Here is a 72,089-nt window from a genome sequence, read left to right on the forward strand (position 1 = left end):
ACTTCTCTTACTACTGTCGATACAGGTCTCATTTGGAGGTGTGAACCTTCCTTTATTTTCCTTTATGAATTTAGAAATGATAGATCATTTTATAAATGAAAGATCTTTTAAGACAAAATGAATTTTGAAAAAAATATGAAATATGAAGTCAATAAGATCATTCTGAATATAAAATGAATTTTTGGTAATATGAAATATGAAGTGAATAAAATGAAAGATCATTTTGAATATAAGAAAAATTTTCATAATTTTGAATTGAATAAAGGATTATTTTGAATGAAAGATCATTTTGAATAAAGGATCATTTTTGAATAAAATGAATGATCACCCCGTGGTGAGAGACTGGATCATTTGTTGGCAGAAGAGCCAACGGTCTTCTTACGACACTTGTAGGAGGGGTGTCAACGTCGTGCAGCTGGACAGTGTAAGCACTCTACCTTGCTTGCAATTTTATTTATTTTTCCCGATTAATAGTGATTATATGAATGACCCTTGGTATCCATTTTAGTGGGTGTCGAGACCCTGGGAGGACTATTCTGGCACTCCAGCCTTTGTGGCCGATGTTCTCCGAACTAGGCGCTCGAGTAGGCTGCTTCTTACAACGTTCATAGGACCTGTGTGGTACCTGGGTGAGCGGTTGGCTCGACATTGTCTCCGTGACATCTTCGTGGTTCCCATCGATCCTCCACGGACGATGTTTAGGGCGCCTTCAGAGGCTGAGAGGACCGCTGACCTGGCGGGAGAGAGTGGTGACGCTCTTTTTCTTCCCGAGCTCATGTACTTGGAGTTTGTGCGAAGTAGCCTGGCGTACTGGCCGATCGTGGTGAGTATATTTCTTTCTTAGCTGTTTGAAATGATGAATTCTTTTGAAAATAGCTTGGTAATCACAATCTTGATTTGGTAGGAGATCGAGGTTGCGGGCGTTGAGCCCCCAGCTTTTCCTGAGATGCTGGAGTATCCGGGCCTAGCTGGTACGACAATGTCCATAGATATCCTGTCCTTCACCGAGGCGTTGATAGAGGTTGGACTCAACGAGTGGCAACACGTCGTGAGGAGGGTAAGCCCCCAGTTTAGGCTGTCTCGTCTCTTTTGAAATGATCGTGTAAGAACACGATATTAAATCTTATTTTTGAAAATGAAAATGTAGGTGGCACCATCAAGGCATGTGGAGCTGTGGAGGATGGTCAATCGGCTGCGAGCGATGGCTGTGGAGGCTATTTCAGGTGGCCCGAGATGGCATGTATGAAACTCCCTTTCTTCCTTTCTTTATAAACATGAGATATTTTCATATTTTATTCATTTACTAATTATCTTTCTTTTCAGAGGGAATGTGAGCTGCATGAGTCACGAGAGCCGACGGCCCACCTATCTAGGGAGTTAAAGGTTTGGGATGCCGACATCGCCATTCTTGAGGCGATGGTGGCAGAGTTGAGGGGTCGTCTAGCTGATAGTCGTAGCTAGACTTGTAGTTTTGTACATTTTTAATTTGCTTCCGGGCATGAGCTCAAATTCTGTTGTATATATGAACATTTTGATGTGTATATATGATGGCCTGCGAGCCATTTGTTGCTGCTTGGTGTAAAATCTATCGTAACTGCAGGTTAGCTTGGAAACAAGCTCGACATATTGACGGTTTACGCCCTCATGCAGCCGAAATTCACATAGAAAATTGCGCGCAAAACACATGTAGTAAAGTAAAAACAAATTGGCCTAAACAGCACAAAATGCAACTTGACCAAGTCGAAAATGTAGAAATAAAAGTAAAAAGGAAAAAAAAGTGGTGCCCCATAGTGAGCAAAAAAAAAATGACGAGACGCGCGACGGACAACTGGAGTACTTACCCCTAAAAAAAATAAGAAAATAAGTAAGTGTAAAAGAGTTGAAAATAAATAAAAAACGTGAGGGAGAGAAACCCAAAAAAAATGAAATGAGTAAGTGTGCTTGTGGCGAAATATGAAATGGCGATAATAATTTAGACCTGATCATGGGCCGGGCTGGACCGGGTTCGGGCCGGGCTCGTGCTAAAAAAGCAACCCAAATACATGGGCCGGGCCGGGCCGGGCCGAGAAGTCGGGTCAGATTTTGAGGCCCAAGCCCATAATGTTCGGGCTATAATGGGCCTCGGGCCAAAACGGGCCAAAAAAAAACCGTGAACAACTAACAAAATGGATTTGTGAACAAACTATTAGCAACGAAATAAATTTGTAAGTCTTATGTGTTTGACTTTTAGCCGTGAGAACAATACCACAGTACCATATATAACTCATGAGTTAACAAAAACTTATTTAATACACTAACAAATTAAAGTTTTACGATAAAAATAGCAAAATATGGAAATGAAAACCAACATCCGCAAAGTTATGCAAAGTACAACACAATAAATAAAGTAGCAGTAGCCACTTGAAAACAAAATCTGGCTGCACAATGCACCCTTGTTTCAGGTGGAGCCTCTGGAGAGTAGTAATATGAAGATCCATCAGCTTCAAATTTCCAAAGCATCATCAGCATCATCGTCAATTTTGCCAAGAATAGAAGACCCTAAATAGATAAAAGATAAACAAATTCTCATCAGATTAACAAGTTGATAAAAATAAAACTTGCGTAAAACATTTTTTCGTATAATCAACTTAATAAAAATATAAAATACTTACTAAGAGAGAAATTCTTTGCTCGTAACCAATCTTCGTAGCAAGCAAGTGACTCAATAGTGTCTGATGTAAGTGAAGCTCGCCATGGATTAATCAACTTTTTTCCCATACTAAAAGCCGATTCCGAAGGAACGGAAGAAATTGGAATAGCAAGAACATCACGAGCCAAAGTGGCAAGTTGTGGAAATTTAGACGATGCGCCTTTCCAATAATCCAATATATCAAGTGGAACATTATAGTCATGATTCTTTTCCTCCAAGTATAGATCAATTTCAGATTTCTCAACCAATACTTTCGGCCTCTTACTCATCCAAGAATCAAAACTCTTTAACCTCTCATTTCTCCCAAGAGGGATGTCATTAGCACCCACATCGTTCACATTACCAACACCACTTTGCTTACCCACCTGACTGTAATCCTTAAGTAATGTAGACAATGTTTCTAGCACTTCTTTTGTCTTCATCTTGGCATAAGTATCGTCATCGTCATCGTCAGAAAGAGTAGTGTAACAATACTCAACAAATGATATCTTATAGCGAGGATCCAAAACACAAGCACAAGACAACAACAAATTGTATCTATTCCAATATTTATTAAACTTCTTTTGCATTGGTTTAACCATGTCAACCAAATATGCATGCTGCCCATTTACCACTTCCTTTAATAAGCACTGTATTTCCCACACCCCTTTAAAATACACATTTGTTGTTGGGGTTTTAGATGCTGAAAAGTCAGTAGTAATTTCATAGAAAGTTTTCAAAAACCCATGGATAGTAGACACTTTATCCCACTCTTCATTGCTAAGAATATGTTTCATAAGATCCTTATCTTTTTCAATCACATGATCAATAGGACGTCTAAAGTAAAGAGCACGATCAAGCATCAAATAGGTAGAATTCCATCTCACACAACAATCACCACGAAGTCTTTTTTTTGCATCAAGATGATAAATGTGTTGAGCAACTTCATAAAACTTCTTTTTCTTTGGTACAGAATGCCTAAAATGCTTACCAATGGCTCTAATCTTATCAACAACCCCATCCAAAAGTTTCAAACCATCTTGTACGATGAGATTTATAATATGACAACAACAACGAATTTGAAAAAATTGACCATCGAATAATAGATCACTTCCACTTCTAAGGAGTTGTCGCTTAATTTCCACAATCATGACATTATTGTAAGTAGCATTATCTAATGTAAATGAGGCAACTTTATCGGCAATATTCCAGTTATTCAAGCAAGTAGAAACATCATCGCCAATATTAACCCCATCAAAAGGAGGTGTCAAAGCGCCAAATCTAAGTATTCTTTTTTGTAATTTCCACTCACAATCAACCCAATGAGCAGTTATGCAAATATACTCGTCTTGAGTACTATCATTCTTCCAATTATCGGATGTAAAAGCAATTCGACCCGGTGCTTTTCTTAGATCCGCTTCAACTAATTTTCTCTCCTCATCATGTAGTTTAAGTATATCTCTTCTGACAGTGTGCCTACTCATCACTGTATAAGTAGGACACATACGAGAAGCCATATACTTAAACCCAGGTTCGTCAACAATAGAAAATGCATGAGCACCAGCAGCAACAAACATACAAATAGCTTTCCTTATCTCATCGAAATCTATAGTTTGGTTTTTTAAAGCCATACTTTGTATTCCACCAGGTTCTATTTTGGAGCCGATGCAAAAATTCCTAATATCTACATTACGACGCGCCATACATTTTTTTATATGTCTCATCATATGAGAAGTCCCATTCTTAGGATTTGCAGAGAAAGTTTTAGAGCAGTAATTACACGTAGCTAACTGTTCAACATTAGGAGGCGGCAACTTAGTCATATGATTCCATACCTCAGACCGCTTATCACCGTCAATTTCAGGTTGGTTAACTTGTGTTACTCCTCCAACATCTTCCTCTAAGTCAAGATCAATATCATCACCCATAGCCTCATCACGATCTTCATCATCAACATCAACAACCACGCGAACAATATGTTCTCTTGTCCCCATGTCAACAGATACTACAATTAAAAAGAAAAAAAATTACATTAACAAATTGTACAGTTATAGTGTTATACCTAATAATCGTGATTGCTTTAAATTGAAGAAATGATAATATTTAACCACAAAAACGAATAGAAACCGCAAGGAAATCAAATACAAAATACTCTTGTATAAAATTAGATAAAGCGAAAGACAAACAAGTTAACAAACCTGGATTTTATTGGAACTTTTGAGTGCCACTGTGAGACAAATTGAAAGTAAAGATGAGATATTTATAATCAAATAATGATGGAAGGCTAATAGTCGAATAAGTTGTGCCATTGAATTGGAAAATCGAAAAAAAAATGATCGTGATTTGGGAAATCGGGAAAAATGAAGAACCTAGGTAAACTGTAAATGAAGAATTGAAGAGGACGTTGGGGACTTGGGAATGTGGAAAGTAGTGGTGGGGTTAGATTTTTATTAAATTTGATCTCTTAATATTCCAATGCATTAGAGACTTTAGAGTGAGTCTGATATTTTTCCAACTTTCGACTTTATTATTATTTATTTCGGGTCGGGCCGGGTCAAAATCCGGCCAGAGACGCTTCAAACCCTACTTCTATATTCATATCGGGCTTTTTTTGGGCAGGCCACGGGCTTTTTTTTGCCAAATCACGCGCCAGCCCGAAAAAAAAATCGGGCGGGCCGGTGCCCGTCGGCACAGCCATCCGATCAATTCTAGGCGATATCGTCTCGAAAAGCGAACCCTCATTGGAATTGGATTTCGTAGCGAAAAAGGAGTAGAAGTTTGGTAAGGAAAGAAAAAAATTCCGAATTTACCAAATGTATCCTTATAGGAATAGGAAACATAAACTAAAACGGGAATAGGAAAGATCTTTCGCAGAAATTAGCAGAGAATAGGGCTGGGGAAGAGGCGCAACAAGAGCTGCGACATTTCCAAAGGGTGAAACTGTTGCTGCGTTTTCTCTTGAGCTGGTGTCTTCCGGAGCAGAATTTAGGAAAGGCCGAATAGTATAAATAGAGGCCTCGGGTTAGCATCAAAGAATGGACCAATGAGTTTTCAAACACGGAGAATCATGACATGGGTATTTTTGGATCGATCATCAGTTTTAAGGAAGTAAAGTGGTAAGACCGTTTCTTGATGCTTGTCTTGAATATTGGAACCCCGATTATCACGTATTTGCCTTTCACGAAAGCGAAATTTGTCCTTTTCCCGAAGAATTTGCAACGATTGGAGGGTGGGATAAAAAAAATCTTCTGGCCTTACCACTTAACTCCCAAGGATATAAAAATAAATTTAGGGATATTTTAGGACTGACCAAGGCTGAGGTGGACCGACTTGTGACCTCTATAGGTGTAAGAATGTTTTACTTCACTATGCCAAAAAAGACCTTCAATAACGGTCAGATAATACAATTACCGTTTTTAAATAGAAACACGGGACCGTTATTGCAAAGACGGTTGTTAAATATATACCACGGTTGTACAAACACGCGGCTGTTATATAACATCATGTAGATACCTCATTTCTGCACCTCCCGCAAGCCACCCGGTGATGATTGGGCCGCATGTTTGGTACACGGAACGATTTATGACAGTTCGTAAGTTTATCGTCAAGTGATAGCTCAAACACTTGTGTCTACCTCATAGTCATCATCTACGCACCGATACGGTCGTTTTGACAGTAATTAGAGTACATTTGGAGTCCGGGTCAAAAACCGTCTTCATTTTCTAATAACAGTTTAAAATGCCGAGTCAGAATATTCTGGAATGTTCCGGATATTTCTATTCCATATTTTCAATCTTTTAATCTCTTTGGCAAATTATATCCCATAAATATTATATAAAATATTAAAGAAATTGAGATCATGCCGCAATTCCATAATAAAAAAGCGGAAATCTTTCTTCCGCAGGAGGAAACCACTTGGGAAAGGACGCAGCAGGTGCTACGCCTCTTCCAAGAGACGCAGTGGCTGCTGCGCCTCTTCCCCAAGTCCTTTCTGCGTATTTTTCATATCTTTTCGAGATTCACTTCCAAATTTTCTCCGAAACCCTAATTTCTTCCGTGTGATTAGTATAAATAGAGACCTTCGGTCTCACATATTTCTCACGCGAGTGTCCGCCCTTCTCTTATCCCTTTGCATTCTAGACCACGCTCTTGCTTTTTGGCGCCTACGTGCTTGAACTTCCGACCACGTAAGCTCGGATCTTTCTGAGTACAAACCTCGTTTTGCATGACCCACCAATTTGACCAACTCAACATCAATCAACTTTAATCAGTCTTGTTCGTTTTCCTCTAAGAGGGCACTTTCGTCGTACATTCGAGTCGAGCATCACTAAACGTTAACTTAGTCAATCTCGTTTCGTCAAACATGTAAGTCTGAGGGTGTAAATCCCTATTTTAATATTGTTCTTTATTTTTGTAATCATTATTGTAAGGTTTACGTCGAAAACACACTTAAAACCGATTTATAAAACCTTATTTCCAACCTTTTTTTACGGATTAATGGGAGACAAACGTCAAGAAAGGACGCAGCAACTGATGCGCATCTTCGAAGGGACGCAGCACCTGCTGCGCCACTTCATGAGGCTACCGCAGTTCCTGCTTCCTTTCTTCTTCCTTCGTCTTTTGTTCGTCAGTTCGTCTTTGTTTCGTCTTTGTTTGTTGATTGTTCAATAACACAATAATTTGAGCATGATAATTTTAACATGTAAATCATTATTATTTAACTCATCTTTTAGATTCGCGACTTAAATCCCTTATAATTTATATTTGCGGGTTTTCGTCATTAAAATCAACTCGGATTTTTAGAGGTTAGATTTATCAATATTGGGTCTCTGAAATTCATCTTTGGTATATTTGCATCTGTTATTTATCGTCATCATCATTAATTGGTCATTAATAATCTGATTAATCTAATTAATTTGTCTTAGTTTATTTAATTCTTTACTAACCTTTATTAATTAGTAATTAATTTGTTCTAATATGGTTTTATCCATATTTTACTGTTTTTATGACCCAATCATATGTAAATAATCTGTTAAATCACTTTTATCCGAGTCAAATATCATTAATCGAGCTTTTAAATCACCCACGAATATTAACAATTTGCAATTCCGGCTTCACAGCCAGAACTGAACTCAGGAACAGACGTAGCGTTTGTTGCGCCTCTTCCAAAGGACGCAGCTCTACTGCGCCTGTTCCGGGTTGAGTTCTGTCTCTGAACTCCTGTTTCTGCCTTGACCTAGTTTATTAATTACGCATTAATTACTGTTAGTGGTATTATCACCTAATAATCTGTTCGTTAATTATTTTATTCTTTCTTTTCTCAAATCATCCGTTTCAAATGTACTTTCGACGTAAATCAATTAACCCATTGTAATTATTGTAATTCTCTTTATTGTAATTTTCTTTATTGTATTCTTTATTATTGCTTGTATTTCCCTCACATGTAATCGACATTAAATTTCTACTTTGACCCAATTGCATGTTAAAACTACGTGATAACCGACTTAGTTAATTCTTCACATGCTAGGATTAATCTAATGGATGTTGCATTGCATGCATATAACCTTCAACATATCAAGTATTAGACGATTTTCCCTAATCATTAGTAGAGGCCGCTATCGAGGCGGGCGGGATTAGGTCTTCGATCAAAAGAGCTTCCTAATACGTACCATCACCCCTTACTCTAGATCTTTGTGAACATTTGTGTTCATTGGCATCCACGAGAGTCATTCTAGACATAGAATGCTAAGGGTAACGAATTCTTGGTGTTCATGTCACTACTTTGTGTCTTGACATGGCACGAGGTATTCGAACGGTTTCCAAATTTCCACAATAAATTAGTGGGACTCCACAAATGCAAAATCTTGCTCGCTTTTCATTCCCGAGCAACCCCCGTGGGCCCGCGTCCATAGTTTGGCGACTCCGCTGGGGATAATACACTTACGTGTAGCCAAGGGTGAAACTTGAACAAGGTTAGGGAATAGTTTGTACAAGACAGTTGTTGGTTTTCATAACTCGGTCTTCCTAGACCGTTTATTCGGCCTTCCTAAGGCCTAACCCAACCCATTCGACCAATCATCCCGTCTAGACGGTCCAAATTCTTATTTGGGCCTAAGGATGGATAGTGATTGACGTCAACCATACCATGGTACCTACTCTTGTTGGTATCAAGGACTTTCACTACTCGAGGAAATGGACTAGGAATCGGCCTTACTCTTGTTTGGTACGAGCCTCTCCACAGACCCCGGGTTTGATTGTTCGGTATGGCAACCCACCCTTTAAACCAAAACCATTTTAAATGCACTCAGCATCCCGTTATAATGCCTGTATAAATGCTTATATCATATGTGATCACCGTTTTGTAAACAAAAACCATGACGAATTTTGTAAAAAAAAAAAAAAATCAAAACCTCTTTCAAAATGTAAAATTTTCGAAAATGGGCCAATATTAGCGCAAAACCATGCAAAACTCTGTCCAATTGTCGAGTCAAATTCGGGTCTCAAAGCCCATTTCAAAACCTCACTTCGAGTCCACTCCTACAACTACACTATAGTTGACTAGGACCAACATTTTCAAACCTTGTCATTTCTTCAAACCTCACTTGACACAAGTGGCACACTCCCACTTCACAAGTCAAACCATTTTTGAGTAAGTATGCTAGAATGGTCGATCGTGTTTTGATTCGTCGTCGATCTCTTATCCAAATTTCAAGATGCCTGGAACTAGTCACGCAAGTGTCAATGGACAACCACCGAATGGTAATGATCTAATCCTAGCCGCGCTCGCTCATCTCCAAACTAGCCAAGACCTAGTGATTGACCGCCTCAACACGATCGAGGACCGAATTGTTGCTGTAGAAACTAGGTTGCCTCCTGCAGAAAATAAAGTGCCTAATGAATTTGTGAATGACTTTGTGAATGAGAATCCTCCACCTTTTGTGGGAGCACAAGAGGTCAACCCTCCCGTAGATCCGACTGCAGCTGAGAAACGACTCCAATACTTGGAGGAACAACTAATGTATCTCAAAGAGGATGATATCTATAGGGAAAATAATCGCAAATATGAGGCCGTTAGCTCCAAATTGCCAACCAACTTCAACATGATGGATATCCCGAAATTCAAGGGGCATGAAAACCCTTTGAACCATATCCGTGCTTTCAAGGATTACATGTCTATCAAAGGCATTAAACCCGAGATATTCTTAAGGATCTTTCCTTTATCTCTTGACACCATCCCGAAACAATGGTTTTATTCTCTAGAACACAAGAAAATTGCCACTTGGGACGATGCCACAATCGCGTTTGCTAAGCAATATGCGGATAATGCCGAGATCCAAGTCAATATGCGCACCTTAGAGGTTCTTACCCAAAATGATAAAGAAGGCTTCACCGACTTCCTAAGTAGGTGGAGGAAGACTAGTACCCAACTTGTCGAACGTCCAGATGAAGCTACCCTCGTGGAGAAATTCGTGGACAATTTAAAGTCCATTTATGCAAGTCATTTGAGGTACCAAAACATTAAGACCTTTAAGGACTTAACCGTACTAGGCACAAGGATCGAAGATGACATCCGTAAAGGGCTCTTGTCCAAAACGGTAGGTCGTGGATATCAAGGTTCAACAAGTCGTTCTTAGGGCTCTACTAGTAATATTGATGAAGTTAACCTTGTCGAACCATAAAAGAAGAGTATCCCACAAAGAAAGTTCACAAACATTGGGGATACATACTCCAATGCTCTAAAGAGACTGATGAAACAGGGTAAACTTCAACCCATAGGCCCTACACCTGAACCAGAAAAGAAATCCAAGTCCTGGGACGAGAATTCGTACTGCGAATATCATAGAGGTAAGGGACATGACACATAAAAATGCTACAAGCTAAAACATGTACTTCAAGACATGATTGAAGACGGTCGCCTACCAATACCGCCTGGAGGCAAGCCTACAATACTCAGAATCCTCTTGGAGTTCTGATGATTACAAGTGAAGAATCTACCATAGATTGTTCACACCTCATTTCTCCAGTCGAAGATGAGATTCATGCAATAGAAGAAGAAGGGAACTATTCTACCATTTCCCCTACCATCACCGACTTCATCGCATGGGCAAAGAGTGTGAATAGGCAAGTCTCAGAATTAGAAAGTGCGGTGGCTACCCTACGTGATCCAAATGCAACACCCAAAGAACGTGAGCCACTAAGTTTCTCTCAAAATGCTACAATGCAAGAAGTAGTAGCCGTGGTTGATGAACTAATCGACCAAATTATCCAATTGGAGGCCGAGATAATAAGGATGAGATAACTTGCTACTATCAATGGAGTATGGGCTGACGATGATGAAGACGAGTACCTCACCAAACACTACCTAGTCAAAGTCGGTGAGGAAATAGTCCAAAACAGTGAGGACCAAGATGTAGACCACCTCACTCGTTCAGGGTGTCCATATAAAAATGCCTCTCAAAATGGTCCCATATCAAACGGTCCAATCACCAATACCAACGTTGTCACACCAAATGATAACAAGGATACCTTTACTGACCATTTGCTAAAGCAACTACAGAAGACAAAGGCTGATCTTTCAGTCTGGCAACTAGTTGCGAGCTCGTTCCCACATCGCCAAGCTTTACTGCAAGCCTTGGCCAAATTAAACGTGGCGGATAACTCCACACCCGATGACGTAGTCAACTTGGTCTTCCAAGAGTCACCTAAGGTAAGTAACCCTGTTACTTTCTAGGACGAAGATTTGCCACCTTTTGGCGCTAATCACAACTTGGCTCTTTACATCACTGTCATTTGTTTGAAGAAGAATGTGCCAATGACTTTGGTAGATGATGGCTCGGCAGTCAACGTCATACCCTTGAAAACGACATACAAATTGGGCATGAAAGAGTCAGATTGGACCCCTACCAACCAAGGTATTCGCGCATATGATGGTACACGACGAAAAGTGGTAGGACTAGTTAACCTTACCATAGCCACAGGGCCGATTGAATGAAAGGTTAACTTCTAAATAGTGGACATTGAAGCATCCTTTAATATACTTCTGGGAAGACCGTAGATTCACGCTTCCAAAGCGGTAACATCCACCCTCCACCAGAAAATCAAGATCCCACTAAATGGTAAAGTGGTGACGATCACTTCGTCACCCATCAAAGCGGTAATAGAAAAGAGGTCAAGTAACAAAGTACTCGTGGATCCAGTATATGAACTTGGGGGCTTCCATAGCATAAACGTCATAGAAAGCGAGTTGGCACCCTTGTACTTTAATCCCCACTCCAATTTAGTGGTCAACCACATACTCAAATCTCAGGGATACTTCCCGGGAATGCCTTTGAATCCTATTCGAAGAAACACCTTTGCACCCTACAAAGAAGGCAACTCACAAAGGATACCGCTCGGATTAGGGTATAAACCCACCAAGGAGGAAGCTCTCGAGATGCTCACTCAATTCCAAAACCGCAAGAATGTGGGAATCCAAATGCGACCTTACCTCCCTACCCTAAATGGATACTTCGTTAGGGAGGGGAGTCAAGAACTCTTTCACAGATTTCCCAAACCTTGGCACTATCTCGAAAGGAAGTTACTTGGAATCGAGCTCTTTCACGATTGCTACTTCATTCTCCAGAAACGGTACCTACCGTCAAGACTCGTCAAGCACCTTGTTTAGACGAACAAGCTGTTAGCCTACTATTTGGGGAAGATCGATTTGTTAGAACCGCGCAGGATAAGATCATTACCATGATACTTCAAGACGATCACTTCAACCCTACCGCATTGATCACAGAAACCAGTTCGAATCAACAAAAAGGATGGAGAAAGTCGATCAAGTGGACGAACAACCAAGGAAGACTCTTCAAGCTCACCACTGGAGAAGGAGAGATGTTCAAAGGAGAACCAGAAGATGATGAATTCGAGTAAGAGTTAGAGTCGGCGTCAGAGTCGGAGTCTAGAGAAGTCCCTAGAGAGTCTCCTCCTGTCGTCACCCCCACTCCCCTTGTTTCTCCTAGCTTAGCATCCAGTAGTAACAGCAGTTTGGGAAATGTCCCAATGGATGTCCCTTTACCGCCACTGACTACTGAACAGATGGCTTCTTTGTTTCAACTCTTTTCAAATTTTAATATGAATAAATCAGGTTCTGCTTACTCTTTGTGTTATTCTGAATGCAATTCTGTTTACGATGATAATTAGGATGACCTAGACCCAGACTCAATCGAAATACCTCCCTACATAGCCAAAGAAATACTACAAGAGGGGGAAGGGGGGCCAGTTATAGAAAACACTGAACCCATCAACGTAGGAACCGAACTAGAACCCCAAGAACTTAGGTTAGGGACGACCTTTAGCCCCGCCGAAAGGGCCAGTTTTATAGACCTCCTACATGAGTTTAAGGACGTCTTTGCTTGGTCCTACAAAGACATGCTAGGGATCTACAGGGATATCGCAGAGCATAGAATCCCGATTAAACCAGGTTTCAAACCCGTAAAACAGAAGCTTCGTCGAATGAGGACAGAATGGGCTCTTAAGATCAAAGAAGAAGTCGATAAGCAATTCAAAACCGGGTTCATCAAAGTTTCCGAGTACTCAGACTGGGTAGCCAACATAGTACCCGTACCCAAAAAGGATGGGAGAATCCGTGTTTGTGTTGATTTCAGAGACTTGAACAAAGCGAGTCCTAAAGATGACTTTCCTCTACCACATATCGACATATTGGTGGATAACACAACAGATCACACGTTATTGTCATTCATGGATGGATACGCGGGATATAACCAAATCAAGATGGCCATAGAAGATATGCACAAGACCACCTTCGTCACTCAATGGGGCACCTATAGCTACACGGTTATGCCATTTGGGTTAAACAATGTCGGAGCTACATATCAACGCACCGCAACTACACTCTTACACGACACGATGCATAAAGAAGTTGAGGTATACGCAGATGATATGATTGTCAAGTCCAAAGATAGAGAGGGGCACATTGCGAACCTTCGCAAATTCTTCTCCAGATTACGAAAGTACAACATGAGACTCAATCCTCAGAAATGTGCATTTGGGGTAACATCCGGCAAGCTCCTGGGGTATGTTGTTAGCCAACGAGGGATAGAAATAGACCCTTCCAAGATCAAAGCTCTAATCGAAATGCCGCAACCTCAAATAGAGAAAGAAGTTAGAGGATTTCTAGGTAAGGTGCAATATATAAGTCGAATCATATCGATACTCACCATGATCTGTGAACCTATCTTCAAAAAGCTAAAGAAAACAGATCACACCATGTGGGATGATGATTGTCAAAAGGCGTTCGACCGAATCAAGGAGATACTAGCCAAACCACCAGTGCTCATGCCACCCCAACGAGATCAACCTCTTGATTTATATCTCACAGTAACCGAAACAGCCATGGGCGCCATGCTAGCCCAAACCGTGGGAAAAGAAGAAAGAGTTATCTACTACCTCAATAAGAAGTTCTTGGAGTACGAGTGCAAATACACACCACTCGAAAAGACATGCCTCGCTCTTGTGTGGGAAACGAAGAAGCTACGCCATTACATGCTTAGCTACTCCGTCAAAATATACTCCAAAATGGATCCTGTCAAATACCTCTTCGAAAAACCCATCCTCAACGGACGCCTAGCAAGATGGACTTTGATGCTCTCAGAGTTCAATCTCAAGTATGTACCTCTGAAAGTTATAAAAAGGCGTGCCGTTGCCGAGTTCTTCGCAGAAAATCCCATCAATGATGCACAAACAATAGACACCTGGTCGTTTCCGGATGAGGATATACTCCAAACCGATATAGACTCCTGGGACCTTTACTTTGATGGAGCATCGAACTTAAGAGTATTTGTAATAGGAGTGTTGCTCATTTCTCCTGAAGGCGAGCATACACCACTCTCTGTCAAACTCGACTTCGAGGTGACAAATAACGCGGCAGAATAAAAAGCTTGCCTCATTGGGCTACAAGCAGCAGTAGGTTTAGGCATCAAGAATCTTCGGGTACATGGAGATTCATCTTTGATCATCAACCAAATTACGGGATCTTGGAAAATTCGAAGTGAAAGCCTAGCACCGTATCAAGCTAGAATAGACCAAGTCGCCCAATTCTTCGATCAAGTAACCTACCTACACCTACCGCGAGAAGAGAATCAATTTGCAGATGCCCTTGCAAAACTTGCATCTTTGATTAATATGCCGGATAATATGGTGGACATGCCTTTATGCATCGAACGACGGTCAGAACCGGCTTACGTGCACCAAATCACAGATGAAGAAGAAAATCCAGAGGAACCTTGGTTCTAAGCAATCCTGAACTTCAAACTCAACGGCGCCTATCCACCGGATATGAACAAGAGGGGACAACGTGCTATACGCTTACTAGCCTCCTAATATGTCCTCATGCAGGGAGAATTATACAAAAGAACACCTCTTGGTGTAGTCCTACGTTGCCTTGATCATTCACAGGCACGGAAAGTGATGGAAGAAGTCCATGATGGAAAATGTGGCGCTCGCATGAGTGGACCAATGATGGCAAAGAAAATCACACGTTTAGGGTATTATTGGAACACAATGGAATCCGATTGCATCAAATATGTCAGACATTGCCACAACTGCCAAATCTTCGGGAATGTGCAACATGTCCCTCCTTCATTGCTCTACACCATGACATCTCCTTGGCCATTTTCTGGTTGGCGAATTGACATCATCGGGAAGATCACTCCAGCCGGAACAGGAGGTCACTGTTTCATTCTGGTGGCAATCGATTATTTGACCAAATGGGTAAAAGCAGCGCCTACACCAGTCTCACAGCCAAGAACGTGGCAAAGTTCATACAAACCAATATCATATGTCGATACGGATGCCCACATGAGATCATCAGTGACAATGGGTCACATTTCCAGGCTGAGACTGAGCAACTGCTAGCCAAGTACAAGATCAAGCATCACCATTCCTGGCCATATAGACCATAAACTATTGGCGCACTAGAGGTAGAAATTAAGAACGTTGTCACAATCCTCAAGAAAATGATTGACAACTATCGAGATTGTCCAAGCAAGATACCCTTTGCCTTATTGGGATATTGCAACATCTGTTAGGACGTCCACTGGGGCCACCCCTTTTTATTTGACCTAAAGCATGGAGGCCGTACAACCAGTCGAGCTCAAAATACCGTCCTTGCGTATTTTACTCGAAAGTCAAATCCCATAAGCTGATTGGAAGAGGGATAGATATGAAGAACTCATCCTCCTAGATGAACGTAGATTGCGAGCATTACATAATGTGCAAACATATCAGGCACATATCAAACGAGCCTTCAACAAAAGGGATAAGCCAAGGAACATCAAAGAAGGAGACTTGGTTCTCAAATCAGTTAGAGCTCTTTTACCTGTCGATCCACGAGGAAAGTTTAAACCCAACTGGACCGGACCATTTCTGGTCAAGTCCATACTCCCCGGGGGTGCGGTTAGGATCACAGACCTAGATGGAAATGAATTTGCCAACCCAACTAACCTTGACAAACTGAAACGTTATTATGACTAGAATAGGAACAGAAACAGAAACGCGCCTTGCATAACCTCACGTGTCGCTCCTGTGGCACGGAATATAAATGACCCCTGGCCAGCTAAAATAAAGCTAATGTCACCTTTCTCTTGCATTTTGACAGATCGTCATCCTCATATCATCAAATAAATTGAATTGTGCTTTAGGAGTAAGTAAAAAGCTCATGCTTATTTTCTAGTTCATTACAAGCTCTTGCTTAGAACAATTATTCTTTTACATTTACTTGAACTACGCGCAAGGGTTTGATTTCATTTTTAAAATGAATACGTAGGCAATCCTTCACAGGATACAACCCATTATCTTAAATGTAAATAGAAGGACATTTGCATATGCATTTGGAATTCGACAAGAATAATAAATAGAAAATCACAACGGTTTCATAACCATTTAACCTTTTTTATTTCATTCATTTTCTAGTAATAGTACGCTACATAATAAAAATAAAAATAGGCTAGGATTCTAAAAACCCCACCTTTTTTATTACAACAATAATAATAATAGATAATAAATAAAGACTCGGGCTATTCTTCCATCTTCCCTTTGCACTTGTCATTCTTGTCATATTTCTTGTCACGACCTCGAGCCGGACGCTCTTGCGCCACTTCAGACCTAATCACCAACGGTCTTTCTCGAGGCCTAGACTTCCCATTCTTGTCAATCACTTTCTCCATGACAGGAGAGGTCTTCGGTTTCTTCTAAGGATGAACAACTCGAAACCCGGCTTCCTCCTCTCCCTCATTCAGATGCTTCTCCTTCTCTTTTTCCACCTCGCGCACCTTGTAGTCGACGGGCTCGCGCTTCCTCAATCTCTCACGCTCTTTTGGAGTAGTAGCATTCCTCCATCGCAGATAGGAATCCGACACCCACAAGGCATTAGCAGAAGAGTTCAAGAACCATACATTTCTTTGGGACCATTTAATGGCCCACTCACAACGGTTTCATAACCAATTAACCTTTTATTCATTTCTTCCCATAATAATAATAATACACTACATAATAAAATAAATGCTAAAACAAATAGGCTAGGATTCTAAAAACCCCACCTTTTTATTACAAATAATAAATAATAATAATAAATAATATTAACGACTTAGGCTATTCTTCCATTTTCCCTTTGCCTTTGTCATTCTTATCATATTTCTTATCTCGGCCATGAGCCGGGCGCTCTTGCGCTATCTCAGACCTAATCACCAACGGTCTCTCTCGTGGTCTTGCCTTGCCATTCTTATCAACCACCTTTTCCACGACAGGAGAGGTCCTCGGTTTCTTCGATGGATGAACAACTCGAAACCCGGCTTCTTCCTCTCCCTCAGTCAAATGCTTCTCTTTCTCCTTCTCTACATCCCGAACCTTATAGTCAACATGCTCGCGCTTCCTCAATCTCCCGCGCTCCTCAGGAGTAGTAGCTTTCCGCCACTGCATGTAGGAATCTGATACCCATAGTGCGCTAACATAGGAGTTCAGGAACCACATGTTTCTTTGAGCCCATTTGATGGCCCACTCTCTTCGGCTATCAGTAGTAAGCGCAATGGCAGTGACACGTCTGTTGCGTACCTGTCAAAAATAACCAACTGGCTCTAACTAATATAGCTAGGGAAGTCGGGTCGAATCCACAGAGAGGTAGGAATTTGTCAGCTAAATCTAAGTCCGTCAAGGTAACCAAATTGGGGGTTTATAAATGTGATTTTCTAAACTAAAGAGAATAAGGAGAAGAGAATAAAAGGGAGGAAATAAACAGATAGAGAAGAAACAGTTAAGACAAACGGTTCACCATAATCATCCGGTCAAGTAATCTAGGTCTTAGGTCAATGCAAATACGGTCTAAGGGGTAGCGAACGTCACCTTTCGGTCCTTGATTCACCCTAAAGTGTAAACAGCTTAACTTTCGCCCTCACTGCAATACCCTATTATTCGTTACTAGTCTCGCCTTTTCCAACCTTTCGGTCCAGGTCAAGGATCACTAGGAATTAAAGGTCTAATTGCGTCGACTCAATTAGAAAGATACATTTAAATGTAGCATTTAACCAACAAATACTATACTAGCATTAACCAAATAAATCGATTACTATTCCCTCATGATTATGGATCCCCTATAGTCTTAGCATAAGAAAATTAGCTACTCATAACCATCGAATTAACAATAGTAATAATTAGATAATTAAAACTAGACATAATGATGAAACTAGTACGGATTCAATTAAAGCAATTATAATAATAACTGGAAGAGGGGAAGAATTAAAACAATAAATAAGATTAAGAATAAGAGTAGAATGATAATACCAATCGCAAAATCCAAATCCGAGTTGTAAAGTGTAAAGGAAGAGTAAATCCAAAGAACAGTCACAAGAACTAGAGTAAAACGAACGTGAGAGAGGAAGAGCGGAGTAACGTAGTTCACTCCTTCAGTCTTATACTAAAAATCCATCCTAAAACCTAATCTATGGACTAATTACAAAAGCCCATAATATGATTAGGCGGAAAAGGCTGTAGAAGGGTAAACCACTCGATCGAGTGGAAATATACCACTCGATCGAGTAACTATGCGTCCAACCAGTCGATCGAGTAGAAATAAACTACTCGATCGAGCTCTTCTTGCTAAAACTCCTCGATTGACTCCTTAAACTGGTCGATCGATCAGTCTTGAGTATATAAAGCATTCGATCGAGTGGTTAACTACTCGATCGAGCTATATAGGCACGCTAGGCTTTGAAATGCCTTCCGAAATCAGCTCACGCGTCTTCCAAGTGTTAGATTTCCAAACTCCAGCTCCTCATTCTCCATAAACGCATGCAAATGGGACGGATTAAAGCTCGGTTTAGCTCCTCTTCGGTCAATTCCTGCAAATTACAATAAACGGACAAAAGTAGAATATTCGGGGGTATTTGTAGCTAGATGCTACATAAAAAGTACAGAAATGCGTGTAAAAATGAGGTGAAAACCTTATATAAAAGACACGCATCAAATCTCCCCAAACCAAACCTTTGCTTGTCCCCAAGCGAATATGAATGCAACTAAGGGTAAACAATGGAACGGGACCAACGCATCAGCTACAAATCACCCACTAAGACCAATTCAATGCAACAAAATGACAAAGTGGCAAATGAGAAGTGCAAACGAGTTAAATTAATGTTTCAAACTTACTGAACCGTCGACCTTGCAAGATTCAAAAGATATCGGACTCTCACGGATCGCTCGTCACTCAAAATTAGGCACAAGGTGAGTATATATGTGAAAGATAGAAAGAAGTAAGACACTCACCTAACTCGACCTATAAGAACATGCATGCAGTTAACATGAATAAAGTCTCTACAACCGTACATATGCATTCCAACCATACTAATGACCAAGACACATGCCGAGGACTTACATTTAGGTAAGTGAGGTAATGGGTAAGAAGGGGCTAAAATGAATTTGGATATGTGGGGTTAATAGCCAGGCTAGCAACAGCGAATCCAAATATAAACTGCATCCCAACTTCGTACTCAATATAGCAAGATGAAACGGTGCAAAAATTTATGCACTAACTCACAAAACACCAAAAATTGTCAACTCCCGACAAAGTATAGATAGAACATGGGAGTGAAAATCATTATCCAATTCTCAATTTTTTTTTTTCATATATGATTTTTTTCTTTTCTTTTTCTTTTCGCCTTTTTTTTTCATTCTTTTTTTTTTCTTCGTTTCATTTTTTTTTCAACAATTCAACATTTTTTTTTCTTTATTTCCTTTCAATTCTTCCACCATCTTCTGAAATCAGATGAAATAACCATATTGCAATAAAACATTCCAAGAACTACTCGTTACTAGCTCAGCTAGGGTAGGAAGTATTATAGAAAGTAGTTGATAGGACAAAAAGGCAATTTGGCTATGTGAGGCTCATGGGTAGAATGAAATAAAGGGGACTGCCTCTCCTAACATGTGTCACCATCCACAGACCGAATGCATACAGGTATTAAGAAGACCAGAATCATGCTTATGCAAATTGATGTTACATGTCTTAAAGAGAGTACTACTCACATCCTAAATGAAACCGGTCATGAATAACACCAGTTTAATAAGCTCTAACCTCAGAATGTAATGTAGCTTGCCGACATAAAGAATCAAGTCTATTCGTTCAGATAAGAGAGAAACAAAAACTCGTAGATTATGCACATAATCATGCCAACTAAATGTCAAGAATATGCAAGGCTCAAGTAAGGGTTTAAAGTAGCGTCAATGTTCAAACGTTCCGACTCAATTTAAACATGAATTTTTTTTTATTTTTTTTATTTTTTTTAAGATTTTTGAATTAACTAAAACAACAATGCATGCAAAAATAATTAAACGTGCAATCGATAATGCAGGAAAACATGCAGACAGACATAGATATGGATGCATACCTCCCCAAACCAAACCGTACAATGCCCTCATTATACCAAAAATAGGGAAAGAAATGCAAACTGAAAGGAAAAGGAGAAGTGGAGTCGGAAAACTTACAAAACGTCATAAAGAGGGACCTCCCCAAACCGACCATGAACATGGGAGGTCAAAGAAAGTCAAGCAGTAGCTCCATAGACGTAAAACAAAGAAATGGGAGTCAAAACTACTCGATCGAGCAGTTGGAACAGCTCGATCGAGTGATCTGGCGCATGGAAGGACTCGATCGAGTGAAAAACCACTCGATCGAGTGAGCGTGAGTTTGACTTTGGTCGATCGAGAGCAATTATCACTCGATCGAGTGAAAGCTTCCCCAAAAAGTGCTCGATCGAGCCTAAAACCACTCGATCGAGTACCGTGTCATGCAAAACACGCATTCCAAAGCTAGAAAAACATAAGGAGTTCGTAAGACAGTGTCTATAGTTCAACGTAAAGCTAAAGAAAATAAAATGTTCAACAAAAGTACAATAAAACAGCCCGGGCTGCCTCCCGGAGAGCGCTGGTTTAAAAGGTCCCGCACGACCTTTCTGGCATCAATTAAATGGCGCGTCAAGCTCGTCGAAGCGCAAGACTTCAACACGATTGTCTGCTTCATTCGCCTCGTGGTAGTGCTTCACATATTGGCCATTCACCTTGAATCTATGACCTTCGGAATCTTCAAGCTCCACGGATCCAAATTTAGTAACAGCTGTCACCGTATAAGGACCACTCCATCTGGACTTCACTTGCCAGAAATAATCTCAACCGGGCATTAAACAAACAGACCTTTGCCCAACATGAAACTCCCGAGGTAGGATTCTCTTGTCATGCCATCTCTTCGTCTTTTCCTTGTAAATGCGCGAGCTGTCATAGGCATTAAGCCTAAACTCTTCCAATTCATCTAGCTGCAAAAGACGATTCTGACCACACAACTTAGGATCATAATTAAGCTCACGAATTGCCCACCAGGCCTTACATTCCAATTCAACAGGTAAGTGACACGATTTCCCATAAACTAGCCTATAAGGTGATGCACCAATTGGTGTCTTAAAGGCAGTTTTATAAGCCCATAATGTGTCATCTAGCTTAAGACTTCAGTCTTTCAGTGATTTTGAAACTACCTTAGACAAGATCTCTTTTAACTCGCGATTAGAGACCTCAACCTGACCACTAGTTTGGGGATGATACCCCAAACCACGCCGGTGTTGGACACCAACTTTAGACAGTATGGAGGTTAGTTTCTTTTCTTTAAAATGCATTCCCCCATCACTAATGACGACCCTAGGGACACCAAAGCGGGGAAATATGATCTTTTTAAACATTTTTATCACGGTCTTAGCATCACAATGAGGTGAGGCAATTGCCTCAATCCATTTCGACACATAGTCTGACCACTAAGATATACCCGTACCTTTCTTGGATGGGAACGACCCTTGGAAATCAATGCCCCAGACATCGAAGACCTCAACCTCTAGGATGCCGTTTTGTGGCATCTCATGTCTCTTTGAAATGTTCCCCGATCATTGGCAAGCATCACAAGCTGAAACAAAAGTCTTAGCGTCGAGAAACAAAGAAGGCCAAGAAAAAAACCAGTCGAAGTACCTTAGCCACGGTGCGCGATGGACCGTGGTGACCACCATATGATGAGGAGTGACAGCCTTCCAGGACTATTTTGGTCTCCCACTGCGGAATACACCGTCTCCTAGAGACTGTCTGCACATTCCTTAAACAAGTAAGGATCATCCTGTATAATCGCTTAGCGTTATACGTAAAACGCTTCTTTTTGATGAAAGGTCAGGCGCGGCTTGCCACGACAACGGTTAGCTATATCTGCATACCAAGGTTCTTGGTTAACAATAGACGATATGACAGCAATTAAAGTATCGTCAGGAAAAGAATCATCAATGGGTAGAGAATCTTCCCCTTCTTGTCGCGACAAGTGATTAGCTACAACGTTCTCAGCTCCTTTCTTATCCTTAATCTGCAAATCAAACTCCTGAAGTAGGAGTATCCATCTCAGTAGCCGTGGTTTAGCCTCCTTCTTAGCAAGGAGATGCCTCAAAGCTGCATGGTCAGTAAAAACAGTGACTTCTGACCCAACTAAGTAAGTACGAAACTTCTCTAAGGCATAAACTACAGCTAGCAGCTCTTTCTCAGTGGTAGTGTACTTCACTTGAGCCTCATCCAGAGTTCGGCTCGCATAGTAGATAACATTCAAAGCTTTGTCTTTCCTTTGGCCTAGCACCGCTCCTAGTGCATAGTCACTCGCGTCACACCTGATCTCAAACGGCAAGTTCTAGTCGGGAGGCTGTATGATCGGCGCAGAGACTAAAGCCTGCTTTAACCTGTTAAAAGCAGAAAGAAAATCATCAGTAAACACAAAAGGGGCATCCTTAAGCAGCAACTGTGTAAGTGGTTTAGCAATATTTGAGAAGTCCTTGATGAACCGGCGATAGAAGCCGGCGTGACCAAGGAAACTCCTCACCCCCTTAACGTTAACAGGAGGTGGTAATTGCTGAATCACTTCCACCTTTGCTTTATCAACCTCTATTCCCCTATCAGAAACTAAGTGCCGTAAGACAACTCCCTCGTTGACCATAAAGTGGCACTTCTCCCGATTCAAAGACAAGGTTAACCTCAATACAAACACAACACTTTCTCAAGGTTAGACAGACAGTTAGAAAAATCACTTCCATATACACTGAAATCGTCCATAAAAACTTCCATGATAGACTCGATATACTCTGAAAATATCCCCATCATACACCTTTGAAAGGTGGCAGGGGCATTACACAAACCAAAAGGCATTCTGCGATACGCAAAAACGCCCTTAGGACAGGTAAATGTAGTCTTAGCCTGATCGTCTGGGTGGATAGGGATCTGAAAGAACCCTGAATACCCGTCTAAATAGCAGAAAAATTTATGAGAAGCTAACCTTTCTACCATTTGATCAATAAAAGGAAGGGGAAAGTGATCTTTCTTGGTGGCGGCGTTCAGCTGTCTGTAATCTATGCACATCCGCCAACCAGTCACTACTCGAGTAGGTATTAATTCATTCTTCTCATTCTTAACTACAGTTGTCCCTCCTTTCTTCGGGACTACCTGTACTGGACTCACCCATTTAGAATTACCGACGAATAAATAATACCGCATCCAACAGCTTCATTACCTCGCCATCACAACATCCTCGCATCTTCTCGGTTCACCAATGCCGACCCGTCTGCAAGGTTTGTGATCCTCCTCCAGCTCTATCCTGTGCATACAAATATCGGGACTAATCCCCGTGATATCGTCCAGTGAATAACCCATTGCTTTCCTGTTTTTCTTAAGTACAGCTAACAAAGAAGTCAGCTGATCATCATTAAGCTTGGCACTAACAATGACTGGATATTGCTCTGTATCGTCTAAGAAAACATATTTAAGATGAGAAGGGAGAGGCTTACGTTCCGGTACTTTTACCTCAATGGAGCAAAGAGTGCTAATCATTTGTTCCACCTGCTCTCCCTCATGCTCGTCTAAATCAACAACAAGCAAATCCAACGCAGCGTCATCATCGTCTGGACTATCTGCACACTCATCAAAAAGCATAAGAGCTTCTAGTGGGTCCTTCATAAAAGAACCCGACCAGAAGTCATAAATAGACTCGTCAATAATATCGACCGAATAACAAGTATCCTCTATCATTTGGCGAGCCAAAGTGCTAGGCAGACTGAAGGTGATAGTGTCACCCCCTACTGCAAGAGTCAAACGGCCTTCTCTGACATCAATAACGGCCCCAGCTGTACAAAGGAATGGTCTTCCTAAGATTGTTGGGAAATGTGTCCTCAACAATAGTGCGATCACATGATTTAAATATCATTATTAAATCTCATTTTAAGAATACATGTGGGATGTAATATTTTACAGTCAACTGGTCCACACATATCGGTAATGATTGGCTGACTAGAGTTTGACATTACTGTCGTGCGACGGTGGTGATCAGTTGATCCCCTTAGGTCATACCTATAGGGAAATACTCTTAATTGATTATTTAATTGATCGTATACCGATACGAGTTAATTAAATTGCTTAAAATTGACGGATGATTTTGTGAGTATAATTTACGTATCTTATTGTAAATATGATTAAATAAGACACGGTCTAAGTAATCGAATTATTTTATTACTTGGATGAAATTATTGTTTACAGAAACAATTGAAACGGAATGAATAAATTATTATAAATACAGAATGTTGTAGTTTATAATTTGGAAACTTTTTGGTACGAGTAATTACGAATTACTAGTCGATTTTGTAAATGACATATTTTATGAGTATGTTGATTTTTAATATGATAAAAATACATTGCATTGTAACATGTCATGTAACATGTTACATGTGACAAATTTGACGAATGACAAAATAAAATGGATTCTCCATTTTATACCTAAAACCGAAAATATGGGTGTGTGTATAGTTTATATTGTGTTATTTATTTTTAAATGGAAACACAATCATAACACTAGGTAGTAGGCTTGCATGCCTAGTCTCTTGTGAAGAGCAAAAATAAAAGCTATTGGGCAACCTACCCAAAGCCTTTTTTTTCGGCCAAAATGAAAAGAAAAGAGAGGGTTTTCTTTTTCCAATTTAATTCATTCATACAACATGATAATTTTCTAGTGTGAGAAAATTAATATACTCTCTACATATTGTGAAATCTAGAGAAATAAAAATCTCACAAAAACACCACCTCTTGACCGAAATTTTCAAGAGCCAAAATACAATTTATTTTGTGTCATTTTATTGTAAAACTAATATTATTACTAGATCTAAATAGTATTGGTTTATTAAGATGTATTCCTTGGGTATATGCCTTTGGGAGGGATTCTACACTTGAATCCTTGTTCTTCCATTTGGAGAGCTCAAGAACAAGTGAGTAGGTGAACTCACTTGTGCCCATAAATCCGAAAATCACAATGTAAGATGATGGTTTCTTCTTTATATTGTTTATTAGTTTGCATGCATAAAGATCACCATTTAATTTTATGATTAAATTAACATAAAACATATATGAATATGTTAGTAATGAGATCTACTTTTCCTTCAATCGGTATCAAGAGCCACGGTTGTTTGCATGCAAATCGGTTAAAAGTTTTTCCGAGTTATAAGAATAACATATAAAACTTGCAAAATTTGTGTTATTATGATATATCACGAAATTAATTCATGCATGTTAATATTTCTGGTCCTAAAATGTTTTAGGATATTTTGGTTAATTTTACGGATTTTTATTGTTCATATTATACAATAATGGCATTTAAATATGATTTTATGAGTAAAAATGTCATTTTCGGTCTAAAATTAGCTATACTTCGAATTTTCCATTGATTTTTGGATATATTGTCACATATATTATTTTGAGATAACTTGTAAAGTTTCATAATTTTTGGACTTGTTATGCTCGAAAAATGGATTTTTCATTATTAAATTCGGATTTAGGTGAAAAATAGGTTAATATGAGTTAAATTTCGAATCTGGTCATAGAAATTTAATATGTTGTCACATGCAATTTTATAAGATGTGTATAAAATAATGGGCTATAGTGAAGTTTTTTTGCATGATTTATGGATTTTTGAAGAAAAATAGCATAAATAGTGACATTATTAGTGAAAAAATTAAAAAAACATAATCTATGACTAAGGAAAAACGTCTAATGTTGCATTTTATTATCTTTTTCAGATCTAAAATTGAAAAGTTAATGAATATAATTTTTCCATATTTTTTATGATTATTTTTGTTAAAACCGATAAACCGCAACATTGTTTTTCCGGAAAATTTCGAAATTTTTAACCTAAGTTTTTGAACATTATGAGTGTCATGGTATTTTTCCAGAATGTTCATGAGTTTAAATTTTTAATTTTGAATTTATTTGAAATTTTGTGATTTATTTGAAGTTTATAGCTTATTTTTGTAATTTTTAGTCCATTAATGAACAATTTTATAAATATGAGTTAATTATGGTCAAATTATTAGTGAAGACTAAATTTTGAGTCCTAAGAGGTTAGGGTAATTAACTTATGCATAAATATGAATTTATGTAATCTTTGTGATTGTAAAATGTTGAAATCACGCAAATCCGTAAAAACCGAATAATATACGATATTGGCTAATTAAAGGCGATTTAGCATAAAATTGAGCATGTTCATACATATTATAATGCTGCATTTTCTTTATGATTGTCATAATTTTAATTTATGTAATTTTTGAATTATGTAATTTTACTTAGTATGGCCTTAGATTTTAATTGGTATTTCCCGAAATGTATGGGAATATCGATTCGGTTGTAATTTTATTGTGATCTCGTATCACCGTTTTGTAATTTAATAGATTTATTTTATTTTAGTTACAAATGTATAATAGGAAATTATGTAATTTATTATGTAATTTAAATTCATCTCGGAGTTCCCAAAGACGGATTTCTTCAAGAATGGCGATACATAAAGACGGTGTTACCTCGAGATGCGTGTCACAACCGAAGTTCAAGGGACCAATGGAGTTGGTTTCCGAATATGTAATAGTTAAATAGTTTTTCTATTTTAGGAAAGGCCATACTAGGATTTTTTTTTTATGCTTGCATTTTATTTTATGTCGCATGCATCGCTAAATCGCCATAACTAAAACATGCATCTTCTTTCATCGAGTTAATCGACCGTGTCAATTAAAATTATCGTAGTTCACCGCTTTAGTTCACTTAAAACGTGATAGATGATAAATTGACATGACCTCTCGCTAAAACAATCAATTGAGACATAGCCTTACCAAATAGTAGAAACCATGAAAACCTATTTCGCGAGGGAGTGCACTCGGCTACCCTGGGGTACAAACCTTGTTACGTAGGGGAAGTGGGTGATAAATGTCTATCCACCGAATACATGTTGATAAGGGTTTCATCGGCTACCCCGTGCCCAAGTTAATGTGGGTTTGGATAATGGACACATTTATTCGAAATTTGGATTGAACTCAACAAAAGTTATTGATAAGGGTTTCATCGGCTACCCCGTGCCCTTGTTGATGTGTTTTGGGCTATAGATAAACGTTAGAGTAATTTTATCGACCAAGAGTTCTAAAAGTAGAATCGATTAAAAGGTTAATCCACCGAGTTATATTGATAAAGGTTTCATCGGCTACCCCGTGCCTAAGTTGATATGAATTTGGATCTTGGAATCATTTTCATAGTTGGGTAGAGGTCACTATGTAAATGCTATACTTGTTTTTCAAGTATTAATATAACGATGACTGTTTTGTTTTCATTATTCCGTTATCATATTGTTCTATTTCTTTACCACAATCATATACGATATCATTTCGATTTTTGATTCAAATCTCCATTAAAACATCGTAACTAAAGACAAATATGAATTTTCTTCTAAAACCTCATATTATCCATTGGAAGGATCTCTTGTAAAGAGTATAGATATAAGTTATTCATTATCAAACAGGTTTTTGATTCTTGATTAACACATCTACTTACAATGGATTGTTTTTCATGTACTTAAATGAATTAAGTACATTGAAGCGATAAATTGTTTTGGTAATTAGTTTTGTCAAGAATTCGTAATTGACCAAAATAACGCAACCACTTCAATGAAAGTTTTAAGACTAAAACGAACAAATGAAGAGTGATCTTCATGAATTCAATTTTGCTTCTCAAAGCAAAGATTCATTGAATTGAGTGGGAGCATTCTCTTAAACCGTTAAGATGAGGACGAGGTTCAAGAAGTAAAGATTATAATGGAATTGATACAAGGTAATGTTAAAGGTAAAGTTGTTGAGAATGACGATACTAAACCTATCAATCCCGACCGATAAAGTTTCCATTGTCTTAAATGTTAGACACGAGAAAGGAAACTACCCCAAATTATTGAAGAATCAACAAGTTAGTTGTGGGACATCTAATGGGACCTTCTTCGTTAAATGTTTATTTGATTAAACATAAATTTTGCTAGTATTACTTCGTCAATATTAGAAACCGGTGGTGGTTTACATCGTTGTACTTGATGCATAGAATGATTAGAATATGACGACTAGCATCAATGATATCGAGAGATAGAGTCACTGTGTACTAAATCTAGTTTTCGGGTTTGGAGTTATACTTAATTATGACTATTAAGTGCATAAACTCTAAATAAGAATATAAACTTGTTAAGATACGAAAGAGGTTTTCACTTTTTGTGACCCTATACACCACGATTTGATGTATGGCTAGCCCATAATCAAGGTGATTATATTCTAAACCAAACTAGAATGATATATCATGAAGATGATGCAAGACTCAAATTGGTAACCCAAGATTAAACCTTAAATTTTGGAATGATGAACGCAAAGACTTATCGAGTACTCTTGAAACCATTAGATTGTTAATGGTATATGCGTATCTTGTATTCAAAGCAAGATGTCTCGTGCCTTTTGGTTGAAAAGGAGATCGAGGTTGTAAATCATCGATCCAAAATAGGTTGATCATTTTCTTTTACCAACGATTTAAGTTGACGCTAATATGTTCACTTAATAAGGTAAATAGAGAAATCTTTGAAGAATTTCAAAGAGTTCAAGGAATTACGATTTAGTCGTGATGGGATTATCAAAGTGAAGACTTTGATATAAGCCAAATGAATTGTGATATAGTAATCGCAAATTAATCTCTCTTAGCACGCATTATGGAATAATGTGTGGTTGGATAAGAATTCAAACGCTATTCGATATGGTTTGGACTTCAATCAAGTTACTTTGAGTTACTTGATCCTTTTGGGGAATTTATCATTTTTGTCTAAATTATTTTCCACTAAATCATATGAGATATGAAATGGTAATGTACCATGTTTGTAAGTTTTCACAAGAAACAAATGCTCATTTTTCCCTTTTCAATTATCACGAGCACAACGGGTTTGCGGCTCATGAAGCTGTCTTTCTAAAATACAAGTTTATTTCTAGAAGACAGAGTGGGAGAAATTATTCAAGAGCCACAAAGAATGTTATGTCGCAAGAAACTGGTATTTCTTGGCTACATGAGACGTTTTGTGTAAAATATTGTTTCTGTAAAACCTAGGAGGTTAAATTCGTCACTTGTTAAAAATGATGAATTCATGCTACTTTTAAGAAAGTAAAGAGCTTATAACTTACAATAGAAATTGTTTGATTCAAGTTGATTACTTCTAGAAAGTAATGAACATATGACTTACATAAGAGTGTTTAAGTCACAACTCAATACAAGGCTTAGAGCCATGAAAATCCGAAACAAAAGGGCTTGATTAGTGACAAAGGGTTTTGCACTAATAAAGAGATATTTCAAAGCAAGATTGGTTGCAAAGGGTTTTGCACTAATTGAAATGATTAAGTCTATTTGGATCTTCTTAGGGATTGTGTTTCATTATGAGGATATGCATACATCAAGTGAATCTAAAATCCACTTCTTCAATAGAAGGAATGTATTCAATACATGTCATGAGTTTTATAGATTCTTGCAATCCTAAGATAATCTGAAACTTAAGAGAGGATCTTAAGTAGGACATCAATGAGTTGGAATCAACATTTTGATCATGTGATAAAACATTTCTCGATAAGTCGAGAAGTTGTGTTTATACATGGAGTTTAGTGGGAGTTACGGAAGTTTTAATTAGTCCGATATGTGGATGACATATTGATCATCGAGAATGATTTAAGACTTTTGGAGTATTATAATACATCTTGAATATCCGGTTTTATGAAGATAAATCCACATGATATTAGCGTCAATAAGAAGTCTTACGTTGATAAGATTCATGACTAGTTCAATTAATTGAACATATTTGATTGATTCCATTTGCTTCCGCTGCCGGATCAATTAAAAGGAAATGATGTATAACACTTCATATGCTTTGAGTATGATGAATTGTTTTCAGAATCGAATTTAAGTAATCTTTACCAAGTAAGCCATAAAGATTACTCTTAAGTGCTGGCAGAAGCATTAAGGCTATGATGCAAAGTGTTTAAGATGCAATATTGTGTAAGGGTGTTACACAAGTGACAATTGACAATTGAGGTTGCACATGGTTTCCGACAAAAACCATAATCAAAACACATTAGGATGGTTAAGATACCATTGTGGTTATGTTATTTAAGAAATAGATTTTCTAGAATCGTTCTAGGCAATAAAGAACAATAAGAGATATTTATAACGGAAATTGAGTACACTTGCGATCATGAGATGTGCAAGAAGGATGAGTCCCGCACACTGTGAAAACAGTGGGAGCTATTCTTAGGCTAGAGGGCCTATGTCTTGATTGGATCTCGACACGTACTCAGAAAGTTTTGTAATGCAAATGTATACATTACAAAGGAAAACGACTATGTAGTGAGGTTGAGTAAGGTACAAGAAATTGATAAAACCTACTAACCAAAGCCTTCTCAAAGGCTAAACATGATGAGTCATGTCATTTCAATTGAATTGAAATGAACAACTACGTACAAGACCAAATTAGATTATAGAACATGAAATAGTAATCAGGCATTGACTATTCATGTGTGATAATCGCATTTGTCGTTCGAGTTTCACTTTAAAACTCTTTTATTATACTTTGTTACATCCAAACGGATTGTGGAGACAATTGAACCCCGTTAAAGTGAACACGGATTAGCATTGTATTCGCCCATAGTCACTTGTATGAGGTGACGTCTCGAAGTGACTAGAGTGTGATGCGATTGATGGCAAGTTCAAGTGCCATACAGTCATGTGAGATGACTAGTCGATCACATAGGCATCAATTAGGAACACTTTGTCGGGCCTTATGACCGCTTATAGAGTTATGGCAAATTTATATAGCCTGGTCGTGGCGAGAGCTGCTATAGTATTCTAATGAGTCGATTCTTTTGACTAAAGACTATTCACCTAAGATGGCACAGTTTCAGATTAACTTTGATTTGTGTTACTACGACCTTCGTAAATGGGGTCAAATGGGCATATTTTGGGTTATGATGGATGTGGCTAGTCGAAGGGAATAAGTGCGATAGGAATTGTCCACCCCCTTGTCAGGGTTATAACAATATCTCAGGGCCACTCGAGGAGTAATGAACTGGAAATGCGTGGCCACGCTCGGAAGGTATCTATGATAGATAAATCCGGTCAATCAGTTATTCTCCAAATCGAGGAAACCACTCTCGATATGATCACTTGCAAGTACGACCTGAAAGACACCTTGCATTGAGTGGGAGATAGTAATAGGACAAGAGAATTGGTGACGCACACTTGTCGAGGACAAGTGGGAGATTGTTGGGAAATGTGTCCTCAACAATAGTGCGATCACATGATTTAAATATCATTATTAAATCTCATTTTAAGAATACATATGGGATGTAATATTTCTACGATCAATGGTCCACACATATCGGTAATGATTGGCTGACTAGAGTTTGACATTACTGTCGTGCGACGGTGGTGATCAGTTGATCCCCTTAGGTCATACCTATAGGGAAATACTCTTAATTGATTATTTAATTGATCGTATACCGATACGAGTTAATTAAATTGCTTAAAATTGACGGATGATTTTGTGAGTATAATTTACGTATCTTATTGTAAATATGATTAAATAAGACACTGTCTAAGTAATCGAATTATTTTATTACTTGGATGAAATTATTGTTTACAGAAACAATTGAAACGGAATGAATAAATTATTATAAATACAGAATATTGTAGTTTATAATTTGGAAACTTTTTGGTACGAGTAATTACGAATTACTAGTCGATTTTGTAAATGACATATTTTATGAGTATGTTGATTTTTAATATGATAGAAATACATTGCATTGTAACATGTCATGTAACATGTTACATGTGACAAATTTGACAAATGACAAAATAAAATGGATTCTCCATTTTATACCTAAAACCGAAAATATGGGTGTGTGTATAGTTTATATTGTGTTATTTATTTTTAAATGGAAACACAATCATAACACAAGGTAGTAGGCTTGCATGCCTAGTCTCTTGTGAAGAGCAAAAATAAAAGCTATTGGGCAACCTACCCAAAGCCATATTTTCGGCCAAAATGAAAAGAAAAGAGAGGGTTTTCTTTTTCCAATTTAATTCATTCATACAACATGATAATTTTCTAGTGTGAGAAAATTAATATACTCTCTACATATTGTGAAATCTAGAGAAATAAAAATCTCACAAAAACACCACCTCTTGACCGAAATTTTCAAGAGCCAAAATACAATTTATTTTGTGTCATTTTATTGTAAAACTAATATTATTACTAGATCTAAATAGTATTGGTTTATTAAGATGTATTCCTTGGGTATATGCCTTTGGGAGGGATTCTACACTTGAATCCTTGTTCTTCCATTTGGAGAGCTCAAGAACAAGTGAGTAGGTGAACTCACTTGTGCCCATAAATCCGAAAATCACAATGTAAGATGATGGTTTCTTCTTTATATTGTTTATTAGTTTGCATGCATAAAGATCACCATTTAATTTTATGATTAAATTAACATAAAACATATATGAATATGTTAGTAATGAGATCTACTTTTCCTTCAAAGATAATTTGGGTCCGAGTGTCCTCAGCTATATCCAAAACAATGAAATCTACTGGGATGTAAAGCTTGCCTATTTTCACAGGCACGTCCTCCAAGATACCTAAGGGTCTCCTTGTAACACCCCCATATCCAGAGGAGCCTTAACTAGGCCTTCCTTAGCATATAAGGGCGTTACCATCTCGGTCACCCGAGGAAAGTAGTTATCAAACGTCAATAAAAGAACTATTAAGCTTTATTACAAGTGATTCAAACCAAAATACAATACAAGGTACAACTCAAAGACTACTCGCTATGACCATCATATCTCGTGAGGACTCATCCTGCCGGACTCCGGTATCCACAACATCAACACTGCTAAGACCGATTTTGCTCACCATAAGGGATCACGGCGGATACGAACAAACCAACAACCAAACAAGGTCGATCTGAGATAAGACAAGACAACGGCAACTACAATCAACAATTCGAACAATGACAACGGTCCCAACCATAATCACAATAATCCAACCAAACACACATCGATCGTCCACCTTTGGACCAACCACGCCATGGGGGACCGCAGCCGTTCCCACCTAAGCCCCGCTCATCATACGAGCGATAACCCTGTCCCATTAATGTGCACATCCCCTTTCGTGGCGGGTTCCACGAAGGGCGAAACTAGGGCGTGAAGTCACTCCCGCAAGTGACCCCACTCAGGTAGAGAACGCATCTCGAGAGCCATAGACAACCAATCACAATCACAATCACAATCACAATCATCATATCAAACAACTAACTACAGCACATCACCAATATCCCATTATGGGACTAATACTGAGTAGGAAATCCTACCTTTACGCATCCGCAACCAATCCATGCCGACAAACAAAGTATCCAGCGCACAAGCAAAGCCTATTACCATCATGCAAATATCTATTACTACAAGCAAAACCCTAACTATAGAAACAAAGGCACGGATGATGAATATGACATACCTATTAGGGGGAAACTCAGCAAAAGACCGCTACCCGACTCAAGAGACGCTCTCCTAAGGCTCAAGAATCTTCAAAAGGCATCCATGGAGGTTTTGAGGTGAAGGGAAGGGAAAGGGGCGACTGAAGGATAGGAGGAAAGTGGCGGAAGTGGTTTGCGGATTTAACAAAACGCGATATAAAACCCTCGCTGAAAACGCGGTACTCGATCGAGTACCCAACCTACTCGATCGAGTGGCCCCCTACTCGATCGAGTACCCTAGCTACTCGATCGAGTAGCCTCTACTCTATCGAGTACCACTCTCAACACGCAGCCCAAACAAGTTTTGGCACACTTTCCTAAGACTACTTCCACTCCCAAGGTCGGTCAACGACGGTCAAAGGGTCCCTAAAAGGGCGGGTATTACAGTCTTCCCCCCTTAAAAAGAACTTCGTCCCCGAAGTTCACCTCACCCAACTCCCACTTGAGACACGAGCACAACACCTCACTCATCCTCCCGCTCAACCCACTACTCCCTGGAAACACCATCCCCCTCCATGTCATCATCATCACCGTCTATACTTATCTCTAAAGACTTTTACTACTATCATGCAAGCACTATTACCGTTAACCGTTACTCTATATACCTATGAAACATCAAGCTCGTCATGCGAATCACCATCTACGATCACCCGACATACGGTGCCGATATACGATTTCGACTATCAAACTATCGATCAGGACATGTCTCACATTAATTATCATATGGTACAACCAACGCCACCATGTTACTTGGCAACGTGATTCGAGCACGATTTATCACACTATAACTATTTTTCATGACCGTCTCTTGAAACATACAACCCCTTCACTTTAAATAACTAAAGTAATTCGTTATATCTCAGAAATTTTTGTAATTAAAGCAAAACATAATACCAACAACATTGTAAACAAGCAAAGCATTATTCAAAAACAGCCTTTTTATTTCGCGACATTACTCTTCCCTTCTAAAAAGGAACTTCGTCCCCGAAGTTCACCACCCAAATGTCAACGCGTATTGTATCTTAACATTAAAGGAAACCATATTATTTGTTGTGGACATTACTCTCTAACTACATACTCGTTAATTTAGAGATCATACGCAAGTCACCGGAATAACTAGTTACCATTGACAACACACGTTAAAATGATATGCACAAATATAGGCGGAGTTACAACTCCGATAAGTAGATCGTAAAGAGGCGTATGCAATATTAAAGTAACAAGAAAATGATTACCGCTTCACTAATCGTGACAACTATGCTTATAAAAGTTCAACCACAACTTGCAACATATGAATTAACGGTTTAAAGGTGTTACTACGCACTCACAACTACTTTAAACATTAAACTCGCAAATATAAAACAGTTGAACATTTTTAATTTCCAAAAACCCCCTCAGTAACGTGCTACTCGATCGAGTAACTAGCGGTACTCGATCGAGTGCCATGCTACTCGATCGAGTGTCTTGGCTACTCGATCGAGTAGCCCGAGATCGAATGTCTCCTTTCTTCCTTTCCCGCACTACTCGATAGAGTGTGGGGTACTCTGTCGAGTACCCGCAGTCAAGTACTTTTCATAACCCGTCGTAAACCAACATATAACACATGACTGTCACATAAATTGAGTCGGGATGACGCCCCGACTCTCAATAATCCTGCAAAAGGTTAGTGTAGCAATTCCGGCCTTATGGCCAATCATACAAATCCGACTAAGTTTCAATACTAAAAGGAAATAACTACCAAAATTTAACAACAATATCACCATCTAACATCAACTACTATCAACAAAGATAAGGACGAGGAGTATCACTCCTCCTGCTGCCGTTCTTCTTTGCTCGAACATCACCTCATCATCACCTCCACCACCTCCGGCCATGCCCGCACCTGATGAACCCACCCCCGCATCACCTCCTGCTCCTGCTCCCGGGCCCACGTACCATGGGGTCAAGCCACCGTAAGGGAAAGACCGAGGTGCCCCCATGTCGACTGATCCACCCCGTAGGAATGGAAAACCCCCGTGTAGTCCCCGACTCCGCTCCACCACACCGGATGCGGTCCCTCTCATCCCTATCCCCGCGCGTAGGCCATCTCATGCATGTTCCGGAGTGTCAAAGTAGATGACACTCTCTCCGCGGTAATCGGATCGCGTCTCCGGGTGTCGAGGTAAGGGTAGCATGGAAAAGGGCTGCGCTGCCGCTTTGTGTAGTGATCAGTTGTGACTTAGTCTCCGAGGCCCTCTCTCTCACTCGACGGGGTCCCCTCACCACTCTGGGTCTCTCTCGCCACCCGCACTCCCGCATTCTCACCCTTCGTCGGCTCCGCATCTCCGTGAGAATGGCGCCGTCGATGAGATAGGTGCAGCAGGCGGCGGGGCACGTCCTCATCCTCCCCCTCCTTATCATCGGAGTCCACCGTCACTACTGTCGGCTCCAAGGGCTCCGTGGGTGGGAGGTGCTCGGGAGCTGGAATTTTCATCCAACTCATCCCATGCACCCTCCATGCTAGGCTGCCGTCAGCCAAGGTCCTCAACCATTTCAGGTCGAGGTAGTATTCACGATCCATGGTAGGCACTGGGGTAGCTAGAGGCACGTACGCCGGAGAAGCCTCAAAGGAGGTTAGCTTTTCAGCTAACCGAGTGGCAATGGCACCACAACTCAGGTACCGGGAAGAGGAAGAAGCCATCAAGGCAAGAGCAGCACAAACTATAGAAGGAGCATTAAAGACCACTTTCCCCGGCCCGCTCCGGGTTGAGGTACGACATCAAGAGTAAGACTTCATGGTTGTTCAATTTACTGATATCCTTACGGTCATAGAGGAGGTTCGAGAGAGAACAGAGAAAGACTCTCAAGGTAATATCTTTGAACATCATTAATCAAAGATCTTTGCTAGAGGTGGGAGCTTGCTTCCCAGTCAAGCAAGGCATTAGGCGGCAGACGCCGCACTCAGCTGGGATGTCGGTAAAGGAGTCCTTGGGAGGCTTGGCCAACCCAAGGTGAGAGGCAAACAGGTCCATAGTCAACAGGAAACTGGTATTCATCAATCTAAACTCGACAGTCTGACCCGCCGGGTCATAGTTAAAAGAGCTCATGAACTCCAAGGTAAGAAAAGGGTAAGTAGGCTTCCTCAGCCTATACAAACCCGTAAAACCCAAGGTCTCGAATATGTGACGGACATCCGTCTCTATCTCTAACTCCTCTAATACACTGGTGTCTATACACTTTGTAGGTCTCAATTTGCGTTTTTGTAAGGCTACAAAACGCTCCCTTTGCTTAAAGTCAACAAAAACAACTGTAGGGTATTCGGGGGATCTGCGGTACCACCGGCCCACTTCCTTCCCCTAACTCAGGTGGGTTACCCCTCCCTCATTTGCTTTGGCGTAGTCCAAGGTTCAGTCTCGGCATCTGCTTAAGGCATATGGTCAAACAATTTGTATAAAACATGTAGGCATATATTCATACGATTTGAGTTCTATATACTTAGCAAGTTCACTAACTCATCAACTAGTTCCATATTTGAAGCACATAAATCATGCCATTAAACTTAGATGCTCAGCTAGGTACACACATTTCATCAATAGTTCCCTCAATTTTAACATATAGTCTCAGTTTGTAGCCACTTATAAACCGCAATTATGAAAATTTGGCATGTGAACACATATTCTCAGCAATTCGAATATCCTAGCATGCTCCTAAAGGTCGTTCCATTTACATTGCTAATTTCATGTTACTACTTCAAGAGAAAGAATAATTCATGGCATATCATCATCACTTTCATGTTATGTTCAACAACTCAACTAAAATTTGCAGACGGTCTTTACAGCTGTGAAAATTTGGGCATATATTCATCACTCATCGATTCTATTAGCATAATGAAGTTCAACTCATGCTTATATGTCAATTACAACCTCAATTCTTCAATTATAAATCACGAATTTCCACTTAAGGCACTTTTAAGACGGAGTTTTAAGGCAACTTTCTAAGGTAAAATCACCAAAAATCTATCCCCCAACATGATATAAACAATACTTAAGGCTCAATTCTTCCATCTAATCATTGTAAAACAACCAAAAATCGATTTCAATTTTGGAAACCCTAGAAATTTCGGGTTCAATTTTGCAATTTCTAATCTAATTTACAGCAATTAACCACCAACAAACATGGAAAGAAGGCATGTGAATCATGTTTCAACAATTAAAAGCACCAAATTGATCATTATAATCGAAAATTTCAGATTATTACACTATTTTAACACATTCAAAGTAACAAATCACATAAATTAAGAAGAATAACATACCTTGATTGATTAGTAAGGTAAAGAAACGAATTAAACAAGAAAATCAATCCCAAGAATCACTACTAACCCAAGAGAAAGAGAGGATTTGAGAGGGAATAAGGGATTTGAGAGTGATTTAGGATGGGTGTGTCGAAATATAGAGGAATAAGGAGAAGAAATAGAAAGATGGAGGGTTTTAAGAAAACCCGTAGGAATTACTGCACAGTAACCTACTCGATCGAGTGTCTGGGGTACTCGATCGAGTACCACCCTACTCGATCGAGTAGGGGCTAAATCGTCGAGTATCTGCAGGAAATTTTCCAAATCCCGACGTTATCGCCTCCTAACTAGATCGAGTGAGGTCTACTCGGTCAAGCAAGCACTCGCACTCGGTCAAGTATAGTTAAGTACTTGGTCATAAGTACGGAGTAACTTGAAGATTCCTGCAAAAACAACACCGCGTGTTGATTCCAACTAAGTTCGGAATTCGGCACTCATTGTCAAGTTCGTTCGCGCATTACTATTATTAACAAAGCCTACCATATTGTCAAATAAATGAAGTTCATTTCACGTACACTACACCCATTACTCTACTCGGTTTACCTTTCTACTCAACCTTCCGTAAACATAATCACGTCATCGTATTACATTTAAGCCTACTTTATATATTACTACTAAATTGAAACTTTTAACTTACCATTCGTTCATTCTTTCATTTGTCATGTAATTGCATAATTTTCATAATAAATGAATCTATCACCTCTCGCATAATGCATACTTTTGAACAACTCATTCGATCATGTCCTACATTCTATCATAAGCAATTCACCCTGCATGAATCAACTATTACGCAGCGGAAAAATTTCGACCATCCTATAAGGCAATAACGCATTACCATACGCTATATCTCGAATTATAACTCACTACACTATAATTACCATCATGTAAGCTACATAAATTTTCGTCACATATCTCATAACCATCATATAAGCCCGCTACTCATCCAACGAGCTTCAATAATCTTATCAATAATTACCATACTCGGCCCAAACATTACTATCACACCTCTATTAATTTCTAACAAAACTTAACCGGAGGTAGCTCCGGCACAATTAACATACATAACACACATAGACACACGGACTCCACATTCCCACTCCATGTGACTGGCTTAAGCGTCATGGGGCCAAGATTTTGAAATGAGGGCGCCTACTCACCCAAAATCTAGCATCAGCCGGGGCTCCCATTACACATACACCAGGTTCATTTTATTAGACTCTCTACGTTCATTATGTTCATTTGTTACAGGTTCCAAAATCGTCGCTCTGATACCACTTTGTAACACCCCCATATCCAGAGGAGCCTTAACTAGGCCTTCCTTAGCATATAAGGGCGTTACCATCTCGGTCACCTGAGGAAAGTAGTTATCAAACGTCAATAAAAGAACTATTAAGCTTTATTACAAGTGATTCAAACCAAAATACAATACAAGGTACAACTCAAAGACTACTCGCTATGACCATCATATCTCGTGAGGACTCATCCCTGCCCTGACTCCGGCTATCCACAACATCAACACCGCTAAGACCGATTGCTCACCATAAGGGATCACGGCGGACACAAACAAACAAACAACCAAACAAGGTCGATCTTGAGATAAGACAAGACAACGGCAACTACAATCAACAATTCGAACAATGACAACGGTCCCAACCATAATCACAATAATCCAACCAAACTCATCATCGATCGTCCACTGGACCAGCCCTGCCAGTGGGGGACCGCAGCCGTTCCCACCTAAGCCCCGCTCATCATACGAGCGATAACCCTGTCCCATTAATGTGCACATCCCCTTTCGTGGCGGGTTCCACGAAGGGCGAAACTAGGGCGTGAAGTCACTCCCGCAAGTGACCCCACTCAGCCGAGAACGCATCTCGAGAGCCATAGACAACCAATCACAATCACAATCACAATCACAATCACAATCATCATATCAAACAACTAACTACAGCACATCACCAATATCCCATTATGGGACTAATACTGAGTAGGAAATCCTACCTTTACGCATCCGCAACCAATCCATGCCGACAAACAAAGTATCCAGCGCACAAGCAAAGCCTATTACCATCATGAAAATATCTATTACTAGAAGCAAAACCCTAACTATAGAAACAAAGGCACGGATGATGAATATGACATACCTATTAAGGGGAAACTCAGCAAAAGACCGCTACCCGACTCAAGAGACGCTCTCCTAAGGCTCAAGAATCTTCAAAAGGCGTCCATGGAGGTTTTGAGGTGAAGGGAAGGGAAAGGGGCGACTGAAGGATAGGAGGAAAGTGGCGGAAGTGGTTTGCGGATTTAACAAAACGCGATATAAAACCCTCGCTGAAAACGCGGTACTCGATCGAGTACCCAACCTACTCGATCGAGTGGCCCCCTACTCGATCGAGTACCCTAGCTACTCGATCGAGTAGCCTCTACTCTATCGAGTACCACTCTCAACACGCAGCCCAAACAAGTTTTGGCACACTTTCCTAAGACTACTTCCACTCCCAAGGTCGGTCAACGACGGTCAAAGGGTCCCTAAAAGGGCGGGTATTACACTCCTAACAGATCTATCACCCATCTGTAGGGTAATGTTAGTCACTTTAAAATGACTCATCTTCAGTTTCTTGCAGACAGGAAGGGGCATGACACTGACACTGGCACCTAAATCGCAAAGGGCCTTATCAATAACCATGTTGCCTATAACACAAGTAATAGAAAAGCTGCCCGGGTCTTTCATTTTAGGCGGACTCTTATTCAAAAGTAAATTACTGGACTCTTCCATGAGTGAAATCGTCTCAAATTCACTCAAATTTCTCTTACGCGTCAAAATGTCTTTCATAAACTTGGCGTAAGTGGGTACCTGAGTAACAAGTTCGGAAAAAGGGACAGTTACCTGGAGGTTCTTCACAACGTCCACAAACATACTGTACTGTCGCTCGATCTTTGCGTCCTTCAGACGGCCTGGAAAGGGTAACCTGGTAGCAACGAGTGGACCCGCAACTTTTCCTTTACCTTTATCAACGTGTGACGTCTCCACAACAGGGGAAGATGACACGGTGGAGGTATTAGATAGTAAATTAGGATCCCCGCCACTCAAAGTACTCGATCGAGTACTTTTATCGATCGATCGACCATTTTCTTCTTCTGTTTCACTCGATCGACCATTTTTATCACTCGATCGAGTGATTTCCTCAGCAAAGTTACTCGACCGAGTAAGAAAGTCATTCGATCGACCAACATCAACTTGTGCACTACTCGATCGACCTGTAATTTCATTCGATCGAGTGGTAGGATGAATTAAATTGCTCGATCGAGTGGAAAAATCACTCGATCGAGTGTTTACAGCACACGCAGCAAGTATTTCTTCCAAAAACTCGTCTAAATCATCCTCCTGGTATCGTCGACTATTAAAACCATCTTCTCGGTACTTTTGGCTTTTCATAAGTAAAGCCAACTTGGAAATTCGTTGCACTAACTGAATTGCATGTCGGTAGAGGCTCGGCTTGTTCTTTCGCGAGTGTTAACTGCGATGTAGATACCCGTATCCGTCGATATTGGAATTTATAGAGAACCCGACAAACACCCGATGATGATAGGACACATGTATCCTTTAGTTGTCATTGTCATTATTTGGGTTCGTTTTACGATGTAGAATGAGCGTTGTCGACGGAGTATTTTATTAATTTAAATGATATTTAAATTAAAGCTTTTTTAAGGTGAATTCATTTTATTTTATTTTATTTTGAATTTATTTTCTCAAGTTTATTTTATTGAAAGTAAAATAAATAATTGATTTGAAAAATCATTTTATGAGTGTATTTGATTTGAAAAATCATTTATTTTAATGTGTTAATCGATTTGAAAAATCGATTTAAAAATAAAAAAAACTCGTTTTAAACACGCGTTTTGGAGCTCGATTATAGCTCGGTTTTTGAGCCCGTTTTCTTTACGAGTTGGCACGAATCTCGAGTACACTAACCAACCTAGGCTTCTACCCATCCAACCCCAGTTCGAACCCCCTTATCCACATCCCAAATCTCGTCCCAAGCCCCCCAACATAGCCCAACTCCTTCCCAACCCGTGTTCAACATAGCCCGTTTGTTTTGCTCAAAACTTGGTCCAAACCCGCAACCCATCATCACCAACCCGTACTCCACACTACCCACCATTTCCACGTCCAAACCCACCATGAAACCCCTCCACAAAACCCGTCTCCAACACTCCAAAACAGGCCCCAAACAACACGACACAAGCAGCCCCCTGTTTTCGTTTAGCTCAAACCCGAGTCCAAAACCCGCTCCAAACACCTGCAAAACCCGTGCCCATTAACCCTAAACCATACCCTAGTATCCTACCTATACTTCCTTAGCTTAACCACCAAGAAAACCCCTCACAAAGCCTCTCAAACCCTCACAAAAGCTGCTAGACAGCAGCTATGCGCAAATGAGCCCGTCTGCCTCTCCCCTCTAAAACCCTACCTTAACTCCTTATAAATACCCACCCTTCACCATACATTTATTCCTTTAAGTTCTCCATACATACTACCGTCACTTACAAGCTTTAAACCCCAGAAACAAACCCTAATTGCCTTTCAAAAACCCTCGACAAAACCGACTTGCAAACTGAGAATCAGTTTGTGTGTCCTCTTTGAAACCTTTCGTTCTCCCTTCAAACCTCCATCAAAATTCGAGTTTCTTGTTCCAAATTAACCATACAACATCCATCTACACATTAGACAAAGATTTACGAGCCAAATTGCCCTTGAGAGTACACGAATTCCCTCGAAAAACAGAGTGTTATACACTCTGTTTTCGCGGCCTTTCCTGTCTGTCCAGTTCTGTTTTTGCTCGTTTTTCGTGCCCAATAACTCAAAACGAGCAGGGATTGTTTTAAGATCTCTGTTCTCCTCTCTTTCTAGTTTTCAAAACATCTTTTAAATCGAATTTTCACCGTGAAACGAGAGAGAAATCGCTGTTTGAAAGTTGCTGTCCAGATTTGCAAAAAACGTGTTGTTTGCTTTGTTTCTTCGTCGACGACGGCCTCTCGAGATAAAATCTACGATCGATTACGACCCAAGACGGTGTCAACGATACATGTAGGTTGAGGGTGCATCAAATCCTCCTCTTTCTCCCTATTATTTCGTTTTTTATGTTTGTTTTTTTATAGTTCGTTTTTGTTTGTTTATCGTTTTTGTTTATCGTTTGTTCTTATTAACTATGAAACTAGTTTAGTCCGAGTATGAGTTAAAGTACCACCATGAACACCCGCGTTGACTTGAGATGGGAAAGAAACCGCTACATCAGTCGGTCGTACACCCCCGTCTCATTTACATATCCTCGTGTTCAAGGTAGGGCATTAATAAAACAAATTCTGACTTCGCTCTTCGCTTTTGACCCCTCTCTTCTCTCATGTGATTCGACCTACCCCTGGACCATTTACATGTTAGTATGACCTCTGATTGTTAACATATAACTCGTTTAGATGATATTAGATCAGTTTAATAACCTAATTAGACACTTTAGAGTACATCGACATAGCTTTTAAAACCAATTAACAATTACAGAACTTAATTGAATACATCTCTCTCTTTCACATAATTTCTCGCTAGTATAAGAGTGCGTGATTAGCACCTTCTTATTAACACTCGATGAGTTAATTTAATTAGCGAACTTGACCTAATTTGACCCCTTAGGCCGTGTAAAATACACCTTTGCGCGACATCCTTCCAATCGATCAACGTTGTTTCTAACTCGTTTTCTAACTTGTTTCCTATCCCGTTTCGCAATCATCTATCTAACCTAATGAATCTAACCTAAGGATTAGGGTATGCTAGATCGTGTAGGCTGTGTTTGGCCGTGTCCTTGTAGTCCCTTTTCTCGTTGTTTTCTCATCTTTATCTCGTTATTTCGTATCTTATAATTACTTTGTTTATCGAGTCGTGTTTGGTAGTTTGTTTGTAATTTTCAAGTTAGTTTTCTCTTATCGAGTCAAAACCTCTTTCAAAAACCTTAGTCTTGTTTGGTTAGATGGTTGTGCCCTAATGCATGTAAGAGCGTAGTAAATCGCATGTTGTTTAAAGCAACATGGCCCGATTTATGCTAATGCATGCTTTGGTGTGTGACCCAATGTCTAATTCGATAAGATTAAGTGAAAGCACGCATTACGAGGAGTGACCCAAGGCCTTGAGTCATGTGAGCCGTGGGCCACCCCTTTATGCACGTTTCCCTAGGCCGAATTGGCCGTATAATGCGTCTTGTACGGTTTTGTGTATAGCGTTGTATTTTAGATCGAGTTGTATCTTTAATTTCTTGTTGTGTCGGCATGAAATGCCTGGGTTGTAATAGGGTAGATCCCAACGGCTCCCCCATTCCCATCAAGCCTTGTTTGTTTGCTTTACATGTTGTTAGATCAATTAACCCACATGCTAAATTACAACTTTGACAAAGTTAGTTTAGTTGCATCTAAAACGACATAGAAATTGTTGTCACATGTTAGGGTTTTAAAACGATATTTGCATATCACATATCGTAGTAGCTATGACCTTGTTTGAAATCCGACACTTGACTTAGTAGAGGCCGTTATCGACGGGCGGGGTTAGGTGTCCTTATGGGCTTCCTAACACGTACCCTCACCCCTTACTCAAGATCTATGGTTTGTGGATCCGTCTAAATACCATTGGATTACGAGAGTCATTCTAATCGAGTGATATAGGGTACAAGTCTTTATCTTTAATCACTCGTAGTCGATTGGCTTTATGCTTTTCGATGAAAGGTGTAAAGTTGACTTGAACGGTTCCAAGTTCCCAAAAAACTTGGTGGCGACTCTAATTTATCTTAATTCGATTCGAAAGAACCTCGAGTCGATTATGCCTAGTGTGGATCCCGCGGAACGCAGTTCCCGAGGGCCTTGTCCACGATTTGGCGACTCATTGGGAAAAGAGGACTAGTTACACTTTGTTTCTAGGGTCTTTTCCTCCGAGGTGAAACTTGAAAAGAAAGTATTGGAAAGTAAAACATTACTCATAGTGCTACGATTCATGCATAAACCCTTAAGGACTTTCCCGGGCCGTCCCAGCGTTTCTTTGTGATGCGTGGGGGGCGACGTCCCACTATGCCAGGAACTTGCACATTGCTTGCTTCCGCTCCGCCTCGCGTGGTTCTTGATGGTGGGGATGCTCTTCTAGGTACTCTACCTAAAGGCCCTTGCTCTATAAGACCGCAAAAGGATGGAGGGAATAAACCTTCTTGTAGAAGACTTGCCGAGACTTAGAGATGTCTAGGAGCATCCATCCTTATAACATGAGAATGACAATGTGCAAGGTGTTTTTTCCCGAGTCTTTTCAAAATTTCCATGTCAATTTCAAAACCGAACTTTTGAACAACTTACTTTCAAATAACGTGATTTTCAAAACGCGGAATGCTGCCCAAATAGGACTAGAATTTTCGGCCAAAATAAGCTTTTATAGCCGGCATGCTGCCCATTTCAAATCTCATTTTCAAATCGATCCTTCGTTTTTTTTTTTCAAATTCAAATCCAAAATATTTCTCGAACCTTAACCAAGCATGAAATGCGTCGAGTCGTGTCCGGGTCCTGGCCGTGTTGGGCTAGGCGTGCTTTGCCCCGAGAGTCTAGAACACGACCTTGTTGGGTCACCCAAGCTCACCTCTTGGGCTTCGAGTCATGTTAGTCGACCAATTGGTCTAGGATAGTCCACAGAAACATCCAAGCTAGGCCCTTTAGGGCGTTTCACTCGAACCTAAGGACTATGTTAGTCCAATCACGGGTTTAGTCACACCAAGTCCAGTTTAGAATCGAGCTATGACAGCTTGAGTCATGTCGTCTTGTCGAGTCTGAAATGAATCAAGGTCTAAATCCAACCGTGAGTCGAACCTTTGGTTAGTCAGTCTCAAGTCGAGTCTTTGCTTGAGTCAAGTTGGTGTCGTGTCCTTAAGTGTGCAGGGGCTCTTACTTTAAATATTGACTCGGTTCGGGATTTTCTTGTAGAAAGGCCGCCAAAAACCCAACGTCAAGCAATGGAAGATGCTGTTAACAAACTCACCGAGGCCGTGAACCTCATGATGACCAGAATGGATGAGATCGAATCCAAGATGGGTGAAGATTCCTCTTCATCCACCCCACCTCTGACTGATCTGGAGAAACGGTTAAAATTCATTGAAGACCGTCTGAAACTCTCCCAGGGGAAGAATATCCACTACAAAAATGGTAGGGCCTATGCCCCAATTCAGGATAAGTTGCCCACAAACATGGTACTCACTGATATCCCAAAGTTTAAGGGCACAGAAGATCCAGTTCACCATGTTAAGGCCTATAAGGGGTACTTAGCACTGAAGGGAGTACCTGCTGACATGCTCTCTGAAATTTTCGCTCAATCTCTGGATGAACACCCGAAGGCGTGATTCTATAATCTGGACCTTAAGAACTTCCCTACTTTCGAAGATATCACGGTGGAGTTTTGTAAGCACTATGCTGACAATGTCGAGATTCGGACCAATATAAGAACGCTAGAGGTTATGACGCAGAAAGAAAAAGAAGGCTTTACTTAATTCCTTTCAAGATGGCGCGCTGAAAGCGTGAAATTAGCCAAGAAGCCTGATGAAGTTGAAATGGTAGATAAGTTCGTAAAGAATCTACGACCTATTTACCGCAATGCTCTGAAATACCAGAATTTTGGCTCTTTCAAAGAATTGATAAGAATCGGGATAAAGGTAGAAGATGATGTCATAAGGGCAGAGGCTGAAAAGCCGAAAGGGTACCAAGGGGCCTCATCGTCTAAGGGCAAGGCCCCAGCAACGGCCCATATTGATGAAGCCATCAATCTCTTAGAAGGGCAATTGAAGAAGTCGCAGCGCCAAACACCTAGGGCATTCACCGATATCGGATGCACTCCAAAGGCTCATAGCCCAAGGAAAGCTGAAGCCTATTGGTCCAACTCCGGACCCTCCCGCTGATCAACAAGGTAAATGGTATAAACCAAATGCCTACTGTGCCTTTCATCAAGGGAAAGGCCATGATACTGAAAGGTGCTATCGACTGAAGCACGAAATCCAAGACATGATCGAGAATGGAACACTCCCGATCCCAACTGTTAAACCCAATAACATCACCAATCCGTTTGGCGATCACACTAACTTTGTTTCTGTCGAAGACAATGTCGATTATTCCCATCTTATCCGCCCATGTCATTTGAAAGGGGTGTTTATCGGGAAAATATTTGTGGATTGCTGTGAATTCTTGCCAAACCCAAAGAATGAAATTCAAGTCGGGAGTCTTGCTCTAGAATGTACTCCTCTCGTTAACGAAGTTAATAAAAGACAATTTGATTCACCAACCTTCATCATTGGCGTAGATCCTCAGAGGACTACCTCAGGATGGAGGCAGACCATCAAAGGGATCAAGGACAAAAGCCGAGCATCTAAGTTGACAGCTGAACAAGGGAAAGCTCATGACCAGATTTGAAATTATGAGTCGGGATCTGTTTTCTTATCTTAGTCGAGTCGAGTCCAGGACTTTCTTTTCTTGAAGTTGAGTCGTTTGCTCCACGATGACCTAGGGTGTGTCCTAGGAATCGTTCCTTCGAGTCTGTTAAGCATGTGTCATTCCAATAAAAGTTGCAGTTCGTTTCCAAATATGTCTTGTTTCCAATCCTCAATCATTCCAAAATATGATAAAATGCACAGCACACTCAAAGGCATCCCTGGGGTGGAAGTATGTCCCGTTTCAAAATGTAAGGATACTTTAGGATCCCGTGTTTGATTCCTTTACCTATTCCATGTCTGGTGGTAGAAAACCTCCATCTGAACCAATGTTTATGACAAGCTTTTAGATGATTCTAGGACGAACCCGGACTAGCTTCTTGTTTCCCATATCGATGACGGAAGGTAAGCCCATTCCCCAACAAAATCATCCCATCTCGAAGAGAGAAGATATCAACCCGTTCTAACAAGATATTGTTAGTTCTTACCCAAATTAGTTGGCGAAGCCCAGTTTTCAAGGTGTATCCATTTATGACTAAGAGAATGAATAGAAGATCATTTTCAAAGAGAGAAAAAAGATGAAAAAGAATGAAAATGAGAAAAACAGAAAAATTGGAAAAATGAAAAAAAATGAAAAAAAAGAAAAAAAAGAAAAATGAAAAAAAGATGAAAGAAAAAGAAAAAAGGAAAAAAGATGTTGAAGTTATTGCGGAATGCTTTTTGGTTGAATGTCGAAGTTACGGAAGCCAGAATTCAAGTCAAGTACCCATAGTTGAGGTTCAATGGGCGAAGCCCAAAAGCGTAAGTAGTGACCTCTTTACCCTCTAAGTCCTTCCTGAGACAGTTACAAGGGGATAGTCGGGAATTTTGAGAATTATTCCGCTTGTGTTGTTACACCCAGCCTTTAGGGTCCAGACATGGAAATTTGAACCCACATTATTTTTCAACCCATTTGCACTCGTGGTTCATCAAACCCGAGACACCCATTCCAACCACGTTATAAGCCATAGCCCTTGGCCTTAGCACCACAAAACAAACCTTCGAGAATGACGGTTTACCTTGCAAACCTATTTTTACCAAGCTCCACATCCCAAAGAACCCCAGCCTTTTGTACCAACCCTAGACACGGGATTTAACAGTACCTTACAGGCTAGAATGGGATGCGACATGATACTTTAGGTGAAACCTTTGAGTGTGTACACACAATCAAAATGCCATGTTTATGCACCTTGATCGAACTACGTCGGATTTGATTTCGCTCCACGCGAATACGTAGGCAGTCCTTCAGAATAAGGGATTCAATCCACCCATCATCCAAGTTGTCATCTTGTCGGTTTGTTACGGGTCTTAACCAAGTCCAAATGAAGCCACCTTTGTTTGAGTTGGTCTTAGTACTCGATATAAGCTAGGATAAGGATATAGGTTCAGATGAATAGTATCAAGTCTTAGAATGAGCTTTATCGAACGGTTTAGGCAAAGATGCTGAGTCAGATAGATGTGGGTTTGTGTTAGGAACAGAAAATATGAAAAACCCGCTGAAAAGAAAGAAGGCGTGGAAGAAAAATAGTAAAAGCCCGCTGAAAATAAAGAAGGCGGTGGCAAGAAATGATGAAAACCCGCTGAAAAGAAAGGAGGCGAGGAGAAGAGTGGCAGAATGTTCCCAACAAGAATGATGTGTGATGTCAAACTATTCTCATAAAATCAGTCCGTGTTTAGTGTCTAGGCGAAGCTAACATTGTCGCTCCGTGAGTTTAATCCACCTTGTCAATGCCAAATGATCTTGATTTCCATGTGCCCTCGGGAGCACGCCTATGCCATACGATATCTCCGTCCTAAGTTCGACGACCTTGTGATTCCCATTTGCCATCTTTTGGCGCCAGAATGGCCAATTTACATTTCTACCTCCAACAAGTCAATAATCGAATTAAAACCCGTGCATACATACGGTTTCATTTTCCTTTTTGTTTTACGGTAGCGGGCTACGCCCACGTTATTTACGGGTCATACAGAGTGTCTGAGTCGTGTTTCATTCTCACCCGTAAAGGTTCGATTTCAAAATGCCAAAGATTTCAGAATTCCGAAATTTTAAAAACTTTTTGCGAATTATGGGATAGATGATCCAAGTAATGGTACATTTCAAGTCAAGGTTCAAATCTCAAAGTTCAAAATCAAATTTTGGGTCGACGACCCAACATCCAAGTGATTCATTTCAAATTCAAAATTTGGGTCGATAGCCCAATTATTCAAAATTTTCAACATGTTCAAATTTCGGGTCGATGACCCAGTCTTTCAAACTCAAATTTCGGGTCGATGACCCAACATACCAAGTGATGTCAAATTTAAACTTCGGGTCGATGGCCCAATTATTCAAAATTTTCAAATTCAATTTTCGGATCGATGACCCAGTATTTCAAATGATCCAATTTTAAGATCGATGATCCAAATGTGCTTATGTGATGATTATTGCTAGTACGTTTTTCTATGTTTCAAATATAGTAGGATATGCTTCAACTGGGGGCTCTAAAGTCTTCGACTTTAGAGCCATCACAAACTGGGGGCTCTGAAGCCGTTGGTTTCAGAGACCATTATCAAGATGTAAAGGATGACATCCACCAAGAATTTAATTCAATACAAGAGTATGAAATGGAAGAATTCCATAGCTGAAAGCAAATGATGAAAGTGGCGGCAACCTCCTCGGAAAGTCCCGTCCCATTTTGACACCTCCCAGCAGATGATAAGCTTTGGGCAAGTGTCAGCAGATGATGAATTTTGGACAAACGCCAGCAGATGATAAACTTTGGGCATGTGTCAGCAGTTGCCGAACTACGACGCGGGTTTGATTCTGTCAGAAACGGATACGTAGGCGCCTAAGGATAAGGCTCAATCCACCATATATGCAATTTTACGGGTCGACGACCAACGACGATAATTTGACACAACAGAAGCAAGAGTCAATCTCCAGCGAAGTTTCAGGTATGATCTCTTCTTATGGCTGGCGAGCTTATATACGCAAGTCTAATGGACTATAAACGACCCGTAATCCTCGGTCGAGAGGGACTGGGGTATACTTTGACTTTCGCCTTGTCCAAGCCTCAGTCAAAGTGGGGGCTCTGTAGATACCCGTATCCGTCGATATTGGAATTTATAGAGAACCCGACAAACACCCGATGATGATAGGACACATGTATCCTTTAGTTGTCATTGTCATTATTTGGGTTCGTTTTACGATGTAGAATGAGCGTTGTCGACGGAGTATTTTATTAATTTAAATGATATTTAAATTAAAGCTTTTTTAAGGTGAATTCATTTTATTTTATTTTATTTTGAATTTATTTTCTCAAGTTTATTTTATTGAAAGTAAAATAAATAATTGATTTGAAAAATCATTTTATGAGTGTATTTGATTTGAAAAATCATTTATTTTAATGTGTTAATCGATTTGAAAAATCGATTTAAAAATAAAAAAAAAACTCGTTTTAAACACGCGTTTTGGAGCTCGATTATAGCTCGGTTTTTGAGCCCGTTTTCTTTACGAGTTGGCACGAATCTCGAGTACACTAACCAACCTAGGCTTCTACCCATCCAACCCCAGTTCGAACCCCCTTATCCACATCCCAAATCTCGTCCCAAGCCCCCCAACATAGCCCAACTCCTTCCCAACCCGTGTTCAACATAGCCCGTTTGTTTTGCTCCAAACTTGGTCCAAACCCGCAACCCATCACCACCAACCCATACTCCACACTACCCACCATTCCCACGTCCATTCCCACGTCCAAACCCACCATGAAACCCCTCCACAAAACCCGTCTCCAACACTCCAAAACAGGCCCCAAACAACACGACACAAGCAGCCCCCTGTTTTCGTTCAGCTCAAACCCGAGTCCAAAACCCGCTCCAAACACCTGCAAAACCCGTGCCCATTAACCCTAAACCATACCCTAGTATCATACCTATACTTCCTTAGCTTAACCACCAAGAAAACCCCTCACAAAGCCTCTCAAACCCTCACAAAAGCTGCTGGACAGCAGCTATGCGCAAATGAGCCCGTCTGCCTCTCCCCTCTAAAACCCTACCTTAACTCCTTATAAATACCCACCCTTCACCATACATTCATTCCTCTAAGTTCTCCATACATACTACCGTCACTTACAAGCTTTAAACCCCAGAAACAAACCCTAATTGCCTTTCAAAAACCCTCGACAAAACCGACTTGCAAACTGAGAATCAGTTTGTGTGTCCTCTTTGAAACCTTTCGTTCTCCCTTCAAACCTCCATCAAAATTCGAGTTTCTTGTTCCAAATGAACCATACAACATCCATCTACACATTAGACAAAGATTTACGAGCCAAATTGCCCTTGAGAGTACACGAATTCCCTCGAAAAACAGAGTGTTATACACTCTGTTTTCGCGGCCTTTCCTGTCTGTCCAGTTCTGTTTGTGCTCATTTTTCGTGCCCAATAACTCCAAACGAGCAGGGATTATTTTAAGATCTCTGTTCTCCTCTCTTTCTAGTTTTCAAAACATCTTTTAAATCGAATTTTCACCGTGAAACGAGAGAGAAATCGCTGTTTGAAAGTTGCTGTCCAGATTTGCAAAAAACGTGTTGTTTGCTTTGTTTCTTCGTCGACGACGGCCTCTCGAGATAAAATCTACAATCGATTACGACCCAAGACGGTGTCAACGATACATGTAGGTTGAGGGTGCATCAAATCTTCCTCTTTCTCCCTTTTATTTCGTTTTTTATGTTTGTTTTTTTATAGTTCGTTTTTGTTTGTTTATCGTTTTTGTTTATCGTTTGTTCTTATTAACTATGAAACTAGTTTAGTCCGAGTATGAGTTAAAGTACCACCATGAACACCCGCGTTGACTTGAGATGGGAAAGAAACCGCTACATCAGTCGGTCGTACACCCCCGTCTCATTTACATATCCTCGTGTTCAAGGTAGGGCATTAATAAAACAAATTCTGACTTCGCTCTTCGCTTTTGACCCCTCTCTTCTCTCGTGTGATTAGACCTACCCCTGGACCATTTACATGTTAGTATGACCTCTGATTGTTAACATATAACTCGTTTAGATGATATTAGATCAGTTTAATAACCTAATTAGACACTTTAGGGTACATCGACATAGCTTTTAAAACCAATTAACAATTCTGTAACTTAATTGATTACATCTCTCTCTTTCACATAATTTCTCGCTAGTATAAGAGTGCGTTATTAGCACCTTCTTATTAACACTCGATGAGTTAATTTAATTAGCGAACTTGACCTAATTTGACCCCTTAGGCCGTGTAAAATACACCTTTGCGCGACATCCTTCCAATCAATCAACGTTGTTTCTAACTCGTTTTCTAACTTGTTTCCTATCCCGTTTCGCAATCATCTATCGAACCTAATGAATCTAACCTAAGGATTAGGGTATGCTAGATCGTGTAGACTGTGTTTGGCCGTGTCCTTGTAGTCCATTTTCTCGTTGTTTTCTCATCTTTATCTCGTTATTTCGTATCTTATAATTACTTTGTTTATCGAGTCGTGTTTGGTAGTTTGTTTGTAATTTTCAAGTTAGTTTTCCCTTATCGAGTCAAAACCTCTTTCAAAAACCTTAGTCTTGTTTGGTTAGATGGTTGTGCCCTAATGCATGTAAGAGCGTAGTAAATCGCATGTTGTTTAAAGCAACATGGCCCGATTTATGCTAATGCATGCTTTGGTGTGTGACCCAATGTCTAATTCGATAAGATTAAGTGAAAGCACGCATTACGAGGAGTGACCCAAGGTCGTGAGTCATGTGAGCCGTGGGCCACCCCTTTGTGCACGTTTCCCTAGGCCGAATTGGCCGTATAATGCGTCTTGTACGGTTTTGTGTATAGCGTTGTATTTTAGATCGAGTTGTATCTTTAATTTCTTGTTGTGTCGGCATGAAATGCCTGGGTTGTAATAGGGTAGATCCCAACGGCTCCCCCATTCCCATCAAGCCTTGTTTGTTTGCTTTACATGTTGTTAGATCAATCAACCCACATGCTAAATTACAACTTTGACAAAGTTAGTTTAGTTGCATCTAAAACGACATAGAAATTGTTGTCACATGTTAGGGTTTTAAAACGATGTTTGCATATCACATATCGTAGTAGCTATGACCTTGTTTGAAATCCGACACTTGACTTAGTAGAGGCCGTTATCGACGGGCGGGGTTAGGTGTCCTTATGGGCTTCCTAACACGTACCCTCACCCCTTACTCAAGATCTATGGTTTGTGGATCCGTCTAAATACCATTGGATTACGAGAGTTATTCTAATCGAGTGATATAGGGTACAAGTCTTTATCTTTAATCACTCGTAGTCGATTGGCTTTATGCTTTTCGCTGAAAGGTGTAAAGTTGACTTGAACGGTTCCAAGTTCCCAAAAAACTTGGTGGCGACTCTAATTTGTCTTAATTCGATTCGAAAGAACCTCGATTCGATTATGCCTAGTGTGGATCCCGCGGACGCAGTTCCCGAGGGCCTTGTCCACATGCGCGACTTGTTCCCATAACTTTGCTATGTCCGCGTCCTTACTATCGCGCATGCTCATCACAAGGGACTTTAATTCAGCAACTTCTTCATTTGCAGAAGGAGAGACCGGCTGCGGCATTGGCGTAGAAGGGATAGAGATATTCTTTATTTCCTCATACAGCTGAGAAAAAGGGACTCCTTGCTTGAATTTCTTATAAGCAAGGGCACGCTCTACACTTGCCATACATTCAATAGGATCATGCCCTTCCTCTCCACATCTACCACATGGCTCTATATGCTCATTGATCGAACAACCTCGTAATTTAGACATTCTGGCAAAAAGACTCACAAAGCAATGATCAACCTGCAAAATTAATCAGAACCTTGCAAAAGAAATGAGATCAGCCTCAAGGAACAAATTCCTTGAGACGAGAGACAAACTTAATTAAAGCACAAAATTGCGCTACCTCCCCGGCAACGGCGCCAAAATTTGACACGTCTGTCGCGTACCTGTCAAAAATAACCAACTGGCTCTAACTAATATAGCTAGGGAAGTCGGGTCGAATCCACAGAGAGGTAGGAATTTGTCAACTAAATCTAAGTCCGTCAAGGTAACCAAATTGGGGGTTTATAAATGTGATTTTCTAAACTAAAGAGAATAAGGAGAAGAGAATAAAAGGGAGGAAATAAACAGATAGAGAAGAAATAGCTAAGACAAACGGTTCACCATAATCATCCGGTCAAGTAATCTAGGTCTCAGGTCAATGCAAATACGGTCTAAGGGGTAGCGAACGTCACCTTTCGGTCCTTGATTCACCCTAAAGTGTAAACAACTTAACTTTCGCCCTCACTGCAATACCCTATTGTTCGCTACTAGTCTCGCCTTTTCCAACCTTTCGGTCCAGGTCAAGGATCACTAGGAATTAAAGGTCTAATTGCGTCGACTCAATTAGAAAGATACATTTAAATGTAGCATTTAACCAACAAAGACTATACTAGCATTAACCAAATAAATCGATTACTATTCCCTCATGATTATGGATCCCCTATAGTCTTAGCATAAGAAAATTAGCTACTCATAACCATCGAATTAACAATAGTAATAATTAGATAATTAAAACTAGACATAATGATGAAACTAGTACGGATTCAATTAAAGCAATTATAATAATAACTGGAAGAGGGGAAGAATTAAAACAATAAATAAGATTAAGAATAAGAGTAGAATGATAATACCAATCGCAAAATCCAAATCCGAGTAGTAAAGTGTAAAGGAAGAGTAAATCCAAAGAACAGTCACAAGAACTAGAGTAAAACGAACGTGAGAGAGGAAGAGCGGAGTAACGTAGTTCACTCCTTCAGTCTTATACTAAAAATTCATCCTAAAACCTAATCTATGGACTAATTACAAAAGCCCATAATATGAATAGGCGGAAAAGGCTGTAGAAGGGTAAACCACTCGATCGAGTGGAAATATACCACTCGATCGAGTAACTATGCGTCCAACCAGTCGATCGAGTAGAAATAAACTACTCGATCGAGCTCTTCTTGCAAAAACTCCTCGATTGACTCCTTAAACGGGTCGATCGACCAGTCTTGAGTATATAAAGCATTCGATCGAGTGGTTAACTACTCGATCGAGCTATATAGGCACGCTAGGCTTTGAAACGCCTTCCGAAATCAGCTCACGCGTCTTCCAAGTGTTAGATTTCCAAACTCCAGCTCCTCATTCTCCATAAACGCATGCAAATGGGACGGATTAAAGCTCGGTTTAGCTCCTCTTCGGTCAATTCCTGCAAATTACAATAAACGGACCAAAGTAGAATATTCGGGGGTATTTGTAGCTAGATGCTACATAAAAAGTACAGAAATGCGTGTAAAAATGAGGTGAAAACCTTATATAAAAGACACGCATCAGGCAGTCTGAGGAACGGTATCAAGCTTCGGGATCATCTGCTTCAATACAACCTGCCTCATCAGCCTCTCTGGGAAGATGCATATCATGAATTCCAAGCCAAGAATGGGCACCGATCGGGTGGGATCCAAGGACGATACTCCAGTGACAGATTTGAGATGCCACCATGGTATGATCCATCTAATCAGGGGACCATCCTTACTCTTCAGCTTGTTCTCCCAGTAGTTGCAGACTCGAGTAAAGTCCACCATATAAAACCTTGTCCTCATTGCAATTGAGCGAGCATGATAAGCAGGAACATTAACTGGGGGCTCGATCAATCGCAAGCGCTCCATAAGCCAGACCTACCAAAAGGAGATATTAGAATCGAAAAAAAAAACGAGAAAAAACGGAAAAATAAAATAAAAAAAGAAACAAGAGAAAAACAAAAAAAAAAGAACAAAAAAACGAACGAAAAAGAAGAAAAAAAAACGAAAAAAAAATGTGTTCTTTTACCTGCAAGATGATGGGACTTCCCAAATAAGGAAGGTCGCGGTTGGTTTTCCTGTTATCTAACCCCAACAGGATCTCTCCTAAACATAGGCAAGCTGGGCTCCTGCGCAGCTCCATTTGCTCAACTAGGCTCAAATAGCGAGGATCACCTCTCATATCCTCATCAACATGCCCTTGAAGGACATAAACATGCAATAGGCAAAACCCGAATGCCCTATGCCTCGCAACATAGGAAATAGTAGGGTCTGCTCTATTTATGAATCGGTCGATGAAATCCAGCATTCGAACTCCTTTTGAGGTCAAAAGACGGTCAACCTCGGCTCTTGTCAACCCATGCAAATCTCTGAATTTGTTCTTATACCCTTGTGAAGTGGAGGGTATAGCAGGTAAATGTTCGGGGTCCCAACCACCAATTGCAGCAATTTCTTCAGGAAATGGGCAGATATCGCCTCCGGGAAAGGCAAACACGTGATAATTCGGGTCACAATACTGAAGACAAGCATCCAAGAATGGTTTGACTACCTTGATCAGCTTCAAGCTCAAAATTGATCCAAAATTATAGGCACACATATCGTGTTTCTCCACATTATAGAACTCGTTTGTCCATTCTTTGAGACGGATTTCTAAAGTATTCATGATGTATAATTAGAGAGCTTATATGTAATAAGACGGAAGAATTATGTAAATAAAACCTTCATCGACGTCTATATTTATACTAAAGGCTGTTTCCTAACATTTGTCAAGACAGACACACTGAGGAACAGGCGCAGCACCTGCTGCGCCTCTTCCTCAGCTGTATTTTCAGTGATTTTCCGCGTTGGATCTTTCCTAATTCCTCAAAGAATAATTTCCTATTCATACGCGTTATTATTTTGGTAAATCCGTCAAATTACCATGTTTTGGGTTTCCTAAATTTCACGGGCACGCATTTCGAGGCGACATCAGCATTTTCGTCATTTTAGCACTCTTATCAATTTCTTTTTAATTTTCTTTTTTAGGGAATTATTTCACCAATTTAATTATTCATTTTCAAACTTAACCATTTCTTTTAGTTTTTTCTTTTTTTGGGGAATCTTTCACTCCCGTTTCATTTCAAACTTATATGTTTCTATTTTCATTTTTTTAGGGGATAACCCTCCCTACCGTCCGGTCATTTTCGGTAAATTTTTTGCATTTTCTCGAGTCTTTCTCTTGTACTAATTTAGGCCATGTGTACAAATATGTGTTTTTTTTTGCAATTTCTGTGTAAATATCGGCAGCATGACGGCATAAGCCGTCATCTACAAAACCTATTCAAAGTTAACCTGCAGGTACAAACAAAGCAACCCAGTAGCAAAGGCACTCAGGCCATCATATATACAACCAAAAGAAATATGTACACCAAACTGGGGGCTCGAGCCCGAAACAAAGTGTATAAAGTCCAAAATGAAGGTCCTAAAAATGTACAAAAGTGTATGAAGTACATCCAACAACAAAAACAGCAAAAAGCAACAAACTACTACTGGTCGCCGCCCAACTCGGTAACTCTCGCCTCGAGAGCAGCGATCTCGACGTCGCGGACCTCTAGCTCCCTCAACAGGCGAGCTGTCTCCTTTCGGGACTAGGCTAGCTCTCGCTCCAAGTCACGCTCCCTCTGCAAATGACAATAATTGGCTCATGTTAATCATTTCAAGCAATAAAGAAAGTTAGAAAATTCAAAAATGAAGTAAACGGAAGGTTCATACCTGACGTCCTCGACCTCCAGCAAGAGCCTCAATGGCAATAGCCCGTAGCCGGTTGGCTACCCTCCACAAAGCCACGAACCGGGATGGCGCAACCTGCATTTCAATAAACAAGGATTCTCAATGATTGGATAAATTTAAACAAATGTATTCTTATACAAAAATTATATACAAGTTGGGGAACTTACCCTTCGAATCAGATGCTGCCACTCAGCCAGGCCAGCATCTGTCACCACCAAAACTGGCCAGTACGCCAACCTCCGGTAGAGGAACGCCGAGTAGTCCTCGCCAGGAAGAAGGAGGGCGTCACCACCGACGTCTGCCAAGTCTGCCTCCCTCTCAGCATCAGAAGGCTCCCTGAACATCGTCCGAGAAGGATCGATGGGGACCGTCAAGACATCTCGAGAGCACTGACGAGTCAAACGCTCGCCCAAGTACCACACGGGACGCATCGACGTCCTCAGCAGCAACCGGCTCAAGCTCCTAGGCCGAAGGACCTCAGCCACAAAAGGAGGGACGCCAGTGTAGTCCACCCAAGGCTTGGGCACCCACTATAAAAAGCAAACAAGAGGTCATTCTTATGATCAGTTCCAATAGGAAGCAATGAAGAAGCAAACAAAGAAAGGTGATTCGAAGGTACTCACGCCATCCAACTGCAGAGCGTTCACGTCCCGTCGACAGACGTCGTGAAAGGAACGCTGGTTCTTCGTGCAACACATCAACCAATCCCTCACGACGGGATAGGCTCTCTCCAATGGCTCCGTCCTCCTGGGCGCGAGACTCGAAAAGTAAGAGTACACTCACGCCTGCAAGACAAGAGGATCAATAACGATCTTTCGTGATTCGATAAGAAAAGGAAATAATCTTTCATGAGGCGAGCTGAAGGTTCATACCTCCAGTAATAGTCCAGGGCCAACGGTGGCAAGAGAAGTCCGTTTCTCCATCAGCTCCGGACGAACCATGGCCCTCATATAGCGAATGAGGACTGCTAAACCAGCAGTGACCCAGTCCCAACGATCTAGGTCACCCAGGTCATATAGGAAGGGAAGAAGCTTCGTCGACAGCCTATCTCCCTTGTCTCCGAGGTAGATCGAAGACAAGAACCACCAGAGCCACAAACGAGCTCTTTGCTCTGTAGTGCAAGGAGGAGGAGTCGTCTCCCTCCCATCAATCACCACCATCGTCGGTCTCTTCCCAGCAAAGTAGTCCCGGACGTAAGAACTCGGCACTAACCTGGGAAACGCAGCAGCCTTCGGCATCAGGTTCCAACCGATCAAGATTCTAGCCTCGGCTGAGTCCATCCTCATGGCTGTCTCCGACCACTTCATAGCCTCAGTCCCGTACGGCAAGCCAGAAATCATGCCGTAGTCCTCCAACGTGACCACAACCTCGCCAAAAGGCATGTGAAAGGTAGAGGTCGTGTCCCAAAACCGATCAAGGAAAGCTCAAACCAGGCTAAGGTTTGCCCGAATCTTCTTTCCCTTGATGTCCCTCCAAGCTCGTACCAAGGCACCAAACGTTCCCCGCTCGATGATGGCATGTTCCTCCGCCGACAGCCTCCCGTAGAACTCCATCATCGTCGTGTAACCGGAGAAAGACCTGATGTTCCCGGCCTCCTATTTTGATTCGAAGCAAGAGCTATCTTTAGCTCGAATGAAAGATAAAAGGAATAGCAAATAGAAATGAAAGCAGATAAATGAGAGAGTGATGAGTTCAAGTTACCAAGCTCTTCACCGTCCTGTAGGAGAGGTGACCCTCCGCATCCCAGATGAGATGCCTGCTGTCCCAACTCTCAGCCCACTCCGGTGCTCCCCTCAGCTGGCGACCACCTCGTCCAACGTTGGACCGCCTCGGGACCTCCTCCTCCTCAACAGCCTCCTCCTCGACGACCTCGTCCTCAGCAGCCGATACTGCAGCAGTAAAAGCCTGCTCTAACGCCTCCTCGAGCGTACGAGAAGGGTCAAGAGCGGTGTCCACGTCCATGGAATCTCTCCCTGACGTAGAAGCCTCGTCACCTGCAAAATTAAAGTGAATTTAGGCCGCGTCAAATGGCGACAAGCCTTAGTTAGGGGATTTTCGAGTTTTCAAAGCTCCGAAATCACTCTTTTCTCGCCATCTTTGGCCGTTTTCCCACAAACCCGTCCGCTCATGTGATAGTATGGGTCAAGTCAAGCCTAAATTGAAGCCTAGTCACGGGTTCGAGTCAGAATTTCGACAGCATTTCGTTATTATAGTGATTATGCCCAGAAAAGTGTCCTGAAAAAGCCGTCACAAATCAAAATTCCGAAATGGTAGGAAGTTTACCCATCATACAAGGATTCCAAATAGCAAGTTTCATCACAAATGGGCAATCCTAAGGCTATTTTTGAAGCGATTTACGGTTCATCGGTGAGACCGTCACAATTTCGCTCGAATGCTCAAAACTGAATGAAAATTCGAAACAAATACATGGTTATGATCCTTATACTACCAATTACCTATTTACCGAGTCAATTTTACAAGGCAAAATCGTTTGGGGGAAAAGCCCCAAATTTTCGACATTTTTAGGGTTGGAAACCCTAATTTGTCGATCCAATTTGATCAAATACGGAAGATTAATGCAAAAATAATACACATACCTCGATTAGTCATGGCAAATGCAAGCTTCTGATCAAATTTTGGCGAGAAATGATTAGAATTTGAGAGAGTATTGTGATTATTTGTATTTCGAAATTATGAATGAAATCGTCTTTTATTGCGTTTTTATTCAGACCAAGCCACACCCAGGAAAAGACGCAGCAGGTGCTACGCCTCTTCCAAGAGACGCAGCTCTTGCTGCGCCTCTTCCTCAGTTTCCCTCCAAATCAATTTTCGAAGATTCTTTATAAGTGTAATACTACGGTTTTATGAGTCTCTGGGTACTCTATCGAGTGGGCCTTACTCTGTCGAGTAAGGGTGTTTTGGTTTTAAAAAGTTTACATGTCGTAGGGTACTCGATCGAGTAGCCTTGGTACTCGATCGAGTAGGGGGCACTCGATCGAGTGGCTCGGTTTACGGGAAATGTTTTGTCGGGTTTTGTTAATAATGCGAATTAATATATAAACCTTTCCGTCACTTTCATAATACACTTTTATCAAGCCTACGTACTTCGCATCTTTCGCATTATTGACAAATCCCGGAGCTTGGGAGGTCGGAATCTATCGTTCTTTACATCCTTGTGATCCTTGCATCGAGGGTAAGATCTACGTACCGATTTTATAGTATTTTATTAAGGTTGTTTAAACCCTAATTTGGGGATTTGGGGGTTTTGTTGGTTTTTATGATTGTTAGTAACTATGTGATCATATGTTAGGAGGAGAATTCGTAGAGGAGGCTTTTTGATAACAAACATTGAGATCGTCGATTGTTTTGCATTCCGTGGGTTTCCCTACTCGGTATTATTCACATATGTGTTGGTTGTGATCTATGTTTGTTGAGTATTATCATACGAGTATTGTGACGGTTGTTGGAATTGTTTCTGCTTTGGTAGTTATGATTGATTGTATCTGTCTGTGGTATTCGGGTTGCGTCCCTGGCTGAGTGGGGTCACATGCGGGAGTGGCTTCACGCCCATTATTCGCCTTCTGTGGAACCCGCCACAGAAGGGATGTGCACATTAATGGATTTGGGTTATTCGCTCTATGGTATGAGCGGAGCTTAGGTGGGAACGGCTGCGGTCCCCCACTGGCGGAGGGGAGTAACCTGTTGTGACGGGTACTCTGGCAGGACTACACACTTTAGTGTGTAGTCGGTGATAAGGAGTTTATTGTGGAGTTTGGGTTATGTGACGGTTGAGATATGTTGGTTTCTGTCTTATAGTAGTTGTATATGTATGATTGTGTGAATAGTACTGACCCCGTTTTATTGTTTTAAAAAAACTGTGGTGATCCATTCGGGAATGGTGAGCAATTGTTGAGCAGGTATGAGTCGAGACATATGGGCTAGCTGGGATGTGTCACCTTCAGATGATAGAGTCTTCCGCTGTAGCTTGAGTAGTTTATCAGACATTTGTTTAGTTGGTTAGACAGTTGGCTTATGAACATGTAATCCGTTTTTGGTAGTTTGGTTTTGGACTGTATTCACTTTAAACTTTATACTATTTAAACGTTATTTCTTTATTGTCTTTTGATTATCATTGCCTCGGGAAACCGAGATGGTAACAACTTTATACCTTAGTGGTCCTGGTAAGGCACTTGGAGTATGGGGGTGTTACAATAAGTTCGTTATTTGTGGGACCATCTTTGGTGCGCCTCTTCCTCAATACCATATATCGTATATTTGGCCCGTTTGATATTTATTCTTTGCCCGGACCCGCATTTTCAAGCCAACTGCGAACTGGTCGCGGTATTTTATCAAGACCTTGCTTGTCACAATGAGCGAGTAACCTCTGATAGGTGTTTCGACACACCTCTATTCTGTTCCCCCGGCGAGAGTTCTGGATAGACAATTGTCCCTCTCAAGACTTGGAGATCAGTCCTCTGTTATGTTCCCCCGGCAAGAGTTCCGGATAGACAATCATCCCTCTCAACATGTGGAGATCAACATCAACCTCAAGCTTTGCCGAATTTTGTTTGAAAACTGACCCGAGCAGATTTCCCCAGCAGTTCCTGCCGACGTTCTGCTGCCTCTTCGATGTCACGTTTTGTCTTCCCTTGGTGTCTCAAGGAATCTCAGGTATGGTCTCTTCTTATGGCTGGCGAGCCGCCTTACGTAGTCTAATGGACTTTAAACGACCCTCCCCGATAGTCGACAGACTCTAAAATGTTCCCGACGACAGGTCCTTGGCTCAGACCCCTTGAGCCGCCTCGCGTCGCCATAGTCGTCAAGTTGTAATCTTCGATTGACCTGATGGCTATACTTTGACTTTCGCCTTGTCCAAGCCTCAGTCAAAGTGGGGGCTCTGTAGATACCTCATTTCTGCACCTCCCGCAAGCCACCCGGTGATGATTGGGCCGCATGTTTGGTACACGGAACGATTTATGACAGTTCGTAAGTTTATCATCAAGTGATAGCTCAAACACTTGTGTCTACCTCATAGCCGTCATCTACGCGCCGATACGGTCGTTTTGACAGTAATTAGAGTACATTTGGAGTCCGGGTCAAAAATCGTCTTCATTTTCTAATAACAGTTTAAAATGCCGAGTCAGAATATTCTTGAATGTTCCAAATATTTCTATTCCATATTTTCAATCTTTTAATCTCTTTGGCAAATTATATCCCGTAAATATTATATAAAATATTAAGGAAATTGAGATCAAGCCGCAATTCCATAATAAAAACGCGGAAATCTTTCTTCCGTAGGAGGAAACCACTTGGAAAAGGACGCAGCAGTTGCTGCGGCTCTTCCAAGAGACGCAGTTGCTGCTGCGCCTCTTCCCCAAGTCCTTTCTGCGTATTTTTCATATCTTTTCGAGATTCACTTCCAAAGTTTCTCCGAAACCCTAATTTCTTCCGTGTGATTAGTATAAATAGAGACCTTCGGTCTCACATATTTCTCACGTGAGTGTCCCCCCTTGTCTTCTCCCTTTTCATTCTAGACCACGCTCTTGCTTTTTGGCGCCTACGTGCTTGAACTTTCGACCACGTAAGCTCAGATCTTTCTGAGTACCAACCTCGTTTTGCATGACCGAACAATTTGACCAACTCCACACCAATCAACTTTAATCAATCTTGTTCGTTTTCCTCTAAAAGGGCACTTTCGTCGAACATTCGAGTCGAGTATCACTAAACATTAACTTAGTCAATCTCGTTTCGTCAAACATGTAAATCCGAGGGTGTAAATCCCTATTTTAATATTGTTCTTTATTTTTGTAATCATTATTGTAAGGTTTACGTCAAAAACACACTTAAAACCGATTTATAAAACCTTATTTCGAACCTTTTCTTATGGATTAACGGGAGACAAACGTCGAGAAAGGACGCAGCAACTGCTGCGCCTCTTCCTGAGGCTGCCGCAGTTCCTGCTTCCTTTCTTCTTCCTTCGTCTTTTGTTCGTCTGTTCGTCTTTGTTTCGTCTTTGTTTGTTGATTGTTCAATAACACAATAATTTGAGCATGATAATTTTAACATGTAAATCATTATTAATTAATTCATCTTTTAGATTCGCGACTTAAATCCCTTATAATTCATATTTGCGGGTTTTCGTCATTAAAATCAACTCGGATTTTTAGAGGTTAGATTTATCAATATTGGGTCTCTGAAATTCATCTTTGGTATATTTGCATCTGTTATTTATCGTCATCATCATTAATTTGTCATTAATAATCTGATTAATCTAATTAATTTGTCTTAGTTTATTTAATTCGTTACTAACCTTTATTAATTAGTGATTAATTTGTTCTAATACGATTTTATCCATGTTTTACTGTTTTATGACCCAATCATATGTAAATAATCTGTTAAATCACTTTTATCCGAGTCAAATATCATTAATCGAGCTTTTAAATCACCCACGAATATTAACAATTTGCAAATCTGGCTTCACAACCAGAACTGAACTCAGGAACAGACGCAGCGTTTGCTGCGCCTCTTCCAAAGGACGCAGCTCTGCTGTGCTTGTTCCGGGTTGAGTTATGTCTCTGAACTCCCGTTTTTGCCTTGACCTAGTTTATTAATTACGCATTAATTACTGTTAGTCATATTATCACCTAATAATTTGTTCGTTAATTCTTTTATTCTATCTTTTCTCAAATCATCCGTTTCAAATGTACTTTCGACGTAAATCAATTAACCCATTGCAATTATTGTAATTCTCTTTATTGTAATTTTCTTTAGTGTATTCTTTATTATTGCTTGTATGTCTCTCACATGTAATCGACATTAAATTTCTACTTTGACCCAATTGCATGTTAAAACTACGTGATAACCGACTTAGTTAATTCTTCACATACTAGGATTAATCTAATGGATGTTGCATTGCATGCATATAACCTTCAACATATCAAGTATAGACGATTTTCCCTAATCATTAGTAGAAGCCGCTATCGAGGCGGGCGGGATTAGGTCTTCGATCAAAAGAGCTTCCTAATACGTACCCTCACCCCTTACTCCAGATCTTTGTGAACATCTGTATTCATTGGCATCCACGAGAGTCATTCTAGGCATAGAATGCTAAGGGTAGCGAATTCTTGGTGTTCATGTCACTACTTTGTGTCTTGACACGACATGGGGTATTCGAACGGTTTCCAATTTTCCACAATAAATTGGTGGCGACTCCACAAATACAAAAGCTTGCTCGCTTTTCACTCCCGAGCGACTGTAATACCCCGTATTTTAATAATAAGTTATGAGAATAGTTTATGTAATTTAATAATTAATTAAAGGCATTTCTAATAATGAAATACAAGTAAGACGATAATTAAATAGTAAATTCGGGAATTGGGTTTGACTAATATTTGTGCTTTGGGCCGTGTGCTATTATTATATGGGCCGAAACTTATTAAATTGGTACGAGTGTAATCGGGATTTATATCGGGAAATTTATAATAATATAATAAGGAGATAATAATATATAAAGGTAATTATAATTATAACAATAATAATAAAGTTATGGCAATAATAAATTAGTAAGTATTATATGAGGAAATCATAGTTATGGTAAGGTTAATAATATGTGATAATAATAATGATATAATTATAATGACAATTCTTATACTAATTAGAATAAGGTAAGTTACATAGTTTTCTAATTGACCTCGTATTCTCTAAATCTTACACTATAAATACCACCTTAAATCTGAAAAATAATTCATAAATTAAAAGAAGGAACTTTAGGAGACGGAATAAGAAGGAATTAACATAAACCAATCAATCAACTCGAGGTAATTAACTCAGCTTAAAGCGGTTTATATTATTTTCATACAAGCATCTTTAGATCGATAGTATGACTTCTATAGACCATCATAGGACTCGAAAATTGGACCTATTGCGACGTTTGACTGCAAAGTTTCTGACCTAACCATTGTTGGTCGTCGTTGACCACCGTTGACCGTCCAATCGAAGGACAAAAGGGGAGGTATCGGGTTATTCTTAGGGTTAGGGTTAGGGTTGGTTTTGCGTTATTTGACCCACTTAGCGTGACCCATCTGACCTAAGGTTGTGGGTGGTGTCTTATGGGTGTTAGTCGATTCTAATGGTGGTGGTAGGGTGGTGTGTGGTGGTCAAAGGCGGCTGGTTTAACCGGGTTTAATTGATTATGCGAAACAGGGTGTTTGGGGGAGTTTCGACCCGAATTGAGACCCGTTAGGGTCGTGTCGTGATATGGGGCTGGTAGGGTTGACACATATGGGTTTAGTCGACCTAATTGGCGGTTTTGGGGTGGCCGGAGATGGAGGTTCGTGGTAGTGGTGGCTGGTAAGTCGCGGAACAGGGGAGAGCAGGGAATTAGACGCAGCTGTTTTAAGACGATCATCGTGGTCGTGTTTCTGACTGTGAGTGAGGTTAGAGGGTAGCTTTGGAATCTTCGTGGACTAGGGGTGAGAATGGTGGTGGCTGGAGGTGTTGAGGTTGGGTGTGGTTGTCGGGGTTGGGCTGTTTTGGGACACGGGTTGAAGGGGGTTGCGGTTGGTGTCGTGTGATAGGGCGTGGGTTTGTGGGTTGTTGGTGGTGGTTTAGCTGGTGGTTAAGGGCGAGTTGGATGCGTGGGGTTGCAAGCTAGGGGTGTCGAGGTAGGTTGGTGGTTGTGGTGGTGTGTGGTGTCGGTTTGGAGGGTGGTTATGGGGGGAGGTTGAACACGGTTTACACGGTGTATAGTGGGGTGTGTGTTTGTTTTGTGAGCGGGTTTTAAATTGTTTAATTAGTTCGGGTGAGTCGGGTTCGTAATTGAATCGGGTTTTTAGTTATCATAAACCTTTAATAATTATAATAAATAATTAATTTGAATAATTAAATAAAAGAAATAAATAAATGAATAAATAAAGTTAGTAATTATAATTGTTGTAATTGTTATTATTATATAGGTGGCGGAAATTGTGAAGAGTTTATAATCGGATTTGTTCGCTTTAATTATTGGATTGCGTAATTGGAGTGCTTGCTTGCTAGGTAGGGATAAACCTACTCAACTCGACTTTTAATTATCTATGTTTGGTATGGTGAATTACGTTACTTACGTTAAAGTGGAATTGTTCATATGTTGAAAAGGGAGAATTATATTGTCTTGTGTTGGTTGTATTTAATAATATTGACAAGGTGGATGGAATTGGAATTGTTTATAATGATAATGTTGACGGGATGAATTATGTTGGTTGTGAGTGTGATTATTGTGAAAAGCTGTGCGACAGTCAGTTGTACGTTGTTGAGGTAGTTTGTACACTGGGGTGATAGTAATATGTACGTTGTGAGGGAGGGGTACTATTACATAATTGCGGTACGTTGTTAAGGGAGTTGTACCAAAGTAATGTGAGAACGTTGTTAAGGGTGTTGTGCTAAGTAAAGGAAAGGAGCACGTTGTCAGGGGGTTGTGCAATGAAAGTGAATTGAATTGGATTGATAATTGTATGTTCTTGTTGTTTAGTTTTATTCCTACTCAACCTCGCGGTTGACTGTGTATTCGTGAACACCTGCGGTGAACCGTTTTATGGGGAGCAGATTTGACAGGTATCAAAGATTAGCTGACTTGGGAGCATTGGGATGAGAGCCAAACTTGGAACCGTAGATGAAGTCTAGATCACATAGAATAATTATATCACTTTATTTGTTTCCGCTGCGAGTTGTATATTATTTAAAGTACTTTGGAATTGTTGTACTTTGTTATTCACTACCTCGGGAAACCGAGATGGTAATGCTCTCATTTATCTAGGAAGGCCTAGTTAAGGCTCTTGGATAAATGGGGGTGTTACAAAGTGGTATCAGAGCAAAACGATCCTCAGGCCTAACCAATGAACCTAATAATGAACCTAGGATGTGTCTTATAAAATGAACCCAGGTAGAAACTGTTAGGTGCCCCTTTAGGCTTAGGATGAGAAGGTACCCTCACTCCGAACCCCGGCCCTTCCAGTTTTGAACCGGTTACCTTGAGAGATATTACAGTGTGGGGTAAATAAAAAATGAATATAGTATATTTCCTTTAGGAATTTGTTGTCTTGTTGAATGTGTTTCTGTTAATAATTGCCTTGTTTGAATATGTTGCCTTGTCTAATAAATTTCTGAAAATTTTACTCTTGATTGTTTCGTTGCCATTTACTGTTTGTTTAATGTCCTTGCACGAAAATTTTATGTGTAATACCCTTGTGAGTTAGCTTTCATATGCCACTGGTCTCATACTAAAATAATATACGGTTTAAGAGAATTAAATATTTTAGTGGACAGAGGTCAGAATATTCATGTACAGTCATATTTCCGTCCCATGTTTTTATAAAATTTCTCATTTCAAATGTACTTAATATTTTTGAGTAATTCCAACTCCACTAATTAATAGACTCATGTATGTTTTCAAGTTGATAAGCCACGTTTCAAAATAATTTTTTTGTAATTAATAGCGAATTTAACAAGTCAATCTAAGTTTCTGACATATTGCTATAAAATTTTATTTTGACCAAATAAATCGTAAAATGCATTATAAATTGACCTTATGAGTTTTCGACTTGATTCTTTCACCCATGATCTACTAACTCTTTGTATTTTCTAGAAATTCTCCATAATTTATTTATGTTATTAATTATCTATGATTTTTAAGTTGTAGCATGTTTTCCTTCGTCTTGAATAATGAAAATTTTGTCTCTTGATGTTTTGATATTGTGAATTGTGTGAATTAGATTATCATGTCTAGTGATATGCGGAACGTGTTACCCTAAAGCCTATATATATATATGTTACAATAATTTCATTCATGTTTAAGTTGGATGTTGTTAGTGACAATTAAGATGAACTAAGAAAATATTAATTAAATAATTATGCGTATCTTTTTTTATAGATTATTATTAATTTGGCAATGTATTCGCCAGTAGTTAAGCAATAAGTTGGAATAAAGATTAATTCGAATATCTTATATGATGTGATTTGCTAGTAATTAAAATTTTGTTATTTATTCAATCATTAATTCATGTTGGAAGCGATAAGTGTTCTATATTACAATATGTGTTTCATGGTTTTATGGCATTATAATAATGAATTGATTGTTCCTATTTTTAGTATTCCAAACTTCGAGGACGAAGTTTATTTTTAGGGGGAAGGAATGTATTACTACATAAATTTTGAATTATTGTTTTGATGAGATTGATGTAGTTGATAATCGAAGTTGCTTAGTAATGTTGAATGATGTGATGTTGTGAATGTTGTGGTTGTAGTTATGGGCGAACTTCGGGACGAAGTTCATTTTAAGGGGAGGAAGACTATAATACCCCATATTTTAATAATAAGTTATGAGAATATTTATGTAATTTAATAATTAATTAAAGGCATTTCTAATAATAAAATACAAGTAAGACGATAATTAAATAGTAAATTCGGGAATTGGGTTTGGCTAATATTTGTGCTTTGGGCCGTGTGCTATTATTATATGGGCCGAAACTTATTAAATTGGTACGAGTGTAATCGGGATTTATATCGGGAAATTTATAATAATATAATAAGGAGATAATAATATATAAAGGTTATAATTATAATAATAATAATAAAGTTATGGCAATAATAAATTAGTAAGTATTATATGAGGAAATCATAGTTATGGTAAGGTTATTAATATGTGATAATTATAATGATATAATTATAATGACAATTCCTATACTAATTAGAATCAGGTAAGTTACATAGTTTCCTAATTGACCTCGTATTCTCTAAATCTTACACTATAAATACCACCTTAAATCTGAGAAATAATTCATAAATTAAAAGAAGGAGCTTTAGGAGACGGAAGAAGAAGGAATTAACATAAACCAATTAATCAACTCGAGGTAATTAACTCAGCTTAAAGCGGTTTATATTATTTTCATACAAGCATCTTTAGATCGAGAGTATGACTTCTATAGACCATCATAGGTCTCAAAAATTGGACCTATTGCGACGTTTGACTGCAAAGTTTCTGACCTAACCATTGTTGGTCGTCGTTGTCCACCGTTGACCGTCCAATCGAAGGACAAAAGGGGAGGTATCGGGTTATTCTTAGGGTTAGGGTTAGTGTTGGTTTTGCGTTATTTGACCCACTTAGCGTGACCCATCTGACCTAAGGTTGTGGGTGGTGTCTTATGGGTGTTAGTCGGTCCTAATGGTGGTGGTAGGGTGGTGTGTGGTGGTCAAAGGTGGCTAGTTTAACCGGGTTTAATTGATTATGCAAAACAGGGGTGTTTGGGGGAGTTTCGACCCGAATTGAGACCCGTTAGGGTCGTGTCGTGGTATGGGGCTGGTAGGGTTGACACATATGGGTTGAGTCGACCTAATTGGCGGTTTTGGGGTGGCCGGAGATGGAGGTTCGTGTTAGTGGTGGCTGGTAAGTCGCGGAATAGGGGAGAGCAGGGGTTTAGACGCAGCTGTTTTAAGACGATCATCGTGGTCGCGTTTCTGACCGTGAGTGAGCTTAGAGGGTAGCTTTGGAATCTTCGTGGACTAGGGGTGAGAATGGTGGTGGCTGGAGGTGTTGAGGTTGGGTGTGGTTGTCGGGGTTGGGCTGTTTTGGGACACGGGTTGAAGGGGGTTGCGGTTGGTGTCGTGTGAGAGGGCGTGGTTTGTGGGTTGTTGGTGGTGGTTTAGCTGGTGGTTAAGGGCAAGTTGGATGCGTGGGGTTGCAAGCGAGGGGCGTCGAGGTAGGTTGGTGGCTGTGGTGGTGTGTGGTGTCGGTTTGGAGGGTGGTTATGGGGGGAGGTTGAACACGGTTTACACGGTGTATAGTGGGGTGTGTGTTTGTTTTGTGAGCGAGTTTTAAATTGTTTAATTAGTTCGGGTGAGTCGGGTTCGTAATTGAATCGGGTTTTTAGTTATCATAAACCTTTAATAATTATAATAAATAATTAATTTGAATAATCAAATAAAAGAAATAAATAAATGAATAAATAAAGTTATTAATTATAATTGTTGTAATTGTTATTATTATATAGGTGGCGGAAATTGTGAAGAGTTTATAATCGGATTTGTTCGCTTTAATTATTGGATTGCGTAATTGGAGTGCTTGCTTGCCAGGTAGGGATAAACCTACTCAAATCGACTTTTAATTATCTATGTTTGGTATGGTGAATTACGTTACTTACGTTAAAGTAAAATCGTCACATAACTTGAGTCGGAATGACCTCCCGACTCACAGAATCATGCAACAAAGTCAACCAGCAAATCCGGCCTTATGGCCAAGCATACAAATCCGAAAATAAAAGTTCTAACTACTAATACTACTAACATCCAACACCAACGACTATAACCAAGAATAAAGAAATAGGAGTGTCACTCATGCTGCTGCTGCTGCTCCTCCTCCTCCATCACATCATCACCACCACCATCGCCTCCCGAAGTCCCCGCTCCCGATGACCCAATGCCTGCATCAACTCCCG

The 72,089-nt window shown here is 40.1% G+C and overlaps 1 protein-coding gene across 1 annotated transcript; it reads right to left on the reverse strand.

Moving 5' to 3' along the window:
- Positions 1-2,226: 2,226 nt before the first annotated feature.
- On the reverse strand, positions 2,227-54,805 carry LOC141655169 (uncharacterized). The gene is made up of 4 exons (XM_074462261.1): positions 54,538-54,805; positions 4,504-4,673; positions 2,652-3,105; positions 2,227-2,538 (listed from the first exon to the last, which is right to left on the reverse strand). Exons 1-4 carry the CDS (start codon positions 54,803-54,805, stop codon positions 2,483-2,485), a joined length of 948 nt encoding a protein of 315 aa, XP_074318362.1. The 3' UTR covers positions 2,227-2,482.
- Positions 54,806-72,089: the final 17,284 nt, after the last annotated feature.

The sequence above is a fragment of the Silene latifolia genome, chromosome 5 (assembly GCF_048544455.1).
Source record: "Silene latifolia isolate original U9 population chromosome 5, ASM4854445v1, whole genome shotgun sequence".
In the NCBI taxonomy this organism is placed as follows: domain Eukaryota; kingdom Viridiplantae; phylum Streptophyta; class Magnoliopsida; order Caryophyllales; family Caryophyllaceae; genus Silene; species Silene latifolia.

Bases quoted from the DNA above. Each gene is read 5' to 3' on its own strand.
- LOC141655169 (XM_074462261.1), bottom strand. From the start codon at position 54,805: ATGTCTAAATTACGAGGTTGTTCGATCAATGAGCATATAGAGCCATGT. The intron at 4,674-54,537 runs GTAAGGACGCGG...TTTTAATTGTAG, and splicing joins TGTGATGAGCATGCGCGATA to TATCTGTTGACATGGGGACA. The intron at 3,106-4,503 runs GTATGGAATCAT...GCCAAGATGAAG, and splicing joins ACGGTGATAAGCGGTCTGAG to ACAAAAGAAGTGCTAGAAAC.